The sequence below is a fragment of the Tetrao urogallus genome (assembly GCF_951394365.1).
Source record: "Tetrao urogallus genome assembly, chromosome: 5".
NCBI classification, from domain to species: domain Eukaryota; kingdom Metazoa; phylum Chordata; class Aves; order Galliformes; family Phasianidae; genus Tetrao; species Tetrao urogallus.
The window spans coordinates 59,336,394-59,408,482 of NC_136818.1; the positions used below are offsets into that span (position 1 = coordinate 59,336,394).

A 72,089-nucleotide genomic window follows, 5' to 3' on the forward strand; every position below is an offset into this window, starting at 1 on the left:
ATTAAAAGCTATTTCACAGCCGATGGGAAACTAATAGCAATTTGTGTCACTCTTTTTAAGTACATCTTTAGTAAGAAGCATGGGACCAGGAAGTTTGTTAATACTAAATAAATGCCAAAAATAGAGAGGAAGAATTTGTAGTCAGCACCACAAAAATCAAGAACATTGGACTGGAACGATGTTTGCACCAAAGACAGTCCATGGAAATTACTAATGACTGTTCATTGTAAAGTCTCTAAAGCAGACCAATACATTTCTGAATCACGAAAAACTTAATGGCCTTCTTTACCTGCTATATCTATTTAAGCTGCCACTTCAGGCACAAATTTGGGCACTGCTCTATTCCATAGGAACTGAAGTCATGCTTGGATTTTCAGTGTAGCATTCTACTTATCTTGATCAAACAAAAACACCTGTCCAGTGATTCTCATCTCCATTTGTACAAGGTCATAGCTGCAGGTCCAAGACAAAGCTGTGCATTTATTAGGAACAGCATTTATGGCAATGCGCGTCATGAATCTTTTTCTTGTGATTTCGGCAGTTCAGAGGAAAAGCCAGAGTGCCCCATGAACAAAATGGGAGTACAGATACCACTTCATGCTGGGCAATCCTCCAGCTGCCAATCAACTAATTATTTCTGATCACAGACCAAGATGGCGCATCCTCTAGACTGTTGCTCACCTGCTTTCAATTGAGAACAAGGCTTGCTGAGACTAGGATCTTGCAGCAAGCCATTTTACATCATCCTTTCACCATCAGAAAGCAATGCGAGAATTGGTAAAATGAACTCAAAAGAAATGGTTCATTAAAAGTAAATATTGACCCGAGGAAACGGCCAGAAGTTATACCAGAGGAGGTTTAGGTTGGATATTAGGAGAAACTTTTTCTCTCAAAGGGTGGTCAGGCACTGCAATGGCTGCCCAGGGAGGTGGTGGAGTCGCCGTCCCTGGCAGCGTTCAAGAGGCGCCTGGATGAGGAGCTACGAGAGATGGTTTAGTGCTTGTGGTACTGATAGGAACGGGAGGGTGGTTGGACTAGATGATCTTGCAGGTCATTTCCAACCTTGTGATTCTGTGATTGATTCATTTTGCTAAAGCCATTTCACTTAAAAAAACAACAGAACTTCTGGTCTTGATCTCTTGATATCCAACTAGAAAATTTAGAAAATAACCTTTTTTTGTTGTTGTTGTTGGCCTGTTTCTTTGTTGGTTTAGGTCTTTGAAGCTGCTTACCCCAGGACCAAACATACAAAGCATCAAATATCACTCTGCGTATCAGTCGTGTGCTTACAGAGTCAGTGGTGAATAAGAAGCACCTTTCATGGATGTTAATGCACATAGAGCTCCTTCAGGGTGGCCCAGGAGCATTGTAGGAGAATAAACACATATCACAAGGTGAATTAATATAAAACAAGAACACAGAGCCACAACATTTGGAAGTCCAGCTGCCTGCTATTGGTTTTACCCTACTGGCTACTGAAATCCAATGGAGAATCTTTGCTAAAGGCTCAATCAGCCTTCAGAAAACTCATTTAATACCAAGGCACAACGGCAAATACAGGCCAAGGGTACAATAGAGAGATTTCTATCAGCCATGCTATGCAACTGCTCTTTTGAAGGAAATAGATGATTATCTCAGTACCAAAAATGCCATTTCTAGTGATCAAGTGGCCCCAGACCCATGCTGCAGGATGCAATCCACACCAAAACCCTGCTGTGCATCAGAGAACTTCCAGGACAAGCCAGACAATGGGCATACAGCAAGGCAGAGGACATCAAAGGCAGATGGAAGACTTCAAGCTTGTAAAATACTTAATGAGGCAAGAAGAGATTTATCATCCGTGCAGCATCACTTGAGGGCAATCAGAGCTGGCAGGACTGAGGTTTTACCCTGGTCTGTGAAATATTCAAAATGGAGATGAGGAAAAGCAGTAACAGCCTCTTCATAGATGAGAAATGGAAGGATAGTATGACTGAAAAAAATGTACTTTTAAAGTTAAGTACCTCAATACTCCAAAAAGCATCTAGATTACTAGACAAAAGAGGGCTAACATTACCCAATACCAGGCACATCTCCATCACAAGGATGCTCTTTCCTGAAGTTGAAGCAGATAGCAAAGGGACTGGCTCTGGCTGAGGTGCAGCAAGAAGTACAATACAAATCCCCCAGATCACCACCATCCTCCTTCTCATCATGCTGTCATTTCATAATTTAAATTCAAAAAATTGCATTCAAATTTCCACAGTCAGTGCAGATTCCAAATTATGGGGCATGGGGTACTCTGATACACCCAGGCTCTCTCAATAGAGAAAGAGATGGACAGTGCAGCAGGTACCTATGTAATCATTGCCAAAAAAAACAAACAAACAGGGTATTTAGCTTATTCTAGAAGGATGTGTGGAACGGCTGTGCAAGAGGCTGTCATACCAGCAATCAGAGTGAGGAAAAGCTGTAAGCTTTTTTAAACTTATAACTTCATCATAAATTACTTCTAAAAATTGCTTATAAATTGCATTACTCTAGCATTCACATCAGTTTTGATGCTCATGAACAATTGTGCTTTATGGAGCTTAACAAAATACACAAAGAAAAATTTAATTTCAGCAAAGGAAACAATTTTGTGACTGGAATGTAAAGTCTCTCTTAGTTTCTCCCATCTTACATCTGCTTTCAGAGCCCAAATCACCTCCACCACCCTTACGTGCTGAAGGAAGTGATCTGCCCTGAATCCTCTGAGGGCCACAACTCCAGCAAACTCTATTATCTTGCCTAACTTACTGTCCAACCCAGTTTCAGCATGGCAGAACCCTTCACTCGAGTCACAGTTTCACACAACATCCCTACTCGGTTGGTGTATCATTCAAGGAACAGACAAATGCCATTTCCATCTTTGCACAACAGCGGGTGCAGTCACACACTTGAGCACTTACTGAACAAACACTTTATGTCAAAACTCCCAGCCTTTGGGATTTCATGGGGCAGTTCCACCCTGGGATAGCACAGGCAGCGCTCCCATCATTCTTCATAACAGATTTCTATCTGTTTTGGAACATCAAGCTACCAGCATTTTAATCCTTTCTGCAACATGACAATTTAGGGGAATTAAAATGCCACTCTGCTAAATGACTGCCAGTACATCATCCATGTAGAAGAGAGCAATTAAACCTGCTTTTGCAACTGCAGGGAGATTACTAAGCCCAGGGGAATTCAGGTCATAATCTTTCTCCTCATAAAGGGACAGAGCCCTACAATTGCACTGTTGCCCTTCCCTGAGCACCTACTCCAGCAAACCCAGGAGTGGAGCAGGAGGATCTCATGCAATGGCTTGGGCTGGGAGGGGTCTCAAGACCTGTCCAGTTCCAATCCCCTGCTGCAGGCAAGGTTGCCACCCACAAAATCAGACAGCATAGGGCCCCATCCAACTCAGCCTTAAGCACTTTCTGAAGGTGCTCAGCAGCTGCAACTCAGAAGATGCTGCTGAGCTGAAATACAGTCTTGGCATTTGACATTACATGGAAAACTATGAGCTTCGGACAGAATCCAGGCAATGCTTTGGAGAAGGCAAAAGGATGCTGAAATTAAGCCTATGAAGGCACACACCTTGTGCACTCCCTCCTCTGTGTTCATGGGCTGTCATGTTCCACATGACCTGGCAGCTGTATTTTCATCTCTGAAATTCTGAAAATTCTTAGAGACCAGTATTCATGAGCCTCAATTTGACTGATACATAACTAAAGCTACACTGGCTTAATTAAAAACAGCCAGATCTGACCTCTTTCCTGTGCACAGATAGCTCGTGGATGAAGAAAAATAACTCAATAATCGCTGAAGCATTTGTATTGAACACAAAAGGAATTCATCAGATTGAGCTAAGCTTGAAGTCACTCACTCTGAGGATGCAGCCCAAACCAAAGTTAAATTAGCTCCAGTGAGAATGAGCTTCACATGCATTATCTTCCAGAATGCTTTCCAAAATCAATAAATTGATTTGAAATGGTTTAAATACAACCAGAGATTTACTGCTAAACCAATTTAAGAGCAGAGGTTTGTTCTGCATTGGGAACTGCTGAACTGAAACAAGCACCATTTGGTGGTACAACTAATAATGTCCTCCAGTGCCCAGTACACACCTACCTGCTTAGTTAAGTAAATCCAAGGGCAAAGGACAATCTTCTGTCTCCCTGCTTATAAGGCAGAGGAGCCCCTAACCCCAAAGGTTAGCCAGGGGCTACATGCACACTGCTGTTACACCATTAATTAAAAGCTATGCATCACGGCTGTGGGTCCCACTGCTCACCCTGCCCTCCCACACTGCACTGGAGAGCTCAGAGCAGCTGTGCCCATCTCTCTCTGACATTTCAGAAGCAGAAAGCCATGACTGATTTCTTACAGCAGAGCCTAGAGATGACACACTCCAGGAAGACACAGCAGCCCTGGCAAATAAATTCACCTCAAAGGCAACTCCTGAAACTTGAACACCAACTGTGGTTTAATTTAACATGTGAAGGTGCAAGTGTGGTGACAGACAATTTAAATGACAAGGAATTAAAGCACCCTGTAGATGAAGGAGAACATTCTGCAACAATAACTGCAAAACCAAACTAGCCACAGCAGCTGAGCTGCTGCTGAACTGCCCTGCTTACAGAATGGCTTCGGCTGGAAGGGACCTTAAAGATAATCAAGTTGCTCAGTTTGGATCTTCAGATGCAAACAGGTGCTTAGAAGACGAGTTGCTGGGCTGGCAAGATGACTTGGCAAATTACAAGCTTGCTTGCTATCCTATAATGGATAATCATGAAGTCCAGATGATCAGTTAGTCTGATCTCAGAGAATCTGCAGTAGTTGGTGCAATTTCCAGTGTAGCAACTCTTCGCTAAATAAAATGAAGTATTCTCATGCTAGACGTCTCTCCTATTTACTTCTACTGAAGGAAATCAACTTGGTAACTCCCAATTCACCAGCAGGATCAGTTCACGGTATCACAAATTCCCATTTGAATTAGTAATCTCCAAGCTCAGACGCGAGTCTGTCCAGCAACACCTACATGCTAAAACAGTGAGCACGAATGATGGAGGCTTGATTCTATAGTTTAAAGAATGGCCACGGATTCATGTGGCAATAAACATAGCTGGGTTAACATTAGGGCAAATCATTCAGCAAGCATGCAGCAAGAGCCTTTGATAGCAATAATGGGGAAGCTTGAATTAATAAACTGCCATTTGAAAGCCATGCAGTAGGCACAGGCAGCTCTTGCAAGACAGAAGTGACCAGCAGAAGACCATGTGCCAACTGCTGTGCTCACCAAAAGCTGAAAAAGAGAAACAGCAAAACTAGCACCCAGGGAAGTAATGAAGATTGGCTACAAAGAGCTATAGCACAACATTACACTAAGCAACAGGGTAAGCAATTCAGATCACTCATTTTTATATCAAATGTTAAAATGACACATCAGAAAAACCCAATCCTAGTTTTCTATTCACAAGGAGGAGCTCTGAGTTGCAGTTAGCCAGAAATGAGATCTTGGGACTATGACAGCTCTAAGAAGCATTAGCACCAGTTATTAAGGAAAGACAAATTTTACGGTGGGAATTATTAGGAAAGACTTTCATATAAAACCATGAATCAGATAAAGGATTTATATCAACAAGAGCATGTGCAGTTTTTCAAGTCGCAATACCTGCATGGGGGAATACTCAGAACAGAAGCATGGCTCAAGGATCTCCCCTGCTTATCTGTACTTAAATATGACATCCTCTGAAGCAGAAAACTGGAGCCATAACTAGAAGGCATACAATGACTCGAACATGCTTGCAGACGTTGTAACCCAGGGAACAAATACAATGATTAGTTTATTTATATTATAATCAAATAATCACTAGGTATGATGCATCTCTCTACTTTAAGAAAATGGTTCCATAGCTTGAATGAAATTCTGCCTAACATTCATTGTAACAGATCAAACCATCGTCAGCATGAAAGCAGAGCACAAGCTAAGACAACCACAGCCATTACCAAGACAGAGCAGGAAAAGCCCTTGGTATGATTATATACCACACTATCTTTACATAGTAAAATTTAAAGGGAACTTCAAGGGAACTACAGGTGTGTAGCAGTCAAAGTTGTGTAGTTTGAAAAATACGTGCTACAAAAAGCAACAGGGAGCAGTAGGTGTTTCCTCAAGACTGAACACAGAATCCATTCATGAAAAAGGAACCAACTGGGCCCGTTTCCTTGCATGGTCAGACAGGTCTTGCCTGGCAAGATTTGCTTCACGCTCCTTTAATGAGAGTGGTTCTGGTACCAGCATGCCATGGCTAGCAATGCGCAGATTCAACAGCTGAAATCATGAAGGATATGTATTCAGTGCTATGTGGGAACTGCTGAAATTTTTGTTTGTCCATAGAGGAAATTCATGTCAGGCATCTACAATAGGCAATTTCAATGTTTCACACCTTGACCCATTTCAAGGGTGATGCTCAGCCTTATCTGCCACAGTTACTGCAAAGATAAGATGCGAATTTGTAGTACAACAGCTATTCCGTGGTAATTGCCTCTGCAGACTCTTTCTGGGTGTATGCTCAGAGTAATTTAGTTTCAGTCACGAGGTGCTTCTATGGGACAGTAATTTCAACCTAAGCAGATGCACCACAGCACCTCAGCGAGAGAGAGAGGGAGAGAGAGAGCCAGAAGGGGTTTCGGAATGCTCATTGCCCATGAAATTTTGGAATCCCCTTAAACCAGTCACTCAGGTTAGGTCAAAATACTCAAATTTAATCCTTCCACCCCAACCCCCCCCAGTGAAGTACTTTGTTAGGGAGCTTTCAACTGAGGCCAGATCATCAAGGTGGTCTGCCTTGTACTGCTGGAGCATCATTCTCCTGCACCCCCTGACAGAAGCTGAGGTTCCCCTCTGTAGCAACCGGACAGATCAACACAATGGGAAAGTCATTGCTACAGAGGTGTGATGACAGAAGGACTAGCACACCAGAAAGGTGCTATAAGGGAAGGGAAGAAGATTGTTCACCCATATCAGAAGATTCTAGGTTCACATGAGAAAGCTTCACCAAGGAGGGATCTCCAGGAAGAGAACCTTCCCCAGTGGCGGTCAGCCCTTAAATGGGGTCTAAGAGAGCTGCAGCCAGGCTCCAGCTCTTCTGGTCAGCTGAACTGCCCCCACCTGTGCTCCCAGGTCCTTTCCCCAGGTGCTCAATCAGTGGTTCAGGCTCAGACTCAACAGTTACCACCCACCCTCAGACATGGCTCAGCACCCAAGCCAAAGGCAGAGTATTTATGTACCAATAAAGATTAGAAGATTAGGTTCTCCGAACAACTTCCGTTAACAGGCACTGGAGCATAAAAATATTTTGTTGGGACCATATCACACCAACTGATGACATAAGTAATGTCCTATTGGACAAAACTTCCTCTGCTACAGTTACTGGGAAATTTACTCCAGTACACATCTTCCCTGGTTGTCACTTTATCTGAAGCTTGTAAGCCAAAAATAAATAAAAAATAAAAATCATTTACCTAAACCCAGAATTCAAGTGCTGCAGTGCTACAAGCGCAGTACCCTCAGTGCTACTGTCTTATACCATTACCTTGGAGACCAACAGGCAAATACCCATAGCTTTGCCATGAAAAAAATAACTTTTTCTACCAGAAACACCTCAAGAAAAAGCTTCTGAAGGCTTTAGTAGGATTACCTACTAATTCTCCTCTTAGCTAGAGATAAAATTTTAAATATAACCTTCATTTCCTTTCACAAAAGTCATAATAGCTATAGATTGAGAATCTACCTTCAAATCCCATGTCTGAGAGCAGGATCCAAGTACTATTTCAGCTCTGCGACCATTACCCTGAGAGCCTCCTCCAGTGCCCAGCCGCCTTCTGATGAGGCACATTTTACTATACCCAACTAATATCACAGTAAGTATTCCCACATTACCACCCTGTAATGCCATAACTTGATGGAAAGCACAGCAATGATAGCAGGGTAGCAAAGTCCTAGGCTGCAGCAAGTAAGGACAAGCCCAAACACAGCAGCTGTAGACAAAGAAACAGGGGGAAAAAAAAAAAAATTTGCTTACCCTTAGAAGGCCTCAAGCATGCAAGGATCTCCAGCAAGATCTCCTCACCTCCATTGCCAACCCTTAAATGAGGCTGGGAAGGGGTGGATCCTGGCTCCATCCGTTCTGGTCACTCAGCTGCACTGCATGCCCCTGAGCCCCCCTGGGTTGGCCCTGCCTTTCCACCAGGTGTTCAATCACTGCTTCAAGCCACTACTTAGCATTTTTGCTACACACACCATCCCAGCAGAACAGATAAGGAAGTTTACAACCCAAGCAGAGACCATTCCTCACTAGCAGTACTTCCTGGTTGCAGTCAGAAACTGTACCAGTCCTAAAGATACTCAAACCAACATATTGCGAGCTCTACTGCATGACACCTGGTGCATTTCAAGATGTCAAAACACCTTTGGTTTTCTCTCAGCAGGAGCTGGGGTTATGACAAGAGTAGAGATTTAAGTAGGTGGGTGTTTCTTTTACTATTCCATAGTTCTATAAAACAGTCCTTCCGCCAGGGCTGCCACAGTACACATGAAAGATATTTGTCTGTCACTCAGAGCATGATCTTTGTGTTACTGGCTATTCTGTTTTTAAACCTGAGGTCAAAAGACTATTGCTTGAAACCATTCATTTTACAAATACTTCCTCAATAACTGCTGAAAGACATCAAGGAAATACAACTATAGAAGAGACCAGCGCTTATCTACGTGGATTCCCTTTTATAATTTGTATCAAAGTCCATCTTAAATATATATTGGCAATCCCCTGCCATCACAATCATCATGAACTTCGATATTTCAACTTTCAAAATCAAGAACTGAAATTCATCTAAAAATATTTTAATGTAGCAAGTTTGGCTATAGAACCAGTGCAACATAGAGAGGACACCCATTGCATAACCAACTTTACTGCTTAATCTTAACAGAGTAAGCTACAGATGCAACGGATTTACCACAAGTTATTTGGTTAAATTAAATACTGCAGTTAGGATCATGCTGTTCATAGTTGCTGTGGCTTTACAGTACCAATGCTCAAGGTGGCCGAGTTAGTTTTACTGTAAAATGCAAGTTTACAGAGAAACAATTTAGTATAGTATGCTGTACTCCGTTTCATGCTCAGTCACAATGACAAAGTCTTAGACAAACACGATTTCAGCATTATGTTAATAATGCCAAAACACACAATTTTTAATGCCAAATTTACAACGTAATACAGTGATTAACAAACATATCTCCTGTATGTTGGCCGAGTGAGAATGCTGCACAGGACTGAGAAGCATCCAAGCACTGCTTGTAGTGCATATGAAGTGAACCACGCTGACAGGAATGCTTTCTGTTCTGAAGGAACTGCCGTGCTACAAGTTTGTGCCCCAAGCATAATGTGACATAAAATGTTAAAACTCTTGCCTCAAACGAAGCAAAAGCACTATGTTATTTACAAACCTAAACCAGTAAAAACATTTGAAGAACAGAAAAAGTTGTAATCAGACGACAAAGATGATAGAGCTCGCTTACTGTACGTACTATGTGAATGAGAATGAAGTTGTAAACAGACTTTAACCAGGTCAGGTTAACACATCTACTCTGAATTTGAGTGTTGTCGTTTCAGCAGAGTGATTTTTAAAGCTAAGGACACTACCAGAGGTTTTATTTTTGTTTAAAGCCAAAACTGATACAAATCAGGAAGCTGACGAATCTTTTTTTATTCCCTCCTAGCACTCATTAATTTCTCCACCACGTACCAGCAACAAATATACCTGATTCTGTTTAATGTTGCTTCAACTTAAGTGGCTGGTTTTTTTTTAAGTGGCAACTTAAGAAAGTTGGAACAAATGCTACAAGCATTTGAAAATCCCTCTTCAGCTTGGTTTGCTTTTCCACTGTTAGCTACGAGGTCTGACTGCTGGCATTGCTCTCTCTGGAAAGCAAAACACTAATGCACTCATTTTTAATTTTAAAACTTCCTCATAATTAAATTTTCTTTGCATGCATGCAAAGCCATACATAGGTGTAATCAGACTGTCAATCATGGTGTCAATCACAGTGTCCTTTTCCTCCTCCACTTTCTCCCCCCCTCCAAACTAAAGGTATTGCCAAAATGGTTGATGTGAAACTGATAACATTAAACTCACATTAAGTCTGGCTACAAAGCATAAAGAAAAAGTTTATCCCTGCCGCACATATTATTATTAAATCTTTTTCTTGCTTTTCAGAATGAATACATGCAAGCATACAGGGGTTTCTGTCTTGTTTTTTTTAAAAACAGGAATAAGAGTTGTGCAAGACATAACTAAAAACTGTTTCATTTCAGAAAGATTTTATATTACCAACTCATTTACCTTTATAACTAAAAGTGATAAAAATAAATCCATAGTAATTAAAAAAAAACTTAGTCAAACTGCTCTTTCAAGTATGTTTTTCCCCTCAAAGGAATTACATCAGCCATGTATGGATAAAATCTCACGTCACAATCATTAGGATTCAGACCATAGGTCCTGACCTCCTAGAATTGGGCTCAGCTGGACATCCTACTGAGCCCACACAGGACTGGAAGCAGGTACACATGCATGCGTTACACCACTTCTGAACTCCCTGATTCTGACTACATCCACCATCACACCCCCATCACATCCCTGCACCAGGAGAAATGGCACAGGAAACACACAGTGATCTTGGAAAGGTGGTATTCACTGATCGACCAGGTGCAAATCTGGTTTGTGCTGACGGAGATGTAGTTTACAGACCTACTACAGTGGAGAATTTCTCCATGATCCACTCTAAAAAATTTAGCCGTGGCAACTAATGTTTCCACATGACACAGCCTAAAATACATCATGGTATTTCCTTCAGTCTGGAATTCACATCTCAAACAACTGCAATTACAGAGGCCAATGAAGAGTTAGAGAGGGGTTCTACAAGAGTTGGTCCCAGCACTGAACACTAATACATACAAAAAATGAAAAGGGACAAACTTCTGAGTCATGATTAGTGATGGTAACACGTTCAACTTTTCTTCCTTCCTCTTTAAATTCACCTCCTACTGATGCAAGAGAAAAGTGCAACTTTGCAGCATGTTTGTTCACATCAAGTTTTTCCTCGAGAACACATTTTGCAGTAACAAAATATGGTCTATAAAGTTGCAAAGTGCACAAGCTGAAGGCACAGAGTACAAACATACAGGAAAGCAGAGTTCAAAATAAGAAAAAAACCTGGAATTTAAGACTCCCTGACAGAAGATACATTTATATGGGACCAACTCTTAAAAGGTGACGATTTTTATACTAACAAACAAATACTGCAAAATAATGAAAATTTATTCCTATTATTTAATCAAAAGCTCCAGAAAATACCTTGAAGTTTAAAAACTAATTCACTGACATGTTAACTAGTTTTAAGAACGTCCTTAATATTAAGAAAAGAGTGCAAAAAAGGTTCTTCCATTCTAATGTTTTTGGAAGCTGCTGATTTTGGCTGCCCATTCCCACTTCGAAAGGATTATTTTTCAAGGTGCGTTCCTCACAATAATCGTAGAGCATGAACTTGTTGAGAGACTAGACCAAGGAGATACGTCTTTCAAAGTCATCCCAATTGTAGCAGCAACTGACATTATATGAAGAAGAGAGTCCAAAGTTCTTCTTCAAGGCATAGTTCATGTCAGAGCTCAAGTATCATCAGTTGCCAAAGAAGGCTCCGGATATCACTTGCGCTCCTCCAGTGTCTGTTGTGGCTAGGAATAGAAGCTGATCCAGTATATTCACTATCTGTACCCCCTGGAGCTTGCACAAGCTGATGAGCCATCTGAAATCATAAAAATAAAGTTCAAGATATTCTCACATTAAGGTTCCACATTAGGTTCTTTGCCCTCCTTCCCCAACCACCCTAAAAACAGCACTGCCTGCAAAACATTAACAGTGTAACCTGAAGATGATACACTAGATAAACACTCATGTATTTCAGTTTGTAATAAGCATTCATAATCATAGAATCATAATAGAACTGTATAACATTTTACAGTCAGAAAGGAAGCAAACATGCTCTGCTGAAAGGACATGAAGAATCTTAGTGGAGAGAATGCAATAAAACAGGCTGAAATTAACAGCAGCACCAGAAATAGATACTATTACCAAATTCCAGGGCTATTTAATGATAAGCAATCAGGACCCCATACTTAAATCCTAATCTAGAATATATGGGACTAAATTATCTCCTGGCAAAATATTTACAAGATTGTTGGGCAATACAGTCAACTCTCACTGAAGCCAAATAAAGCCACGACTATCACCTCTTAACCTGCCTATAGAGCCTACTTACTAGTCTACTGTAAAAGGAAACAAGATTTGTTATAAAGTACAAACAGCATAGTTCAGAAGGTACAGAAATACACACAGGTAAATATCCCCTACTCTTATTTGTTGGGAGGAACTATACCCAGCTCAGTAATGTCATCAGAGTTGAAGATTCATACTTACTGTAAGATAACTCTTCTCCAGCTCTTTTCCGTGACTGGTCACCTCTAGAAAAGAGGAGCAAGAGACATATGTTCATTTGCCAAAATGAAAACAATAACAAAATACCTCAGCACAATCAACTTCTTATAGACTTATAGAAACTAACTATAAAAACACAGGAGTTACACAAAATGACTTCAGGATTTTCAGATTACTAAAATAAGTATTAGCTAATTTTATTAACTTAATCAGTAAAAAATAGTTCAATTTCACAGTATTTTTTAACAAAATGTAGATAAATATCATGGTGCATATGAGCACTTTCCTCGAGTCACATATAAAGTCGCTTTCTTTAGTTCTAGAAGGTTTGGTTGAGAAATTTTAAAACTTTGAGAAATCTCCACCTATCAACCTAAGGCACTAAGGCAGGCCTGGAAACCCAACAAACAGACTTTATGTCAGTCCAAGCTGACAGCACTCCCTCTCCAAGGAGAATATTGCAACAACTGCAGAGTTCAACAAATGCAGATTGACATCATTCCTCCTTGAAAACTCAAAGCAATATTAGTACCCATGTAGGGAAAAAAACGAGAAAAAAGAAAACCCCACAATCTCCCTGTAAGCCTCCTTTTGTTCTTATGCACACAAGCTCTTCAAAGCTGAAAAATCTTGCTGCTTTCCCAAGCTTTCCGTGATGATAGCCTTGCTGTTGAATCTGTGGGGGTTGGACTCAACCTCTGGAGGTCCCTTCCAACCCCTACAATTCTGTGATTCTGTGAATAGAGACTGCAACATGTTTTCATCACAGTAGTTATAACTCCACACTTAAGTGCTGGAAACTGGTTGAAATTGGGAGTTCTAATAATACAAAGTGTTCTTCCTCTAAAACCAGTCCTAGGGTGATAGACTTGCTGAGTATACCTTGATTAAAGTCGTTCACAAGAGAAATGCCACTGAGTGATTGGTTTGTGTTCCCACTTTTTGCAGCAACAGCACGTAATGGTGCTGATCAACTGACAATTCCAACTGCAGCCTGGCAGGTCATTAACACTGCTCAAGACTCTTTGCTGTGCTGCATTCCCCAGTTTTTTGATTTAATTAGAGGAGAGCAAAGAACTCAGAATAGAACAGACTTGACATGCTCCTTCATTACAAAAAAAACAACCCTTAAATACATATATACACATACAGCTATATATAGGAATGTAACCAGCATATTACATCTTGAAATGCGTTTCATGGCAAAACGCATATCAAACATCAATGCAAAATGTTATGAAGCAAATATATCAACTGCACTTCAGTTTTATCTCTTAATGATTATAGACTCTATGCCCCATTCATTCTTAGTAGAACACACCAAACACCCTGAAAATACAACACCACAAAGAATACTTTGCAAAACACTTTCAGACTTAATGCTGTCAGTTACACCACTACAAAGTTGTATTTTGCACTTATTTATTAAATTGAAAGCAAGCTATGCCAGAAGAGCAATTGCACCAAAGCACGGGCTAGTGCAATTTTGTAAACTCACAAGACAAATCATTGCCCCTTATGTGGCCAATATCCTTTCTGACCTCCACCAAACCAGTTTGATAGAAAGCATAAAGCAGCTGGCACAGCTCAGACTGAACAAGAAGAAAAAATTTCCACTGTTTCATCTACTGTTTCACCCCTCCACCTCAGCTCAAGGCTCAAAAGGGAAATTCTCATTTAAAATAAATACCTTAGCTGTATAAATAGCTCTGGAAGCGGAATAAGGAGAAGTCATTAAATGACATTTTCAGGAACACCATGGAAAAAAACGCCAGCTAAGAGAAAATAAATGACCAACATAAAAGCCTGAAAAAGAACATGATTGTGCACTGGAAGTACAATCAAAGGACAAGGGGACACGAGCAACAGCTAGTCTATTTCAAGAAAATGCTTTAAGATTTCCAATCTTCTGGCTATGGCTCCCATCTGCAGGGTTGGTAGCCCTCAAAACACGTGCAAGTTTAGGCTGTATTTTAGGTACTGAGTTTTGAAGGTTCTTTATTAACTCTTAAATTAATCCTTCAGTAGTTTTACTTGTATTCATCTTTACTGTCCATCACAATTACTACAGAAGACTAGTAATCATTACCTAGTAAACCCATTCTGCATAAGTTCTCTTTGAAGTTTCTGGTCTTGAGCAGCATACTCCTGAAGCTCAGATTCTACAGCAGGGGGCAGAATGTTCGGGATGAATTTAGAAAATAAAGCAGGTGCCATCTGTACCCATTCTGTAAGAAGGAAAACAACAACAAAATATATGGATGAGATCATTTGTGAAATTCTACTCTTTAGAAGTTACCAGCAGATCTGCTATGGACTTCTGCCATGTCTGAAATAACTTCTAGTACTTTGAATTTAAAAAACCCAAAACCTTAGAATAAACATTCACATGCTTGCAAGTAGATGGTAGGATTTTTTTGTGTGTCAACCGTATGATCAAAACAAGATTCAGTTCTTGTTGCATCTCTCAAAGACTACAGCATCTTTTACCCAGCTCTTCCTACCAGCTGTGCAGAGGAAATTTCACAAGTTGTAGGTACGGCCATACAGATGTAAGACAACTATTCAAAATCTGATGAGGCCCATGATACTGCCCAAACTAGCCTGAGAAGTTAACAGGCAAGACAGAAACCAACTGAAATGGATAGTAAGGAAATCACAAGCTCAACATCTATCATATTAAGTGCAATACAGCAGAACCACATGGGACTGCTTTAAAAATAAGTCACTTTTACACTTACTTATATACTCCTCTGTGGTACTGAGCAGTTTACTGAAATTATGCTCTTCATTTTTAAAATGTTACAATAATCCCGTTGTCATAAAGGTAAATCTTGGTTACTGAAAGTGATTTATCCATGCATTTTGTAAATGGAGGGTCCACTATGTTTCTGGTCTGTATAAATACTGAACACTACACTACAGAATTAGGGGCTTTTCTGTAAGATATTCCTATCCACACTCCTATACAGATATAGTTATTGTTGCATAAGATGACTGTGATGGAGTCGGGAACTAATTTAAGGTCCTGCATAAAGCAATACCATTCAAATAATGGCTTCAGAGAAGAAACTGTCATTCTTTTTACATCAAAGATCTGACCTTTTGAAAAGCTGCTGTCAGTAACTCATAATTTCAATGCATCACCTTCAAAACCTCTGTGATAATCAAATAAAAAAAAAACTTCTTTATTGTTACAGAATGCAAGAAAAAGATCTTCCTACAGCCTTCAGAGCATAGTGTTTGTTGCTGTGTTATTTGGGTTAACAAAAAACAAAACAAAAAAAAAACACCCACAAAACTTTGGTACCCAGGTGGTTACCACTTCACTTTGTGCAGGACACAGAGATGGGCAGCAAGAACCACTGGGTCCTTGGACTCCTTACACAGTGTAACTAAGCATTATGACTGACAGAACACAACACACGTGCATGGTAAAAAACACAGAAGACAGCTAGCAGCAACATATGTATTTAGTGAAATATATCAGATCAACAGTATTGAGAGACTAAAGCATTTCTCTTTTTACCTGGTCTTAGTGTATACAGGCCTTTCACAATATTTGCCATGGTTGATGGAGTTATTTGAAAGGGTGTTGACTGAGCTTCCAAAAGTAAAGCTGAAATAAAATGAAGAGAAGTATAATTACCCATCTTCCTAATTTAAAAAGCAGGGTTTTACTCACATACTTTAGTCTGAAAGAAATACAGCAACTGCGTCCTTTTTGTTATCAGATGTCCTCAAAGGAAACAGCCACCTATTTGAACTTAGTTCTTATTAAAACTTCATTTTTCCTGTAGAAGCATTCAGCTCAAATCATGTAAGATGAAAACGTGAAAACTTACTTTTCACCCCTTTTCAGAGAGGCAGTGGGAGCTGTGAGGTAAAAACAAGCAAGCAACGGCTTGAAGTACTCTGATGCACAAGTAAACAATTATTAGAAGTACTCTCACCAGTGTGGTAAACACCTGCAGAGTCACCAATCCTCCCTTTGTATTATTTAGCATCTTGCTCATCAAACTGAAGCTGGATTGAAAGTGAATGAATGAAACAGTGCAGAGAAAAACTGTACAGATTGAGTCATTTGTTCTTTTAAAAAAAAAAATAAATAAACACATTTCTATTTCATTCTTGATACCTATGCCCTGCAGTAAACATTGCAATAACTGCACCTTTTTCTAAGAGAAATAACTGTCAGTAGCAGATATGCATTGCTTATGCAATGCTAGCCAGACTTCAGCCTGCACTGTGCTTTCTTCGAGGTTTGTACTTACATCTGAATTATAAAAACCACGCAAAAAAAAAGATCACTATGGTTTAAACCAGCTGCTGTCTCTGTTTTTACACCTCTATGAAGTAACTGAATAGTACACAAACCCTTGCAGAGGAGAAACGACTGTTACAGCTCTACCTAAAGGGCATGTCTCCTGCACCTACACACTACAGTCACTGGTTTTCAAACATCTTTGCTTCTTCAGTTCCAACTTCTGTACCTATCACTATAGTACTTATCATAAGAAGAAAAACCTGCAGTATTATATTCTGCTCATTCTGTAAGTGTAAGTGGCTCACTAAAGGGACAGATTACTGAAGCTTTTTTCCTAACCTCTCATTCCAAGTAATCAAACCGTTATAGTTGTGTAAAATAAATTCATCTATCTTAAAAGTGCTTGCTCCTTTCAGCTGAAGGCTTGAGGTGGTGACAGCACGTGATTTGTTTTATAATGCCATATTTACAGCCCATTTCCTACTCTTTAGTCTCCTGACAGCGAAGAAAGGTTGTTATATTAAAAAGGGGCTAATGCTCTATAAGGAATATCTGTAGATAGATAGTCATGGAAAATCCATGCAGTGTGTATGGGCAGCTTGTGCAGTGTAACCTGCAGGAGGCCATTGCCTCTTGTCCTGCCCTGGGCACCACTGACAAGAGTCTGGCTCCTTTATTGCACCCTCTCAGACAGAGGGGTAAAGCCATGACCCAGGCCACGCTATTTCCAAAACCTGGATACCAATATCTTAAGGAGAACAACCCAACTGTAAGAACAGATATTTCCAGAGTGATTTCCATAAGAATGCATAAAACTCCAAATGCTTCCAGATAGGCTGAAAATCTCAATGCAGGTTTACAGACAAGAATTTAAGTACATCAACAATGGGGCTCTTTGCACAGAAACTCACCTTGCAATGGAACCTAATCACTTCTTATTCAAAACTTTCACTCCTGTATTACATCCTGAGAAAACTACTTAAACCTAACAGAAACAGCTGTGCCAGTCACACCAAAAAAGCTATGCTGTTATTTTACAATACTGACCTTAGAAAAAAATCTCCAGATATGAAGACTTTCACTCCTGCTTTTTGGAGCAGTTAAAGAGAATCCGAAACACCTGAGCTGCATGGGCTCCTTCAACCCTTGGCACTGGCACAGCTGCCCAGAGAAGTGGGATTCTCCATCCCTGGAGGTGCTCAAGGCCAGGTTGGATGGGGCCCTGGGCAGCTGATCTGGTGGGACGGAACCAGCTCACAGCACCAGGTTGGAGCTCAATGGTCTTTAAGGTCCCTTCCAACCTAAACCAACCTGTGATTCTATGACCCAGTGCCAGGAGGTGGCATGCACACAGAGCAGGGTGAGGCAAAGCCTTGGGTGAGTGACAGCAGTAATGACTCCATGATACCATCTGACCACCTCCGCAGCACCTTTGAACTAATACTGCATCTTACAGACTAAGTAACCAACATGTAAAGAAGTTAATTAACCTGCAAACAGTCTTGAAAATGACTCGAAGCAGAATCAAAAGAAGTGGAGTGTGGGTTCCCATGATGAAATGCTTTGAGTACAGGGAGAGATATGAGATGCTTTGGAACACCGCTAACCTGAGGGAAGCCAATACCCATAAGGGCCTTGGGATTTTTGTCACTGATCCCACAGCCCTTCATGTACTCTGCAGTGACCAAGTTTCTCCACCACTCATAGCAGTGCTCACACAGCCCGTTCCTTAACAAAGGTTCAAGTTACTTTGTAATTACAAGGGGCACCTGGGGCAAGACCAAGGACCCAAGGATTAAATGAGTAGTAGATGATACATTGCAAGTTCATACTTAACTGTATGCAGTTCAAGATTTACTTACAAAAAGCTAAGTTAACCACTCAGAAAAAAACCTCTATGTCCTTCAACGTTACTTCAAAATACTAATTTTGCTTGGCAGATGTAATTTTTCTAGTAAAACAGTGCGGCTTTGTATGTTAGCTCATAAGATCTTTAGAACTTCCACTAATAAGATATTCTAATGAATCATGCTCAAGTCTGGCTTAGGTAGACGTGTTCGAAGTTGTAATTACTCAACAGTGCTCTAAAAATTATAAATTCTCAACAGGAACAGAACTGAGTGCTTAACTAAGCTACAAAATAAGTATATTAATGAGGTTCTTACTCCATCATGCAAAGTATACTATTTAGTACTTAAATTTAGTAATGTATACAATATTCACAGTACACTGCAGAGTAGAAACAGATATTCCCAGAGTTAGAGCCCTCCCACTGCTCTAAGTGAGAAATCAGTGAGAAATACAGAGACGCAGAGCAACAGAAAGGAGTTACTGCCAATGCAGTTTAAACAAAGCTTACTAGCAGAGGCTTACCTGGCACTTTTGCCCTTTCAAAATCTCATCAGTTCTCACACAGTCAACTCAACAGTATAACAAATTACTTCTCTCAGCTGAATCCAAGTGGATCCATCTGATCCCAAACACCCTTCTTCTCCTTCACAATGTCACATTCACCTTGGTTTCAAATCTCAGTCCTTACTCTCAAACCCAGTCCATGCAAAGCATCCCACCAAACAGAACAGGAACGGAAATGCTATGAACAGAGTCCACAAAATGTGGGTTGTTAGATTGTTTTGTTATTGGTTGATTGGATTTTTGGTTTTGTTTCACAAGCCTGCTGCCTATTTTGCTATTAAATTAACTAATGAAGCTTGAGCATGTATTACTTGTTCATTACTTTAACCCATGTATAATTGAATACAACAGCTCACTTGGAAGGGACCACAAAGATAAGAGTCCAACTCTCAGACCCCCTCAGGGGTAACCAAATACTACAACCTGCTATTAAGGGCATTGTCACGTGCCCTTATAATAATATTAGAGCATTATCATCTCTTCAGTATTAATATATTTGTACACATTAATCGCTGATTTAGGTCTTTAAAAGCCTCCAGCATGAAAGCAACCTTCCTTCTGGCTTAACCCTCATGATACTGCCTTTGTATTTCCTGAAATTAAATCAAAATAGTTTTTGGTCATTTAAATTCTTCAGAAGCCTGAAATAAGCTAAAACTAAGTTAGAGAAAAACATGAAGAAGTTGGATCTATTACTAAGCATTTGCCACTAGGCATTCTAATGAGACCACAGATTACTTTAAAGTACTCACGGTATAGCCCAAAAGCTTTATTGAATATCTAATAAAAATGCTACAATCTAAAGCTTTCAAGTCTTAATCACATGGAAAATATTCAGTGCTGTTAAAAAGTAAGTATGAAAAACAAAGCTGTAAATGGAAAAATATGGACTTTGAGAATTCAGGAACTGGGGAAGAGGTTTTTTTGTTTACAGTTTTATGAAGGTTTATCAAATGGGAACATTTTTGTTATTCCCTTACAGTGAGCCAGGTTAAACAACAGTCATTACTTGGGAATAACATTTCTGATTAGAAAATTTCCTCGCTTTGTGGTGCTGCAACATGAAACAAGAAAAATAAGGAACAGCTGCAACTTTCCAAAGGAACTTTGTTTTTTAATTAAAAGTTTACTTCAGTGACAAAATTTGTGAGTAGTTTAAGTGTTGTTTAGAGAATGAGTGCACAGTACCTGCTAACAGCACTGCTACCAGTATGGTTACTCTACAGTTACTGAGCCCTGCCAAATCACGACAACCATTTCAACACTGCTGTTACCACTCTTAAACTGGTGGGTGTTCCTCTTGATTAGTCCATCAGGTCTGTGGAGCACAAAGAATACTGGTAGCTGACCAAACTATTCTGTATTGCCCTTGAGAGTGCAGAAGTACCCTCTGAGGTATAAGAACAGACTGACATAAATGTGTCAGCTCAATGTCTTAAAGAAGGAATGGCTGATTATCCTGCAATAGCAATGCCCCAGCATTAGAAAAGAACATAACTGTAATTGGTGGCCATTAGCAATCGCCTGTGTCTTCCAATATTTGGGAAGAAGAGCATGAGATTTTTAATGAAGAACTCAAAAATAGGTTGCCTCTGAATAAAAAAAATACTGTTTTATAGTTTAGAATAGAAATTTGAAATTGAGGTGATAGGATGATACTGCTTGCCTACATATCTTAGCCTAGAAATTAAACACTGCAAACCAAATCACAGTTCTGTGACTTCCAGCAAAGAACTTGCCAACACATCTTGAGAAGGACCTTAAGTTTCATACAACAGAAACACTGCAACTCCCATAAAATGTACTATCAACTATTGTTAGGTTCAAACACACTGGAAAGGGTCAGTGTTTTCTCTTCGTACTGTGTTACCTTGCTTTACTTTTAAGACCCTTAGAAAGGAATCTTCTCATCCCATTTAACCTATTGAGACACCCACTCTGAGTCTTCAGACACAGCAACTCTCACCACAAGAGACTTATTCTCCCCTTTTTTTTTTTTTTTGAAGTTTCCTTTTAATAAATCTACCATTTATTTTTCCATATCAAAAAAAAAAAAAAAAAAAACAAGAAAATTGTATGAAGATGGTGAAGTTGTGCAGATTCTCTTTTGCTATAGATTTTTGCACACAAAGGAAAAGGAAAGCAGTGTCACGGGGCAGAGCAGCATGCAGTGTTCCAGAAGGAAAGCGTCTCAGCGACGGAGCTGCACCTTTTTCTTATTGCCCCATACTGCTTCTGCCATTATAGCTGTTGCTGTGTCTCTCTGAAAGAAAAATACAGTGATTTCAAATGCTTAAGGGCTCATTCTACATTAATGGTTTTGTTCAGATTAGAAACATACTTTCGAAGCAAACTCGCTGATCATCCCATTTACTGCACTTTGCTCCATGTGACAGAGGTGCCCTGGAGCATGGCAATTCAATTCTTTTGGTGTAAACTTAAACCAGTTGTGTTCAAACCCTCAAATAACACTGCATCCACGGGAAAAGACATAACCAAGTGTGAAGTAAAACTCCAAAACACACATAAACGTGAACCAACACCAGGTTTTCAACAGCAGAATATTGGCTGTTTACACTCTAGATCATCACCTGATGATGCAGATGTAGCTTAAACAGTGAAAGACTTCTTCAGAGTAAGTCCACACAGCATATAAAAAGGCTGTGGGCAATGCTTTCTGGAAAAGAAAAAAAAAAACAAACCAGAAAAGTAGAGTGCTTCTCTCCTCCCAGGGGATTCTCTCTGCTGTCTGAGAGTCAAGATGATGATTAGCTGCTTCTCTTAAGCAGGTTGAGATCAATGTTAGAATAGAGAAAAAATAAACACCAGCCTAAGGAGGGAAGAAGTCAACCTGCATCTTCTTATCCAACTACCAAAGAGTGAAGCATGGGGAGTAAAGGAAAAACCAACACACCAGCCCATGTTATGTGTCACAGCTGTACTGTCAGGCTACAAACCTGGCTCCAAGTCTTTCTCTCAACCTTTTGCACTACCGTTCTTCTGGAGTATTCACAAAGGAAAGCCTGATTTGGAATGCTGTTGCTAAAGTTATGCCATAGCAGTAAGCAGCCAGAGATGAGGGTCCCTTGCTTCATTGCCATTATGGTGTTTCTGGAAGTCAATAAGAATCAGTTGCTAGCAACGTAGGTACATGCCAGCACACCTTTCCTGCTAAACCACAGCCTACACAACACACACATCTCTGCAAGGCAAACACAGACACAGATAAATGCAGCAGAGAACAACAGCCATAACTTCATTCATTTTCTGTCATTTTCTATTACATCTGTACCTGCTGCAACCAAAAAGCAGACTTCATAAGCACATCACCAGAAGCTGGTAGCAGCCCTCTTCAGATTTCAGGTCAGCTTTCCCAGTATCTTGCAGAAACCACCCACACAGGAAATACCTTTCCTGCCACTTTAAAGGAAGAATCTTTTGTAACATAAATTACCTCTCTCTTGAAGTACATCTCCACAACAAAAAAAGAGATGAAACAGCAAAATCCCTTCACCTTCACTGAATCCAAGTGACAGATCTTTCTAAAGCTACTTTCTTCTCTCTGACTTGTTTAAGCTACTATTTCTTTTCCTCTCAACACTGAGAAGCTGGGACCTTGTCAACTTCCACAGCAGGATTCCAGCCCAAATCTCCCTTTGTTTAGCTTCTGTAAGGAGAACAGGGGTAATTAAAAGCAACTGATCTATCCACCAAGCAGAAACAACAGTACACGGCAAATGGAACAAACAAAAAGCTATTATAGAGCAACCTTGCTTTTGGTACCAAGCTCACAAAACTCTTACAAGGAAATAACACAGCAATTAGTTAAAACCACCCTCCCCCCACTGATTTTTACCTATTCGTAGTAGTAAAATTGGGGAGCATGAGGAGCTGTTAGCCACTTCCACAGCTGAAGACGTTTAAAGACCTCAGTAATGACCTTTGGTTTTTTTTTTTTTTTTTTGTTTTTTTTTTTTTTAAAGACACAATTCAGAGTGTTTCCAGGACACTGCAATTACAGCCCAAGAAAGCCACCAGAGGTGACAATGACTGCAGGAACCCAGAATGAATAAAGGCAACATTCTTCGACTGACAAGTAGGGATCCTCTGCATTATTTACTTCTGAGGCTTCTTGTAAATAAGATGCTGTATCTCTGTTACGTTCACTTAAGTAGTTCTGCACATGACAACTTCTCCTAAGCCATTTTATAAAGCACCCTTATCAGCAAGAGCCAGCTTTAGGCCTCATAAGGAAAAATCACCAGGTTATTTTCACATAGTTTGTATGCATCACTTTAATTTGAAAAGCACTGACTTGATAAACTGCCAGTGTAAATATACTTCACAAAAACACAACCATGTTTTTATGTAATTTACATAAATTGTAAATTAGCTCAGAACTGCTATGAAGCCCAAGCTTTGCAGGCAAGATCTTGTCCACTTACGCTGCATTTTTTTCTGCAAATAAAGAATTCTCACCTAATAAGAGGTATTTTATTTTCTGCAACTAAGCTCTCAGGCACACTCTCCATTCTATCAGAAGCCCCTTCTGCATCCTCCTGCTTCCAACCACAACACGACGACGAGGAGCCCCTCGCAGCCTGAGCAGTATCAAACACTGAGAAACAGATGTATGTTACACTCACTTCCTGACACTTCTTTTTCTCTTTTTTAATTTGAAATAGAGAAGGAACTTGTAGATGGAACTGCAGTTTCCCTACAGTTGCCTCCCAAACATAGCCTTGGATAGAAGAGCCAGCTGCCAGGCTCTGATGGAATAAGAAGGCACTACAAACAGAAATGCCTGCCCATGAAAAACATAGCAACAAATTCAAGAGCAGGTGTTACTATATTCCTTGAGTCTAAATCACAAGCTGATTCAACAAATGTTTTGGTTCTTCTTTCTTGGAGGACGCACTTCTTCATGCTGAGCACAACCAGAACTCAATTTTTTCAGTACAGACCACAAATCATAGAATTTGATTTATGTATGCCTGCTCAAAATGTTGTTTTCTTCCTTCATAACACACCAACACTTCCCTATTGAACCAAATCTGTATAAAACTTTAGAATAAACAGTATCATACATTGAAAGTGATGTTTTAAAGTCACAAAGCCCAAATATACATCCTATTTTCAGACCTGTCATATTTCTGATCATTCAGGAAATATCAATCTTTCTGGTATGAAAATCAGCAATCTACAACAGTTGAGAAAATATAACACTAGAATTTCCTCTGTACCTCAACAGTATTACACATACTGTGCATATTCAGTTATTTCTTCAAAATTTGTTCATAAGTTTGGAATTTTATTTTGCATACTTTATCTGAATTTAAAGATCCCACTTCTCAAGGTTTAACCAGTCAGATCAGTTAAGAGTTTATGCAAGTCTTAGGAGTAAAACAGTAATGAAATGACTTGCTTTGCTAAGCTGAAAGTAGACTGAAATGAAATCCAAGAAAGGTGCTCATAAACAACACTCTCCATATAGAGCAGCAAGACAGGTGGCAGATGATTTCTCAATGTTTTCCTTCCATTTCAATTCTGTAACTACCACAGAGCAAGGGAAGAGTACTTTTTTTTCCCCCCTTTCATTGCAATGCATTATCTGTGGCTTCTATTTAATTCTCCTACATCAATTCACAGAAAACTACACAGCAAGAAATTTGACATTACTTACATTCTGAAGATTTCATTCAAAGCATGACCTTTACTTTCTCATTGGAAAAAAAAAAAAAAATCACATTCATATTTTCATTGCCTGAAACACGCACACACTTAAATCTAACAGCAGTTGAATTTTCCATGATCTTCTTGGAGGAATCATCATACCACACTTCAGTAAATGCCTTTGGCCCAAAATACAACGTTAGGTGATGGATGGACCTTCCTCACTGACCTCACATTTCCTAACTGATCTGATGCCTAAAAGCTTTACATCACAGACTTTTCCAGACGGCAAGAAAATGATGAAATTAAACTGATGATCTCCCACTATTCTGGTGTACCTCAAACCCTTCAGTCAAAGGAGACAGGCATTACTAACCAGGAGAAGTCAGAAAGAAAACCCAACCCTTGCCACTCATCATCTGGATGCAGCATACACACACCAATTGCTTCAAGGTAAATACCAGACCAATCATTACTTCATACACAAAAACATTTTAAAATAACTGTTGACTTGTATCCCTTGATGTGGTATATAAGAAATCACAAATTTTGTAACAAAAACTTAATTTTAATACACTTGTTTTTCATTTATGGTTGAAAATTAACACAGAAGAAACAACAGTCCTTCCTATGCCTTCAAATGAAATTTGTATTTGAGCCTTCTTAACCATTTGCCATTTTCTGTTTGCTGTGGATTTCTGCAATATCTGAAAGCAATGCAGTTTTCCAGACTCCCATTATGAGAAAAAGCCACTAAGGGTACTTACGCATTAGGTTGTAAATGTGCTTTTCTGCAACATGTTCCGTAAACAGCTTTATAAGGTCATCTTTTAAGTCTCTGTTAAGCTTGGTTTCTATGTAAAATTTATTCTGGAAAATAAGACAGAAATATTAGCGGTTGGATTTCATAGGAATATAGCAATAGGAAATAAAAACCTTTTTAATCCTGAATAAAATAGTTTATATTTTTAAAACTGTAGAATATTTAACCCACAAAATGCTTCCTTGGTGCCCACTTTTATATTAAATAGAACAGTCCTGTACAACAAAAAGACGTGTATTTAAAATTGAGTCTGCATGTGGTACTACAGCATTAATAAAGTCAAATATCTACAGATGCTTGGTTTTAAAATGCATCTACAGATACATCTACGTATTGATCCAGATGAGAATCTGTAGAAAAAAAAAAAAAAAAAAAAAGTGTTTTAGAACATCATAAACACCATAAATAGTAAAATAAGGCTGGATATCACATTTAAAATACCTAATTGTGATTAAGCCATTAAAATAGGTATATTATAGCAATAAATTACCAGTAGAGCTATTCACTCCTGAGGTTCATTGATAATCTCAGAAGACAGATATTCAAAATTAATGTACTGTGAAATTAAGTGATATATACAAACCTGTATTAAACTAAATTACATTAAAAATTTTAGGATTCAATTATCTTGACCCACTCAGCATTAATAAATTTGTCTCCTCAGCCCTCAGAAAAAATTCTACTCATGATTTCCCTGAGGGACTTTAAACCCAATGTACCGCTTGGCGTTACTCCCCAGTTCCAAAACTGCAATTAATAGCAAGATACCCTGACTGTATTTTATGCGTGGGCATTAAACACCCAAAAGTATAGCTGTTCCATGAAAAAATCTCCTATCACTTCAATACTAACTTGGAAATAGGCCAACTGAACTCATCTGGACAACCTGCATAGTATTATGCAGCCACGCTACTAGAAAATCAACTTAATCTTAAGGTACACAGTAGAACACTTACACGATAGTGCTTTTTTCCACCGATGGTTAACTGTCGTTAACAGCAACAGAAATTCACAGTAACAGAAGCAGCTCTACTACTAGGAAGTACCAACCTACACACTGTACTTCAGCCTTCTATCAGCTTGATTTCTTAAGGCTCCTCTACAACACACAGTGACCTCAACCAACACAGGACAATGTCAAGCTAACCACATTCTCCTAAGAGCCGACAGAGGAGATACTACCTTCTTTATTTTCACAGCCTCAAAGCTGTCTTACATTAAATGCAGCTGACAAAGACATGCAAAAAAAGTGATGCTATTTTCTTATGCAACACTTGAAAAACCTAGAGCAAGTACTTCATTTCCAGCCCAGAGAGCTGAAAGGAGATAGCAGAATAAGTGTCTCATTCTTGTTAGTGGAAAACCAGGAACACCTTTCACATAAGATGACACTACTTCGGCTCTATCGGTATTTATTGAAAAGTGATTTAACTTCAAGATTTAGCAGACAGATAAATAAATAGTAAAAGATACCAGCACCTGAGAAACTCAGATACAATGCAAGCATTTCTTCTAGAAACCATCCTGACTAACATTAGAAGACACAATTCTGTTAAAATCATTAAAAGGAGAGCAAAACACTCTTCAGAAAGAAAAAACCAACAGTACATAGGTGTTTATTACCTCATTCATGTATGTATACAAACATCTCTTCATGTATACACACACAAGACGCCCCCAGCTAATAAGCAAGTGCAAAGCCACCCAGTAAGAACAATGTTTTAGAGACAATGATAAATAAGGTTCTAATCTCAACTAATTCAAATCCACAGGGTTCACAAGAATTAGGCCCACCTCATACCACAAAATAATATATTTTTATCTACATAACTATAATTAGCCAGCAAGAACTTATCTTCTAAGCACTGATTTTAATTTTTCTTTGAATACATATCTTTATTCATTCATGTGTGCAGTGTACTGTCACATGGAAGGGCTGCAAGCATCTAGAATAATTTCATTTAGACTTATTGATCATACAGACTACAATTATTTGCTTGGTATTATCCTTGGACATAAAGACCTTTGTGCTAAGCTGACTTCTAGCTTCATTTGCTTCATCTGCATTTCTGTACCAGAATTTCTGAAGGAGATTAAACCCACTGAATTTATAGTCAGAACAGTGATTTAGTTAGTTCTCCGTGCTTTCCTGAAAAGTTCAACGTAGCAACGGATGTAGCAACATCATTAGAAGAAGAAAACCACTAATGTTCCTAGCAAAGAAAGAATGAACAATTCCCCAGTTGCAAAGTCAGCCCTCTTAATTGTCACCCAAGGGCTTGGTCACCACATAAAAGCACGCTAAGAAAACTGCCGTCCTGTGTTTCCACCATTCACACAAGAATATGGTTTGGTACAGACCAGCAAAGAGAAGTACTGCTGTACATTTCAAATACCCAGCACTGAGCCCTAAGGCTAATTACATCTCTTGTGGCCAACAAAAGACAAAAACACATTCCAGTTGTATTAAAAACCTTTATATTTTCCTTAGCTTCCTAGATTTTTAAACACGTAAATGCATGTCTGAAATTTTCCTAAGCATTAATATAACCATCCCTTCAGAACAAAGCTTATTAGTGCAAATCAGCAACTTCAGAAACTCCTGATTAAAACAATTACATCGCTATCAAAAAAGTAAAGCAGTGGCATTGTGAACAAAAAGGCAGAATCCAACAACTTAGTCCACTTCCATTAAATGCTCCTTGGAAGTACCTATTAAACCAACTGCAAAGCTGTAATTTATACTGGAGAATAACTAGGCTTTCAGCTCCTGCAATTGTTTTGTAATCTTATTTTCTTGTCTAAATAAAGGAAACTGCTGCTGCATAACAGAAAACGCAATGAGATGCAATAATGTAAGACTGCAGAAGAGGCTGTACATATAAATACTTCCCAATATACACAAATAAACTAAGAAGAGAATGTTTTCCATCCTGACTTTTCTAGCAGCGTCTTCCAAATCATGTGCAACTGATTAAGATATCAGGGAACAAGTTTGAGTCTTAACTTGATATTATCCTTCAAAACAACTATATAACTGATACAACAGCACTGCATTTGGCAGATGGAGGAACAAGCACAGAAGTTGCTCTCAGGTCTATTCTCATTTGCAGGAACAGAGTTTTACTGCCCGAACAAATCTCTACTCTTGCTTCAAAGATATTGCTCCTTTAAAATATCAACTGTGGACTTACATTTTTTTTTTAAAACATTCTATATTACAATTACTATGCAAGTACTCATTTTAGAGATTTATTATTCTTTAATGATTTTGTCTATGTTCACGTATCAGTTAGACTCAAACTGTACAAATTCAGGTGTACAAAGAAGGATGTGGAAATCTATCCAATTATAACTAGCCTATCTATATAGGCATGATAAAGACAGTCTGTGTCTACCATGAACATAATTGGATGCTACAGGTACTGCAGTTTTAATTTTGAAGATTTTGACCTCTGATTGAAGAGCCTCTGAGACAGATCTAAGCATTCAATAAAGTACAAACCTGAGCAGCTTATCTCCATTTGTAAGCAGATTGTGATATTAAATCATGACAAGAACTGAGAGAAAAACAAAAGTTATCACCATGAACACATTCCTTGGCTTACACGTGGTGCTGTAGAAACAGGATTTCATTTTGTATGAACTAGGTGAAGAGTAGATCAGAAGAAACCCAGTTATCTACATGGTGAAACTATGCCGAAGGACTATAGCAAACTACTCTGTTTCAGGTACACCCACTACAATGTAGGTCTTTGTTTCCCAAACGTTGGGATGCTACCAACGAAAATAACTTCTGAGGAGTTTGAAGCAATGTTACGAAATCTAAAGCAATTTGTTTTTTAATGCATTTCTTTGCTAAAAATTTTATTTCTAAGCAAATCAATGTAAGGATAATTTCTGGGAGGAAGGCAAGCTTTAATTATTCTTTACCATTAAAAAAAGCAATAAGAAACTTGGCATTTTGACTAAAGTTATGCATATTACAGACTTTTTCAGAGATACAGAAGACATCATAAAGTACACGATCTGCACAACAGTTACAGTCAATGCCTCCTGAACCTCTGCAAGCATGCCTGACAGAACTATGAAAGTTTGCCCATGCCCAGTCAGCAGTCAGAATTGCTTTACCAACCAATACAAACATTTGAAAGAGACATTTCTTTCAGGCACAAGATGTCCATCTTGTCTTAATTTGTGCAATTTAAAAGCAATAAAATCATCCTTATAACCTGCCCAAACTACCAAGCCAATACATGACAAGTCAATAGACCATATCAAAAAAAATATAAATAATGGCCTATTTGGTAAGGCTGCTTTCAAGTCAAAATAAAAGTAATTCCTCCTATTTCCAATAATACAATACTAGGGCAGAAAATCAATTCCAGAAGTCTGCATTAAGCAGCATAGCTTCCCTTCTTCTTCCCACACATCTTTATCAGAACTGCTATACAGGTAGAAAAACAAGGCCTGAATGGTAAAAGCTACAAGAAAAATTGTTAGAGTGCATTTTACTCCTTTCAACTTTTAGTCACAATCTTGTGCATGGACATAAATTATTTGAACACAGTTTTCTAAAACTTACCATATATATGAAAAGAGGCACAATGCTCTGCAATGCTCCCATATATTGTCCAAGAGCTACGTTAAATCTTTCAATATAGAGATCTGGAGGGCTGGCCTGCAAGAAACCATAAAAGTCAGGTTGTAATTTGAACAAGAGAAAGATCTGGAACAGCATGGGCTATGCTTTCACAGCAAACTCAAAAACTACACGGCATGTGATCCACTAAAAGCAAGCCACACATCTTTCCAGAGTTTCTACTATCACTCCCTGCGGCAAGAAGGATTTTCACCACTAAGTGATTTTGCTTAGGACTGTGTGTGAGAACAGATGCATTCAGTAAGAAATACCTCATGCCTGTGGCAAAATAATATTTAGCATATGCAAATAAAAACACTTATTAAAGAGTAGATATTCTTTTTGAAAATGCTCTCTATCAAGTCTACAATCCACAACCAGATTTCACAGCATTGCAGTGTGTGCACTGATCCTGCTGCCCTGAGACAACAAAGTGATGCTGAGCAGCTGCCTGGCTCCTCAGTGGGCACGGAGCATATCCTCCAGCTTCTGAGAGCACTGTCCTTCCCAGAAAGCATTTTTCGTTTCAGCTGAGTCACACAGAGCAAAGCTAATATTTAGGGTGTTGAGTCAGAAGGACTGAAGTAATATCTTCAGAGAGCTTTGCATCTGAAACCTACACAAAAATCTACTGCATGACCTTGTAGCCCCAAGCAAAGCTGCCATACAAAAACTTGAAGTGCCATCTCCCTGACAGGCCTTGCAGCACCACTGTGACAGCTGGTGTTTTCTGTGTGAAATACCATCTTTCCCAAAGGAAAAACATGGAAGCTCACTGCAGAACAGGCTTTTTTAGCTAAGTTAAATTGTGAGAGAAAGCAAGAAAATAGGAAGTACTAAGCACTGCTTGCTTTACAGATACTTGAGATTCAAGGAGCCACATCAGAGCACTTAGGAGTGCACTAAGCCAAGGATGGATATATCTGCAGAGCTGGGACAAAGCATTCCTCCACTCATCTGCACTACATCCTGACCATGCAAACCCAGTGCCCCCACCACTGGCCACCTCTTGCTCTCCTCCTGTGCTCCCTTCACTAGAGCAGGGCTGGCTGCCTGAGCTTCTGCTGCCACACGCCAATGGATAAAGTGATGCTCGCTTACAAGCAGCACAGCTTCTTTTCTCTTGCATCATCTTCCTCTCCTACTGCTCTATTCAAAAGAGTGTAAAAAGGCAGCAGCAACAAAAAGCCTGCAAGAAAACACGCTCTAATATCTTACACAAAGCATCTGCGATGTGAGAAATGCTCAAAACTGACTACACCACAACTACCTTATCACAACTTACAGCTCTTATCTTTAAGCAGCAGATTTTTCAACATTTGCACAAACATTCAGCAGAGGCCTACAAAGAACAGTTAGAATTCACATTGGTGTTTTGCTCTATTAAGTGGTCTCCATTTACAAAACCTTTTTTCTTTATGCTGGCTTCCTTAGCTCCCCTTCTTAATATGTTTAATGAACACATTAGTAATTTTCACAGATAACTCTAATACAGAACACACATTTCAGGAAGGAAAGTAAACCTACCAGAGAAATAAAGAGTGTTATTCTACACATTCATTGCCAAAGGTTATGATCAAAATGAGGAATAACGATATAGAAGTTATTAACCTTATTGCACATTCCGTTCTCAGGGATAGCCAAACAAATTTTAGTGCAAAATGCCAACAATGTATAGAAGTGTCGACAAACCCCAGGGACTCCTTTTCATGTATGTGCATACGTGTGTGTGTATATATATATATACACACACACACACGTGTGTGTGTATGTATATGAAGATATCTAATTTATGGCAAATAACATGCAATGAAATCTGTATTTCTAAGCGAAACGTATTCCTGCTTCAGTCCTTTTTAACCTCAACTTTAAATATGGTTAAGACTCCCTGGTTCATAAAGACTTGGTAGGCAACTTCTAAGATTAAAGAAAAAGGAAAATTGTACTTCAAAGAGCATGTCAAACAGCAGGCAACAACAGCCTCACGCAGGCTAATGCTTTTCTCACACTGACAGTCCACACTTTCCACTTGAAACAAAATACAGAAAGCATCTGGACAGTTTGCCAGTCCTGTTTACAGGGGCCATCAAGTTTGATACCTTTTTGCTGCACTGAAGAACACCGTTTGCTCACCACGCAAAGCCTGTGTCATACAGAGAGCAATGTTAAGAAGGAATCACAAATGCACACCCAGCTGCCTTCCAAGAACAACCTCAAGTCTTCAATCAGAAAATACCAGGAAGTTGTTGGCTACCACTGCCCTACAACCAAGCAGAAAATGAGAGCTCTAGGTCCAAACAAAAGAGGGTGAGAGAAGCCCTAAGAGCTACAAGGGAAGCAATCACTAGGCAAGCATTCAGCTTTGTTCTTAACCTCTAGAAAGCAAAATCATGACATTAACATCTCATTACCACTGAGTCTTATTCTCCTGGTAGCATTTCAGAGCTGGAGATGCAAACAGAAGAGCATCAACAACCTCATCCCGCTTGTTTCAAAAGAAAAAACAAGAGCTCAACAACCAAACTCTCCTGAATTATTGCTTGATTTGTAAACTTAAAGAAAACAACTCACAAGCACAGACCAAAGAACTCAAAAACAGTATTTTCACAGGTCATCTATTTTCACAGTCACTGCAACCTGTGTGGGGAAAATAAAACCAGCTCTATGTCTTCTGCTTACTGTGTTGTTGCACAGCTGCTCAAAACAGCCATACTGATAGCAATAATTTGTCTGAGCACAGGAACTTTCTCCATGTTCTCTTAGTATGACAATAACTGGATTGGGATTAGCTTCATATAAACACGAATTTTATTTATATTTAAAAAAAAGCACTGCACTATGTCAACCAAACAACCTTTTGTGAACAAACAGAGGTTCTAAGATTGTTCTATTAAATGGCCAGCATTTAAAAAAAAAAAAAATCTATGCAGTCTGCTGTGATTTTATAAGAAAATAAAGAAACTGCTTGAACTGGGATTTTTTATTCTTGGTCTTAGTCCAGAAACAGTAACACATCCATTCAGCTTTTAATTACACAGGGAGAAAAATGATAAGAATATTTATTCCTCACAACCCTCTAGAAAATACTAAGTCTTTAAAAACCATTCCTATCATACCTGAGGGATGTATTAAAGCATCTACCGATATAAAGAAAGAAAAATGTACTGCCAGCCTAAGGATTTCCCAAAAGAGGAACCTGATTCCTCCACTCCTCATTCTGAAACCCATCAATCTGACAACTCATTTCCCCTTTCAGTTGGCTCCATATGGAAAAACAGCTCAAATCCTCTCCTACAAAAGGTCTCATCTACCATTCACAGTTAAGTACAATTTCCAGCAGCAACCACTTAACGTGACTGCCCACAGGAGAAAGCGAGGTCAGATTTATCAAACTGTGATCAAGTTGTACTCAAAAACAAGTTGAAGATGTTAAATGAGGTCAGATTTCTCAAACGACGGAGATGCATTCATTTAACATCTTCAACTTGTTTTTGAAGACTTTCCTAGCATAAAATACTGTGGCTGTTTTTAAAGACTGATGCTAAGGACATCGTTAAATCTCCTTCCACATAACAGACATCTCAGCACCAAGAGATATGAGAATTAAAAGCACATTTGAGAAAGATGATGTCTACATCTTACACGTCATCCCTAACAAGCAATGACATGCAGTATACTAAAGTGGCCTTCCCTAAAACTCCAGCATCTAATATAATATCTAGTCATTTGAACTTACATATATGTGAATATGGGTTACTTTTTTTTTCTGCAATCTGAATATCATACTTGGACTAAACACACAAAAGAACAAGCAGCAGAAGGCAGGCTGCTGGCTCAAGACAAAACTGCTCATTAAGAGAGAAACAATGACAACAGGCCTTTGTTTCAGAACACAAAACTCATCTGTTTATGAATACTCATCTGGCACAATCAGCAACATGCTCAGTAAAGCCTGCATTCTTACACTGCTGCACAGTTCCATTTTCCTGGGAACACTCACTGCCAGGATGCCAGCACACATGCTGCAGCATCCCTCCCATGCCTGCCAAGTGAGAAGAGAGTGAAGCTATAACTACAAGAACTAACTCGTTATTTGTGTAAGCACTCTGACTCTTTTAAAGCAGCTTTTGTTCTTCCTCAGTAAAGCATCATTTGCTTACTTTGCCCTGCAGATATAGGAGATTCCCAGGTCTGTCTCACCAGCCAAACATGCTATCAAAACTTCTTATGAAAAACACTTAAGCCAAAGTTCAATTTATTCAAAGACTGTCATCCATTAAAAGCCTGCCCTCAAGCTGTACACCATAAATACTCATAACTGTCTTCATCTTTTTGACATCCACACACCAAGATGAACATATTTCTACATCTGGTTTCTGAGAAACTTCTAGTACTACTCATTTGATCTGATTCAATTCCATGTGATCAGAGCATTAACAGCCTGTTTTACAGGCAATTAAGTAATGTTCCCTTGTAAAACTGCTGGATGAACACCTACAGCAGCAGAATGATATTCTTCTGCCCCTTAAATATCACTGACCAGATAAATGGCCAGTTTGAGTTTCCTCTTAAAAATACGTACGTATTACCTGACCCAGAAGAATGCTGAGGAATACCAGCATACATAAGATGACTTGAGAAATGAAGGTTCTCTCTTTGTTTTCCAGCACAACTTATGCTCTTTTCTACACACAGAACACAGCGATGGCAGTTTCTTTCTTAAATCAGTGCTTGAGAAACTCTAGTAACTATGGTAAGCATTCCAGGGAATGAATCAAATATTTCTAAATAGTAAGAGCTCCTTTGAGGGTTACTTTCCTGATGTTTCATCTCTTGTAGCAACCCCCAAGGCTTGCTACCTCCTCTCATTCAGCCAACAAACCAAGCAGTACCCATACAAACAGTGGAACAAGAATGGGATTCTTCACACAGGTGGCATGCCCAGCCTGACCTTCCATACAAAAAATAGGCAGAGATGGTGTTGTCCGGCTATATGATGGAACTTCTGACACATGTAACCTTCAACATACCTTGGAAAGAAAGCAAAGCATCTACAAAACAGTTTGGGCTAAAACTTAAAGTATACTAAGAAGAACTGCAGTGTTGTACCTAATGATGCAGTGTTGATGAACTGCCCAGTTCAGTTTTACCATGCACTGAAAGTTCTACCTGGTTGCACTTTATAACACCATGGTGACTACAGTAAAGTTCATAAGCAAAACACAACCACCTAAAGCTTCACATCTACTCTTGCAATCAGCAGAAATACTGAAAGTTACACAACAGTTTCTAAAACAAAAACAAAATTCAGAAGGTAATCTGAAGTTCCAGGTCAGGCATCTGACAGCCTTGCCATGTTTATCAGATTAGTATTTCAGAAAAAACTGGGGAAGGAAATGACAGCCCACTCATCAGTGGAAGACAAAATTCCCTGAAATCACAGGGAACAAGCAGGAGACAAACATGATAAAGAAAGGAAGAGGCAAGGAAGGAACAGGCTGTCCACAAAGGATAACTGCTGACACACTTCTAAGGACAGGAGATGACAGACAACAGCACAATACAAGGCACTCAGTTCCTAGAGAACAGTTCTTAAGACAGCAGAATGACTTTGATGGTAACCAGATGCTAATGCATATTCTTCCAAGTAATCAATAGATTGGAAGATGAGAAAAGATTTTCTCATATGCAGCCCCAGTCGGTTTGAAAGCTGGCAACAAAGAAGGCTCAGAAGCTGCAAGGATTCATATTAGGCAGGAAAGCTCTCTGCCATTGCACAGCAAAGACTCAACCTGCAAGTGATGGAGACTATACAACAACTGTGCATATAGCATCCACCAACACCAGAGCCTGTTCAGCACCCTTGTGTTGATAATAAAATAGTGTTCATAATAAACACACTCCTCTCATCAAATAACAAAGGAGAAAAACCTCAAGCTCTCTAGAGCATCCAAGAGGGTAAACAAGCTATCAGCAACTGGCTCCAAACTCGATACAGTTGAGTTGAGACAGGTGGAATCTAAGCAAGAAATTCTGCCACTTCAGCTCTGTTTGGTTTAAAATAAACAGCACGCAAGCAAGCTAGTGTTAATTCACTTAAAGAAACACAGGACTTCTCTTAGTAACTTCACTGAACACAAGAATTACAGTCAGTGAACAGAACTGTTTCTGATAAAGACTTAGAATCAAGAGAACCCTTTTACTCTTTTGCTCTAAAATAAAAGCCTTGTGAACACAACAAACTATTGCTTTTCACCTCACTGTCATTTCCTAAGCGAATTACTGAGATTTTTCTAACCAAACCAATAATAGGTTAACTGCACTTGCACTTTGTCATGGGCCTGCTCAATGCCCGGGTACATTTTGATTGCCAATCCTCAAAGTTCTTTCCAGTGTCACTTCCTAAAGAGATACATAATGGACAGATAAATTAATTTCACATGACTTTACCAAGGCACAAGCAACATGTTTAGGCCAAACACTCATCATTAATGCAAATACAGTCTTATAGTTACACTATTTTTTAAAAAGGAAATGTATTTAAATTGAAATTATGTCTACATATTCACCCCATCTCATACATCTGAATGACTCAGCACTCACCCACAAAAACAGCTGTCACTGTTTTAAACCACAGCATAATGGGCTATGTCCATTACCAATAAAAAGTTTCCAAATAAAGCACCTTGAAAAAAAAAATCATCAGTAGGCATACAGGTATAATAGGCCTCAGGACAACAGCAAGTACATCCATTTTTGTGTTCTGCCATCACTCTCTTTAAAACACAAACCAGAATTCTGACCAACTAAGAGTTAGGGAACCTTCATCTTCCTAACAAAACTCAATCGTACTAATGCAGAAAAGCTGGTCCAACATCAGCTGGGAGAAAGGAAGGCAACCCTTGCTCATAGCCTCTCCCTAAGTGAAACAGGCGGAGGAGAGGATCATTGACCTGCACAGCCAGGAGGGAGTAAGACATGTCTCAAGATATATAAGTCTCCATCTCAAAGGAGTGATGATGCAATAAGAAATTCACCTCATTTCAATGTACTTCTCAGCAGGCAATGTTCACGGCTTTTCACCCAATGCCAAACACGCTGAGTGTGCATTCAGCCCACTCATATTTTCCTAACTCCTCCCTCACCACCACAAATTAATTTCTCAAGCCGAAAATGTGTGGGGCAGCCCTTCAGGTGTACTAGGGTAACAAACACCAGCGCCACCCAACACAACACCCAGTCAGCGAGAACAGAAGCAAGCAGATGACGACTTGGGAAGGTGCACATATCCCACTGCATCCTCAGCTGTACCTGGGGCACCCAGACCAACCTTGCCCACCTCCATCCTTTCACCAACTTCAGCCAAAGGCAGGCTTACCAGACAAGCAGAGGAAGAAAAAAAAATACATAGGGAGTTCCTGCAATAAATGCAGCAAGGAAAGAGGATAAACTTCAGTATGATGAGGAACTAGCAAAAGCAGGTCGGACTGGTCTCCTTAGATGCTCCACTTCCACCATTTGGTATCTGACAGTTTTACTGCTGCTGCTGAGCACTCCTAGTATTGGAATGGCTTGCTCTGGCATGTTGGTTACACGTAGATATTCTGCAATTCACCTGCCATGAAACCATTGCACTTCTACGCAAAGAAGCTGTTCAGCTTGTCCAGAACAAGACACTGCAACTGCCCGCCGTATCAGTTGCTGTGATGATCTGCGTTCTCACACAAAAACCCTGGCTTGTCCTGAGCAACCTTGGCCTCTCTGTACATAAAAATGTTACCTCTCATTAAGTCGCACCTCGCCAACTCAAGAGAATTCCACAATTCAATTAAATATTGTTGGCAGGTGGAATGAGCTTACATCAGAGAAAGTGAAACATCACATACTGTGCACTGAAAGGATTTGCATACATCCTATTTATATTGTGTGAACTGGAAACTTCCAAGTGACCAACGTTTATAAAGTGATTTTTTGTTGGTGATTGTAGGGTAAAGATCTAGCACCATGCTTCAGCCCTAAACCCAAGTGACTATATGTCACCAAAAGGAACAAAGAGCAAAGACACAGGATAATAAAATGCACTGTAATAATGTCACAATCCATAACTAATACAGTTTCTTTACAGAACAATTTATTTATTTTTTTTAAGGCATACAGGTTTTTCTTCAAGCAGCTCAAAAAGATGTATTTACCATTTACCCAAAAACAGAGTCACCTGAAGATGGTACAGTGTTGTATTACCACTCTCCTGCCACCTGCCATAAGGTGTGTCTACCCTACCTATGAAAACTTTTGCAAGACAAAGGCTGCATTACACAGTTGTCAATTACTCCTTCCACTACTCAGGCTCAGAAGACTACCTTGTTTTTAGGCAGAAGAACTGAATGCATGTATTTGCCAAGGGAAACATCAAAACCTCCAGTTTCAGGACTGAGGAAGCCATCAAGGACTGCTACAAAGAAAAGAATTTGGGGTATTTCCAAATTCAAAGCAGTATAGTACTCTCCTAGGGAATGTATCAGAAGAACTGGCCAAACCTGTACAGCTGCAATGATTCTTACTTCTCACAATCAGAGGAAAAATGTACAGGCTGCACCAGTTCAGCAGGACCCAGGGAAGACTTCATTCTAAATATTATGCTTATCTGCACTGACAAGCAGTTACAGAACAGATGAGGCTGTCTCTTTGTGAGGAATAAAGAAATCTTAAAACAGAAAAGCAGAAAGAAATCTAGTTCAAGTTAACCTAGATATTTCATAGTTAAAGACTGTCCCAGACATCACATCCACTACATTTGGGGTCTTGGCTCCTTTTGGTTTTTGTGTTTTTAAAGAATGCAATAAGAGGAAAAGCATGACATGAGAGCAGAACATCAGAACGATTACAGTGAGGTATATTTTGATGGATATGCAAGCTTAGCCAGAAGTACCTGATGCACTTAGCAGTAAGACTGCACACGACGGACTGAAATTACCTATCAGTTATTAGAAGCACTGAAAGAACTGCTATAATTTAGGCTTCCTATGCATTTGGCATCTCTGCTTGACTCAACACAAGTCAGTACAGAACTCAAAAATCAGTCAGAAAATGACACCAACTAAGAAAATTAGTGTTGCTGCCAGTGATGACAAAGTCAAGCATGTGCCTGGAGATTCTAACCCAAAAGGAATTTTCAGTGAGGAACGCACACGAAAACAAACATGGATGCACAAATAAGATGTAAAGATAGGTATATACAAGTTGTATTAGGACTGCTGTAAACCACTGACATCTAGAGATAGGCAAGAAAAATGCAGAATAAACTGCAGCAATCTTCACACGGATTATGAAATACCAGTTATGCATTACTGCATACTTAATTCACTTTAATTTCTTCCTTTAAATTTATTTTTGCGCTGCTTATGAAGCACAAAGACTATAAAGCAGTTGATAAAGATTAACAAAGCAATGGCAGATATCCACGTCATGCTCAGATTATATTTGACTGAAGTGTTTACATACCAGGTTACACTTTAGATTTCCCCTTCTCAAGTCTTTGATTCTGTATTATATTAAGTTTTAGGCACTGCTGTCCTAAGGCTAATTGGTGCCATCCAAACAGACCTAGTAGTTGGTATTCTATCAGTGCGTGAGGCAGTTCTCAATTTAGTAAACTGGCATAAATTAGAATTAACAGCAACACCCTCCATAGGCCATCTCCATGCTGCTCCAATATAAGCACAGATCCCAGGAAAGATAGAATTAGATTGTGCAGCTTCTTACCTGCAGCTCCTTTGAGACTCTCTCTAAGTGGTTAGTTATCTTTTTTATTAGGTCACTATACATCTGTTCCGAATGCTGCTGGCATACACACTTATACACACAACTGCAGAAACAAATATAGGAACAAACAATGAACTTACAACAGTTTGCAATGAAGGGTAACAGACTTCAAAATATTTCGTTCAAGTCTCAATTCAGATGCTAACAAACTTAAGTGAATGATTGCTGAACTTCTAAATGCAGCCCTACTGCAGTAGACTCTTAAGTCAGCCATGCCTTCATCACCCTTCAGCCCCACCTAACTACAGCTTAACTTACAATGAACTCTAACAGGGCACTTCTGAACAGACCAGCAGAAGTTCTGAAAATAAAGCCCTATGCATGTCGTTCTATCTTCTGTGACTTAAAACCTAAAAACAAAAAATCAACCAACAACTATATTTCACAATAAACAAAGATGTGCAAAGAGAAACACAACTTTTGTTCTCCACTTCATGGATTGGCTGTATTAATTCTGCTCTTCAGTGTCACTTTTGCTTTTTAAGAACATTTTACTGCTCTCATTTTGCAATAACAGCATATCTGCAGTAGGTCTACGTACGTAAAACATTTACAATGGTTATAAGACGCACACACACACACACAATTTTAAGCAGCAAGTAGCATTAAGGCAGTCATCTTCAGGGCATTATCAGCACCAAATAACTTCTGCTTCACTACAGTGCTTACATTCTCTGAAGTCAGTCCCTGAAAGATAGCTGCCAAAAACTAAGAAGCACAGGAAGCCTTCATCCGGACCTTGGTCAGACCAAACCTCCTCCCCATGCCTCTTTCCTGCCCCTCTCTCCCTGACTACATGGAGTACTGCAAGAACAAGTACTTCAGGCCAAAAACTGTTCCTTAGAACATGCACAGAAATTAATGAGATGTCCAGAACCCAGACTACAATTCTGGTACGTTTTTAATGATACCTACAGGCTAAAGAAAATCAACACATCCCTCCAAGGGAATAATCACATGTGATTCCTAACTGAGCAAGTGATTCCAGGAAAAAAAAAAAAACTGAAAAGGTGGCACTGACACAGCTCAGGGCTACTCTAATTTTGTAATGCAAAGAAAAGGTAAAGCACCAACACTTGTGACTTCAGGGGCCAAGACAGTACGTACTTCAGTAACTGCCATTCTTAAATCCTTCTGGAAGAAGGTTTGACAAGCAGACTACCAGTAACAAATTTAATATTCCTTTACCTTCTACAACTTCAAAAGCACCAAAAATACTTTGTTCACCCTTACATAAAGCCACTGTTGTTGTTTTTTTAAAGAAAAAAAGATATCCTACACCACTCCCTCTCTTATATTTTGAAAATAATGTGTGGTGTGGTATTGTTTAAAAAAAGTAGTCAAAAAACCTAATTCTTTCACATGAAGTCTACCAATAGCAGGTCCTTCTGTGGAACCATCAGGAGCAGAAGATATTTCATTACGGTGCTGCAACAGCAAGCATATGAATTTAATTTAGATCAAAGAAAGAAACACTGGTAAGAAAAGACAAAATGACTACTGTGACCTCTTACAAACCAGCCAGCACACCAACAGCAACAACGGCCTGATGTTTGTTTGCTGCATCACCAATGGGTATACAGCTGCTTCCTCAAGCTGACAGCTTCATTTATAACTTCATAACTAAACTGAATTTTAAAGCAGGTCTGCTTACTGCTACATGCACTATCACTGTACTTCTGCAACATATCCTGTAGTCAAACACCAGTTTTTAATAAGTACATGTAGGACATGTTTATACTTTATCTGAACATTTATATTTAGATGTTACTTCCCCATTTGCAGATCCTGTTTTCACTTCCCGATTGTAGGCTGACTCTGTGAATCATCCTTGCCCTTCTATTACCCCCAAAGAAGCCACTGACTTGTTAGTCTGTTAGCACAGCTCAGCACCACTCAAGTAGGACAGTTAGTGGGAGGAATGAAGTTTTGAGATTGTAAGGTGTCTTGAGGAACAGTGATCTACTTGCATTAGCCTTAAGAAACACTTGTAAGGATTGTCAAAAACACAGCTTGGTTGCCCACATTTTCCTCATCTCACTTTGTTACAACTCTGTTAACTTCATTCCTTTAAGAGGAAGCAACTATAAACAGGCAAGCTTTGGACTCAAAGATGAGAACAGTCACTGATCACGCTTTGGTAGCTTATATCTAAACTGATCCACAGCAAATATAAGCATACACACCTCTGAAGTTATCACCTAGCTTTCACTGCTGTGGAGTATTCACCTACAGTTACTGACCACAGAAAATAATCTAGCTTGTGTATCTAATAAGACATTTCAAGTCTGCAATAAAGAAACCTCAATTCCTTTATTCAGCACAAAGATGATCAAAGCAGACAAGCCGATTTTCAGCTCAATCTCACTGGAAAAAAAAAAAGATATCTAGCTGCTTGAGACTTAAAAAAAGAAAACCAACCTTAATTTTCAAAGCAAAGAACTAGCATAGAGAAGCAGAGAGGATCTACACCCTAAGTCTGCTACTTACTGTCTGTGATATTCCATGGAAGCATCATCAATAAATTCAACAAAAAGGAACTTTCTTCCATCCTCAATCTATCTTGTCTAAATTGTAACTCAGGCAAAGGGACACCACAATAAATAAATCTCCAGGCTGGAAAAGGCTGTGTCAGTGTAAATACATCCATAGGCAGCTTTAAAAGAAAACTCAAAAAAAGGGATGCCAGCTTTCCCAGCAATGCTACGTTACAGACTTGTTTCAATAACACTAAAAATACATGCTTCAGACATCCGTGTATCACTAAAATACTGCATTAAGTTTCACTCTGATGTCCAAGGGTTCAATTGAATTAACTTAAAATGTATTACCCCTCTAATATATAATTTTAAAAAGAATCTTAACCAGGTATAGATCATGTCAATTACAGAGGACTGCCAGCAGATGATGACTTCACTATTCCTGATGGCTGTTTGCACATATGTAATTTCAAGCTGGGGAGGGGAGTTTCATTACCCACACTACAGTTGCAAAACCCATCCCAAGTTAAATTGACTACATTATTATTTATACATGTGCTGATGTCTGAATCCTGACAAAAGCAGCTCCAGAAGCTTAAAGAGGAAAGAGGAATTTTACTGAAATTCTTAACTGGAGTTAAGATGGAAGACCGAAGGTCTGCCAATCTGATATCTGACTCTTCAATCCAGAGTTTCAAACTAGATGGACCAACAGCTAAGAACAAGTGAATAGGAGACACAGCTGAAACTTTCTGAAAAGAGCAGGCATTGACTGAAATGCCTGTGTTATTCCTCAGCGTGCAACACTGTGCTACTAGCAGTGCTGCAGGCAAGGACCAGCAAACAGCAGCAGCCCCCCAGTTTCTGCCCTATTTACCTATACCTGGATACTTGTCACCTACAGAACAAAAACGTCCACTTTAGTCAATCTCCTAAGAAACTGACAGGTCTCAAAAGCATTTAGTATTTTTGTCTGGAGCACTAGCATGGCTTTGAAGCAAACCTTCCTGCTGTAACCAACCAGGCATTAGCTGTGTCTGCAGCACAGTGCTGCTGAGTGACAAGATTCCTTTCTGAGCAAAGCAAGGCAAATCTCCAGGCCAGGCACAAGTGCTCTCCAGACAGGAAAGCAGACATAAGAGACTGAACCATGTCAGCCTCTACCACACATGCAGCAGCAGGATGGCTGGTCAAAAAGGAATCAGACCCAATCTCATGTGAAGCACACAAGTGACACCTTATATGAAAGGACCTCAGCACCACAATTTACTCCTGCACTTCTACTGCACCAGGTCCTGCTAGCTATGACAAAAAATCCTTTTGAAATACTAAGTCAGACACCTACCATGCCTTTCTCCTCTTCCCCTTTGAGGAAAGGGATGTTGAGACTTCAATACATTTCGTAATGCATTACACTAAGCAACTGTGGTGGAGATTACTCTTGCATCAACACTTCATGTATTTTCTCCCCTTCAGTATTTACTTCTGACAATATGGGATATAAAGTTGTTTATCTGATATTTACCCATTCAAATGATTTAAACAATGTTCTACTTTATTGAACCTTCTCTTCCTTCCACATAAATACAAAATATGACACATGCATAGGCTGCAAGACAGAACAAACATTAACATACAAAAAGGAAGTCATGAAACACTTGAATGATTTCCTTACCTGTATATTTGTTCATAGGAGATAGGGATGTAGTCACCAGGACTCTGAGTTAAAAGCTGATCTATGGCACTGTCCAACTTTGGCCAATATGTGCTCTTATAGTCTTCAATTGTTATAACATTCATTACTACAAGGAAAAGAGGAAAATTACATTTAGTGACTTTTAGTTAAACAATCAGGAGTAAATGAGTGAGGTGCAATTTCAAAACACACCTCTGAGCTTGCAGGGAAAAAAAAAAAAAGGAACAAGTCAGCTCTGCTAGATAACCTCATCTACAAATAAAGCCCATACTTCAATTTGCATCTTTTTATTTACATTAAAAGAAAAAAAATCTGCCAAATGGTGCCTGGATAGATTGCCTCTTCCAATGTCCTTCCCAGCAGCTGTTATGCACCCCAGACGAGGCCAGCAGCTCACCTGGCCTAAACCTTCATACCATACAGTTTCCTTTGTCTTCATAGTTAGGATGCTTTCCTAATATATATGCCTAATCTATATATTTCCTATGCACACAGAAGGAGAAAGCAGCAGCAGCGAGGCCTAGAAACACTACTCAGCTCAAGCACAAAATGCTTTCTACAAAAGCCCCATCAGATTTGCATAAGAAACATTCATGGGTTCCACCTAACTTCCTAAAAGCTTTGATTCCCACACTTCAGTTCTGAAGACAAGCCAGGCACAACATTTACATCTCTAAGAGCCCAAGGCCAACCCATCAAACAATCACTATTTTTTGTTCTTCTAATCCAGAAACCAGATTACTGTCAGGTTTCAGCAACTGTCCCAAATCAGCAACAGCCTTTTGAAGGCAGTATCCTGCTACTGCAAGCTCTGCGAGAACCTCAGGACCAGGAAGCAAAGGAACCACACTCACAAAAACTACAACAACCCTTCTAAAACCATCTGTAACCTTTTTTCCCCCATCTTTTCAGGATGCTGTTCTTAACAGTTTATCCCTACAACAGGCATCCAACATTTCAAAGAATATGCATCCAACTGGCTCCATTTCCAACCTGCAGGGTAAGGGTGATTCTAGAAGACGAGCTTGATTTTCTTGAGGTTGGTCAAGTTTGTGGGAAGCGGTGTTTTCTGTAACAACACACACATTTCATTTCTCTCCCTGCTCCACCCAAATCTGATTCAATGGACACTGATACTCTCCAGCAAATTACATTTCACAAGCAAAGCTAGAAAAGCAACTGCTGCTTTTCCATGTGCTGAGAAGTTCAAAAGAAAAACTGTGCAAGTCAAATGCAGCAGTGAAATCATGTAAGTGAAAAAGAATATGTATGAGCTTCATAGCATAACCTAAATATTTTGGTACCATAGCCAGAACCTAAATACAGCCTTCTCCAAACCATCCATCAGAAGGATGGAAAAAAAAAAAAAAAAAAAAACAAAAAAAACCACAACAGTTAGAATTATAAAAAGAAGAAGAAAATCCAAAAGTAGGCATGGATCACTCACCTGACTGATAGGAAAAATGTAAGAATTTTCTGCATAGCCCAAGAAGGGGCTATGAAAGGTCATAAGTACAGAACAGTGAGAACAATATTAGTAACAATCAATGATCCTGTTGATTGTTATTTATACAAGGCAACTTTACCTGAAAAGCACTCCAAAAGTTTACTACAGTAACACAGAAAAGCCACCCTTCTTTTAAAGCCATGGCTGAAAACGGAAGGGAAGAAGGCATAAAGGAACCCAACCTGCTGCCAGCTAGGCACACCATGGTCTGTCCATCGTCTGTCATTTACTGAGTCAATAAAAATTTAAGTGTGAAAGAAGCAAGACGTCTTTAAGAAGCTTTGATTATTTCATCTCAGAAATGAAATACGTTAAGCCTTACCACCTAATTAGCAATGTGCAGTACAACTCTAAAAACATTTTGTGCAAGCATAAGAACATCAGACAGACACCTGAGAGTGCTCAGCAGACCTGCAGCCATCGCTGTAGACCCATGTCTTTCTTTTTCTCCCTTCTCTCTTGTACTCACACAGCCTGACAAGAGACTTGCTGAGCACAGCACAACAGTTTGGAGAGGGAATACAGCAAGTGCATGGATCTGCATCATAGCAGCTTTCAATCCGTTTGTTTTTTTTTAATGACAGGTTTCTCTATCTGCACTAAGACTGGTGAGTAAATATAATTTCAACTACTTTTTCCCTCTCATCATACTATTTGTGTACGCAGCCACGTGCAAAGCACTGTACATTATGCAACAGGGCAGGCAGAGGTTTACTGGATAATGCTGACACAGCCCCACGTGCCCATCCAAAATGGGACTGGGATTACATATATTCATATTCACCCTCGTTTGAAAAGGATGAAAAAAGAAGACTGTACATTTTCCCCACAACCAGGGTATGCCCCCAGTTACCAGTGTGGAAGAAGTTTCTCTTAAAGCAATAAAATTTCTTACTTCCTCCTTTATGACAATGAGGAAACATTTTTCATAGCAGTATCGCTTTACAAATCATTAGCTAGGATTGAATCTAATCAACTGGAAATAGGTTTACTTGTAAGTCCACCACTGCATGGAAGATTTCCTTATGTTGCTCTAACTTGGATAAAAGCTATTAAAGAAGATAACACATTACCACATCTCAGTTCTCAGCCTTATCCAAATCTAAAGGAAGGAGAATTTACTTGCACCCTCCAGATGGAAACTTCTAAATCTTTCTAACCTTCTTCCTCCATTTATCTGCAAGATGAATAAGACCAAAAAGGGACCATTAGACCACATTAGTCTGCAACTAAAAACATGAACAAAAGCAATAAGCTGCAATTAATTACATACTAAAACACAGGTGATAGATTTGTTTGTTTGTTTGCTTTAGAGGAAAAATACAAAGGAATAAACCAATATGAATGTCACCAGAGCTCTGATTTACCAGAGCACTGCAGGAAATAAGCTATTTATGTCACTGCAGGACAACCTGTCCAAAAGGAAGTCTCAGCTTCATGACAGAAGCAGAGAACAGCCCTTCTCTGAAGAACCCCTTCATGCTGCACAGAGCAGACAACTTTCTTGTCAAGCTCAGGACTGACAGGCTGTTTTGCACGTGTGCTCAGCCACTGCAAAAGCACAGCCGACAGAAGGGGAACGAGCACAGCTGCCTCCCTATTCACTGCCCGTTTTCCCCTGAGGAAACCTCTCTCCCTTTATTCATATGTGATAATTAAGTAGAGATGGAAGAGTCCTCCGTCAGCATGAGGATTGGAACGTGCAGGACCCAAGCTCAGCTCCTGTACTTTCTCAGTCCTCACTGTCTCATTGGAGTTGTGCTGATCGTAAACACAATTACCAACAGTAGGTAAAGGTGCAGAAAAGTTGTACCAGATATAACACCTCACAGGTTTTTGTATTTTAAAGGACTCTTCATTTTCTTTTTAAAAATATCTGAATACCAGTAAGACACTTGGGATGTTGGATATTAATGCTGGAGAAACAAAATCTAGAACTCAAAAAAGCACACACTAAGCAAAATCACACAGAGCTGCCTTTCCTGCCCCTTACATACATGCTACAGACTAGCTAGGAAACAACCTTCCCATTTGTGTAAGATCCAAAGTTTGCAAGCATTTTCATTCTGAAATAGAAGGAAAAAACTCCAGCTCTCAACTTCTGAATTGGGAATTGAAGGGCTCCATTTAGCGAGGCCGAGCACCGTTTCTCTGCAACCTTCCCAAGCATTTACAAGCCACCCCAAGGTACCTGGGGCCCTGACAGCTGGGCAGGCAACGAGCCAGCAAGCTTAGGGAGTCTGGGAGCCTCGGCTTCAAAGCAACCGGCCCTGGCAGTGAGCCAAGAGCCACGGAGCTGGGGCTGCAGGGAGCCTGAACTTCTGGCTTCTGAGGAGCTATGCAGGTGAGCTGGCACAGGGAAGAAGGAAAAAAAAGAAGTACACTTCCCATCAAAATTTCATCATGGCAATTACATGGCTATAGTTCGAGGAATTTATTCACCAAACCCAAGTTTTCTGGAAGCCAATAGGGAAAAGGGTGTACTTTGCCCAGAGATATGACTGCTAGAAATGAAAGTAGAATCAAAAAGAACAGCAGAAAGGCCTTTCCTTCCTTCAGCCTTAGCTCAGCAAAACGGCAGAAAAAGGTCTACATTTACCATTGCTGCTAAAACCATATTGCAAACGATGGTTTGAATCTAGCTCTCTGCTTCACTTCCCAGGCCTCTACAGACACATGCAACCCTTTGGGGATGGGTCTGCACGCATTTCCTCTCCAGCAAGCCAACGGGTTTCGCACCATCCTGCACCACTCCCTGCTGCTGGGCTCAGTTCCCCAAGTCACGAGCCCCAGGCCAGGCCACGCAGCCCCGTAGTGCCGACCCCCGGCCCGTGACACAGCTCAGCAGCCGCGGCAGCGCTCGGAAAGGCGCTTCTCCCTCCCAGCCGAGCGCCGACCACGCTCCATGAAGCGCCTCGCGAAGGCTCCGAGCCCCCACCCCCGGCCAGCCCAGCTCCGAGCGAAGGAAGGAGGAAGGCAGCGGGCAGCCCCGCCAGCCGGGGCTCACTCACGGAACTTGGAGGTGGAGGCGTTGATGTTGATGGCGGCGGCGATGGCTCCCGGCCCCCCCTTGCCCGCAGCGCCCGCCGGGTCGCAGCTCCTCAGCACGCCGTTGGCCTCGGGCTCCACGGGCAGCAACGGTCCGGCCGGGGGCCCCGCGGGGCCGCGCAAGAGACGGTCGCCGAGAGGAGCGGCGGTGGCGGGGCCCAGCAGGTGCCGCCCGTAGCCGCCGGCGCCCCAGTTGTTGTGGTTCTGGTCGTCCATCATGGCCTCGCCGCCACCCTCCTCCTCCATGCTCTCCTCCTCCATGCCGCCGCCGCTGGCAGCGCGGGGTCAGCGCCCTCCACCCATGGCGGCCGCGCTCCGCCACCGCGGCTCGCTCCGGGCACGGCCCGCAGCCACCGGCACAGCCCGCGAGCCGTGGCGCGACACTTTGCGGCAGGCGGAAGGCGGAAGGAGGCAAGGGAGCCGTGCCCCGGGGCACGCTGGGAAGCGTAGTTCCGGAGATGCCGTGCGGTGATTGGAGCACGGAGCGGAAGTGGGCGGGGCTGCGCTCGCGTGGCGCGCGGCACGTGGCCGGGCTGTGAGGGGCGCCTGGGTGGAATCAGGGCTCCGCTTCTCGGGCGGCAAAACGAGTAATGTCTCCTTTCCTTTAAGAGTGACTGCCCGGTGCCTCGCTGTGCTGGCGTCCGCTGTTTGGTTTCCATAAATATTCAGTAAGTGTCAATGGATATCAACGAGTGACATTTTTTGCCATTTTTTTCCGCATGGAGGAATTCAGCGATACTCTTGCTTCAAATGCATTTCCATGTCTGACGCCGTTCTGTCAGACTGCCCCTCTGCTGCCATCTGTCACACGGAATGGTGGTCGAGGGAGGGGGTTGTCCTGCTCTGCACTGCCCTGCTGTGGCCTCACCTCGAGTACTCTGTGCACTTTGGGTGCCACAATACAAAAAGGACATAAAACTGCTCGAGAGCGTCCAAAGGAGCAAAGATGGTGAAGGGTCTGGAGGGCAAGAGGTGTGTGAGGAGCGCTGAGGTCCGTGGGTCTGTTGGCCCCGGAGCAGAGCAGGCTGAGGGCAGCCCACGGCTCCTCACAGGGAGCAGATGGACAGCGCTGAGATCTGCTCTGTGACAGCGACAGAGCCCGAGGGAACAGAGCTGTGTGAGGGGAGGGGTGGGTGGGGACTGGGGGAAAGGGTCTGCACTAGAGGGCGGTGGGCACAGAACAGCTGCCCAGGGCGGTGAGCACGGCCCATTCATACACAGAATTTGGGTTTGGCTGAGTGTTGCAATTAACTATGTCGCAAATAATCACAAAGAAACATAAATAAGGTTTGCATCTCTTGGCTTCCCGAAAGACACGTTTGTGCTTTCCATCTGCAGAGCAGCTCCCCTGTGCCTCCCACTCAGTGCTTCCAGTGACCCCAGAGCAGCTCTCAGATTGTTTGCCAGCATTTGGGAACACCATGACCTGAGAAGAAATCAGGAACTTATCAGTAGGGATTTATCTATGCTTGATTCATGTCAGAAACTCTTACGTTAACATCTAAGAGAAGCAAAAAAGAAGTAAGAGAAACCCATCACTTTTTTTTTTTTTTTTTCGTTTTAATCCTAGGATTTCATTTCTGTTTCATAGCCCTGTGTTGCACACATGTGTAGTTACCACCTCTGTTGTTTACTGACCAGGTGGGGTCATTCATTTTCTTTGCTTCAGAGGTACGTTTCCTTTCTAATCCCTTTCACGTTCCCTGCACGGTGGCTGCACCCACTGCACTTCCTTGTGGCAGGAGTCCAAAGCAGCTCAGGGAATGCTTGGCTGCAGCATTCTCTGTGCAGTCTCCTCCATTGCCTTGTGCAACAAGCTGTCTCATCTTACAAATCAAACAACGAGCCCTTTCTTGCCTCCCATAAGGCAGATGAGAAGCTGAAACAGTCATCTGTGGCTCATTCTATTTAAACACATGACTGCATGCCGATAAAGGCGCTATTAAATATTTTATCATTAATGAAGCACTTGTTTCTGCATGCACTTCACAGACCCGTCCGCGTTGTTTCCTCTTTTCCTCGTCAGCATGTGGAAATCTGAATTATGTTTAAACACAGTCTTTGCAAAATAATATTTTGCAGTAGCACAGCTGTAATTATTTTCAGTATTAATTGGCACTGCCATGCAGGGTTCTGACAAGAGCTTCTTGAGTGTCCTCACATCTCCATAAAATCCCTGGAGTCTGAAGGCTTGCAATGAGCTCATCGGTACACTCTAGTGCTTTAGCCCACAGAGTAACATGCAGATGGCAGACCAGCAGCAGCACATTAGTTTCAGTCTCCTGAATCATATTTAATTATCTAGACAAGTGTAATTGTTAAATCTTCATAACCTTTTTTTTTTATTTTTTGGCTGAGTGCTTTTATAATCAGGTCACAGCCGCAGGCTGTATTGCAGTTTAAAAACGAAGATCAAGGTTTCCTAACATTATCCACAGAAAGTGTGATTCATTAAAAAAATTAGTATTTTCTACACAGAACTGTGTAGAAATAAGGCTACAAGGGAGCTTCTTCATCAAGGCTTTCAGAAGCAGGCTGTGATGCTTACTTCTGTTGGCTGTTTAACTTTTGTGTAATTTCTGTTTTATATGAATAGCCACATCACTCAGGTATGGGTATTTTCTTCTTCCTCTTACACCTGTATTTCTAAACACCACTGGGATGAGTAGGAATCTCTGAGCAGCTGTTGCTGCACTCCATGTGAGAGCTGGGTGCATGGAGGCAGCAGATAAGTGGTATTGTTGGTGAACAATATGCAGGTTGTTTTATTTCTTGCTAACCATGATGACATAGATAAAATTCTTATTTTAAAACAGACTGGCTTTTCCTTATTCACAAGCACTCAGCCCACTAGGGTCAATAAGAAAGCTTTCAGTGAGTTAAATGGAATTTCAGTCAAGTCCTAACGCAGCATATAAAGTGTCCCCCAGATTTATGGCTCTGGTTACAATCACCATATGAAAAGAGAAAATACTTCTGAGAAGTAAATGTGTCCGTTACTGCAATACTGACTGTAGTGAGAGCACATTTCTTTGGCTGTATACACTCTGCAGATGTGATCTGTCTCATTATATTGCTATCTTAGTTGGCCACTGGCAAGAAAATGAAATAGCTTATGTGATAAGTCCTTGGGAACTAAAGGCTACAGACACGTTTTATCAGCAGCATTGATTTCTGAGAGTTCAGAAGGAAGTACAGCACAAACTGAAGTTAGCTGCATGAAGAGAAATCATCCTTGCCATCTTCCACAGGCAGAAGAATGCAAAGGAACCTTATGTGTATTTGGCACACGAGGAAACTGCTGTTGTGTGTTCCTATGCACTGTGCCATCCGCGGGTGCAGCCAGAGAGCAGCATAGTATGAGCTGCTGGGCAAAGCCAGGCACAGTCGTGATGTGCCAGACAGACATACAAGTTCCTTCTGCACAGAGCCAAGTGGAAATACAGAGAGGAACACATTCACACCTCACATTATTAATGGAAGGTGCCCACTGAACAGAAATTAAAATGAAATTTCAGATTGTCGGGGACAAACAGGGAAAGATGCACGACTTCATGTGGCTTCATCTCTGTGTTGTGACAGGTCGAGAAAATATCACCAGGAAACTCTGTCAAAGCCATAGGAGTCACAGTGTTCTGCTCACTGTTACTCTGGGTGTATATACAAAACCTCAGGATGATGTGCACAAGGGTGAATGGGAATTTTGCATTAGACTTATGTGCATACCTGCCTCTCTCCTCTAGCAAGTAAGGCTGTGCTCCTCTTTTCCAACCATGCAATGAGAACAGGGCCCAGAATTGCACAAAGCTCTTTGTAAAGTAGACGTGCTTTCCAGCCAGCTCCCTTTTCTCTGCCCACCCACCAGCGTCAGCAACTCTTCAGGAGTTCAGTGACCACAGCACTGTAACCACAGAGATTTTTTCCAGCTTCTCCACTAGTGGTCACCTTCCATGCATGATCTGTGCTTGACAGCATGACTAAGGGTCTCCCCGCTCTTCTTCCAGAAGGCAGAATAGAGACTGAAGGAAGATAGAAAGATGGATGGCAAAGGTATCCTGTATTTTATGGCACATATTACAGCACTGATACAAGGCACGAATCTTTTGGCATAATCACACTGAAAGCATTTTTGTGGCACGTGATATGAGCTAATCCTTCTAACTATGAGCATGGCCAGACTATTCCATAAAGCAATACCAAAATAACATTTATTCATTTGGTTATTTTGTGAGGCTCTGGTCAGTCAGTGCCATGTGTCTGGACCACGCTACAAGCAATAGAAAGGACACTCTTCAGCTCTATGCAAAACCAAGTGACCACATCTTGTGCACAGTGACAAACCCAGATATGAGCTACATAATGGACATAGTGTACAGATAGTGTGGAAGCAATTCCTACCACCAGGGAAGGCTTCAAGCACGTCAAAGGTCCTGACACAGCCCAGGACACAAGGAGGGAACTGGGCATGGCTATTGGCTGACAGCTTAAGGGCAGGGAGTTGTACCTTTGCTAATGCCCTGCTCGGAGCCGCAGCTTGCCCTGGGTGTGTAATTAGACAGAAAATAAGGCTTTGGCAGTATGTGAAGTATCCATTGCAGCTAATAAATAGCATGCTGGCAGTTCAGGCTTGTTCAGATGTTTCATGATGGCACCGAATTAAAACCCCTCAGCAAGGGGCTCTGGGCCATTCCACTGGGAGCTCCTAGGACAGCACCACGCATCGTCCTCCCAGGAATGGGCTTAGGCTGCAACACAGCATGGTGCAACACAGCAAAAGGCTGCAGGTCAGTTCACTGAGGTATTAATGTCAGCACACTCCCCAGGAGCTGGTGGGTCTGTGCAGGTCATTACCCACACACACTTACAGGCTATCATTTGGTAATAAACACAACAGTCCTGGTTTTATTAATGCAAGAAGGAAGAAACAAAGCAGCATGTGCATTTTCTGCTGTTTCATTTTCCCATTTGACTTGCTCCATTATCTCCCTGTAATCTTCTGCCATCCTACGTCCCCCCCGTGTGTGTGCAGCCCATTGTGAGCTCTCTGAAAGCACAGCATTTAGCACACAAGTGCTGCTGGACTGCAAGCAAAGGGAAACTCAAGCCTCCTCACAGCAGATTTGTTTGTTGTGTCATTAAGCAGTTCATTTCTTTCTCACAACATATTCACGGAATAGGCAGGAGTCTCTGAAAATTGCTGTTCCAGCAGAATAGACATCAATAACAGAATGCAGCAGGTAATATTTTCTGAGAATCTAACAATGGTTGTTTGTTTTGATTTGGTTGTGTTCCTTTAAATCTTTGACCCAGCTTATTTTGCACTCTATAGAGTGAAAACTCCTTCCTCGTGGGCTGTCCCAGGTGTGTGCTGCTACCAAGGACCACCAGTGTCACAACATGCTCTGGTTTGACTTTTTTTCCCCAAAATAATAATTACAAACCAAACAAACAGCAGTATAAGGTGTGATGGGCAGCTCGTCTGGTGAAGCGGACTGTCACTCGCCTAGAGGTGGAGCCAGATATCTACAGGGCTCATACACAGAGGAGTGACATTTTCTGAGCAATAAAGCAGGAAAAGTGAAAGCATCTCAGTCAGATATTTGCTTGAATAATTGCTGTATGATACCTGTGCAAGAGATACAGGAAAATTTTTTGGGAAGAAGACTGGGGCTGGAGCTGGGGAGGAAGAATCCTTGCACAAACAAAACCAAGTATGAAGAGGAAGAGGAATACCAGCTCCTTTACAGACTAATGCCCTCCATACAGTACTCTCTTAATTAGTCCTGCAAAATGTTTTTGAGCTTTAGGCAGCACTTCTTCTGCTGTTTCAAAAACAGGTGTTCAGGACTTTTTGATCAGGTAGTAGGAAAGCTGTCTGCATCACATCTTTCACTTACTTTCACATCTAAGACTTTCTGAAAAACAATCTGGGCACCTCATATCCAGCTGGCAGAGCACCAGGATGCTGCAGCAGCAGGACTGGTGCCTATCTCTATTTCGTGTTAGATAGTGGCTATTAACTACTCTGTTCCTGGTATTTTCTCTGGAAACAGTAAAACAATATCCACGGTTCCCCCTGCTGGATAAGAATGCACGCATTCACTGTTTTAAACTGGGTCACTTTCTGTAACTGTAAGACAGGAAATGCAGGTCCATTTAAAAATTTTCTTTCAATAAGATGGTGGGCTGAGGAAGGTTCTTGTGGCAGTCTATGGTTATCATAGTGATTGCCTGGTTTCTTGTCTGCTTTTGATTCACTACTAAAAGGAGGCTCTCCCCACATTCTGTGGGATCTGCTGCCACTTCCCACTTTCCATTCTGAATTGGTTAATAAATGTAAAAAGTTAGCAGTTGCTCTGATTGCTTCCAAAATCTCAAACTGAGAATTAGTATAGGGTGAAAGGGATAATACGAAGGCAGGAGGTTTTACAGACAAACTTAGAAATAAGAAACGTGAGAGATTGCAGTGCTATTAGCCAAGGAACAAAGGCATCAGCCCCTCACCCTCATGATTACTATAATTATCAGAGCAGCAAGTGGTCCTATCTTAATCAGACTTCACAGTCAGTGCTCGAGCTTCATCCTCCCAAATCAGTCCAGGGCTTTGGCATCATTCACCACTGAAAATCTTGTCCTGCCTGTTTTTTTTTTTTCTTCCTACTTCTTCACTTATTTCTCCTCCTCAGCTCTGTTCTGTTTGTGTCTTGGGTTTCACTTTCTCTTTTTCAGAAGGGAAATTACCAATGCAGAACCCAGGTTCTGTCTTAATCCCAGGCTTAACTTTCTCTCCACCTGCCTTCCTTCTGGCAGTACAATCTCAATGCAGCATTCTATACACTCAACTTCAAAGAGACCTTTCAATTTCTCTCCCAGCTCACCAACTTGCCTCCATAACTTGCCTGTTTTTCAGGTACAGACCAGCAGCTCCTCCTAGGTACTGTCCTGCTTAGACTCCACATCCCACATCCTGGCATTCTTGGGGATGGAGGAACACCTTGGCACAGCCCCTCTCAGCCACCTGAAGATGCAGCTCTCTTTGGCAGATTCTTTCCCCTTTCTTCATTGCAATGACATCTTTTCTTCACATTCTCTCTACAAATGCACTCATGTTCCCACCTTATCCATCAAGCTGACCATGTTATTAAACCATGTCAACTCTGCTTGACTTTCTTTCTGGATCCCCTTCTCCAGCACATCAAACAGATGTTTCACTGTCAAGGTCAGAGGATCTAATTCTCCTCTTTCATTTAGTATCAAGGAAGCAACTCTGTCCTTCATTCCGCTCATGATAAAAGCCCTTTTCTTCCTCTTAAAACATTCAAGCAGGCACCTCTATGCTTTCTCCCAAGCAGCTATATCTGCAAATCTACCCTAGTTATCCTCAAAATTCTCCTTTGACGTTATGTCAATAAAATCCTTAAGTGCTGGGCCGTGAGTGTGCTGGCACCATGTGACATACAGTGCTTAATGATTCTTTGCCTTCCTGTCTGCCTAGCTCCTATTTGATAGCGAGAGCTCAGGATGTGGAGGACAGACATTGTCTTTCACAACCCCTACCGCCATGGGGTCTTGATCCATGGCTGTGTTACAGCACTGAGGGAATAAATTGATCCACGGTCTTACTTAATCAAAACTGTGCTTCACAATACATCTTAATGGAAAACATACTTGGCCAAATAAACCAGCAAAAACTTTACTGGAGACTAATTCTGATTTCACGTCAGAATGAACATGAAGTTCTGATGGCACATAAAGAGAACAGTGACAAAAACATGGAAAAGCCTTCCTGGGATATACGATATGTAAAATATTTTTAACTCTGACCTTTACCTCTGTCAAGTATTTGTCTCTAACCTCTGATGCACCTTTTCAGGCCTTTATACTATTCCTAAAACACCAGCACCTTGAACTCAAACCAATATTAAAAGGCTATACTCTCTCCTATTAATGCATTAAAATAAAAAGTGGTTTTCTCTTAGACAATAACTTCTAAGTCATATTTCTTTTCCAGGGCAACGTTTGCTGGTAGAACAATAGTGACAGCAGAGCTACCATAGCACTCCTGATGCTTTACATGGCAACTCTTCAGGTTTTACATATGCCCAGGCCTAGAACAAGGGGCCTCACTTTTAAACAGCTTAATTCATTGCTGCTATTTCTTTGATATATACCAGATAAAGACTCAGGATCAAAGTCAAAAGGAAGATACTACTGGACAACAAAGTGAATGGAAAGCAATGCGGGAGCAAACATAAACAAAATAAACTTTATTTACAGTGAATAATAGGGCATAGGAAAATAACAAACAAATATTTTCCTATGTGTATTCATTCCTGTGGCTCCAGGCATGTGAAAATGTTACTACAGAACTTGCTGCTACAGCACATAATTAAGAAAAGTGCAAGGATTGCTTTCTATTGCAGCAAGGAATGTCAGCTGAAACTCACTGTCTTTCATACAGCTTTCTTTCATCCACACTTCTCTGCTGAGGTGTTATGAGAATGAGCATACTGTAAGTGAGCTTTTATGTGCTGCTTTACTAAAGAAGTTAACTTCTATGCAAAAACAAATAAATAAATCTCTATGGAGGAACTGGCTGGATTATACAAATACAATTCTGTAGTCAGTAGGCTGTAACTTAAAAGGAAAAAAGGCAGCAAGAAGCCTCTCAAGTTGGACGGCATCACAGGCAGGAAATGACTCTGAGCTCCCCTTAAAGATTTCTTTTTTAAGTGAAAGTGGTGAAGAAAAGCCCATGAGGCAAAAATAAGGGGAATTAGGTCAGCTTCTGGGCTCATCCTTCAGTATAAATGCAGCACATCTCCAGCTCATACAGTTCCAAAATCATTTGAAGTGATTGTTTTTAAGTCCATCTCCCATCCCCACATTATTTTTTTCCCTACCAGGGCAGAAATAGCCCCTCGTTGTTTACCCTCTGTGTCACAGCTTTGCAGCAGCTACCCCCTCTGAGCCATTGAGCTCAGATTGCTGCATCTGCTTTCAATGCACACACTGGGACCATGTTTTCTCTGCTGCATTCACCTGTCAAATGTTGTTTAAGAGAACAGGCTTCAGACAATGCTAAGAAATGCTGCACCTAATCCACAGGGCTGTTCTGTGCTTATAATTCAGTGTGTTCATGAGCAGTCATAAAAAGAATATGGAACACATTGCAACAAACCAATGCTGCTGATCTGTATTTATGAGTTGGATATCGGAAAGTACTGGCTGATAAGATTTTAATTTCAAATAAACTGTTCCCGTGGACCCAAACATACCAGATTTCTGCCAAAAAAAAAAAAAAAAAAAAAAAAGTTGAAACCTCTGTGCTCTTTTTCCAAACGCCGAGTACTGTAACCTCCCTGGGAAACTTACCTTGAAGGTGTGCCCAGAGCCGTCCCAGTCCCTGTGCAGTGTGAATCCCCTCCACATTGGCAGTGAGGCTCAGGAACAACCTCTGTCCCTTCCCACCTCAATGTTGGTGCTCTGCTCTCACCGGGAACAAAACCTGGTGTGTGAGTCAAAAGAGAAGCATTTGGGACAAGTGCCTGCTCTGGGCAAGCAGGAGCAGGGTTGTGCCACGGCTCATGCAGCATGGAGGTAGCACCCTTCCTTTTATAACAGCTCTTGACAAGATCCCAGGGCACCTGGGCTGCTATGCACAATCTGTCTGGCTTTTTCCACTGCCCAGATGAAAATTAGCCTGCTGGAAGCAGAATGGCAGTGCTGGAAGGGACCACCCCATCTTATCTTGTTATCTTCTCTGTCTGGAAACCCAGGACCAGGGCCCCGCTGAGTCAAGCTCTCAAGAAAGCAGTGATCTAGCAACAAACTCTGCTCTGGCCCATGTCCTGAGCAGCTGCTGGGCAGGACAAAAAGAACAATCCAGGTGACTGGAGGGCTCTCATGTTATTTATCTATTTCCACACCCTCACCGTACTGAAGCAGCAGATTCTTTGTTCCTTTATGAACGCGTGTACTGAGATTCAAGTCAATGGCAACTGCATATGGTGATTTGTGTCCCTTTATGTCATATCTGCATCTTCATCTTTAAAAAGTAGAAAGAGCAGCCAGTCTGAACTGGAATTCAACCAGCTTCATGTTGAAAAGGGGAGAATTCCCTTGAAGAGGTGCGTATTCAGCCTCAGCTTTGTTCAGCAAAACCTCCTGAATAGCAGGAATCACATTTGAAAGGTGTGTTCCTTTGAGCAGCTCCTGAATAGGAAAAAACTATAGGAGACTGCTGAACGCTTTTACAAAGGAAGAATATGCTCTTCTCCACTTACTGATCACATACTCAAAGAGCACAGAATTCACCTCCTGCAGGTGCCAGGCTCCGAGAACAAAACGGCATGTAAAAAGAAAAAATGGATATTCTGGTAACTATGGAGAGTCTAAAAAATTGTGTTTTTTCTAGGTCACTGAAAGCAGGCAACACACAGGAAATGTTTTCTGTTTCATTCCTCTCCCTCCCCTCCCCACTCCCCCCAGAGCATGAATCGTTTTATGCTGTGATTCATTGAAAGCTTCTCCTTCCTTGTTGAATACAGAAAGAGAACGTAATTGCTTTTTCCATATACCGATGATGACGAGAGAAACCAAGATACATTTTTTACATAAATGTAAAAGCATTTTTACAAAAAAGGCAATATGCCATTCATTGAAATTACTCCTGCGTGAAGCCGGGGAGTTTGTAGTGTAAGTGACATCTTCTCAGAGCACATACTGAAAGGAAGGCAGATAAACAGAAATTGTCTCCTCGTACTTCTGCACATCATGGTAAGCACAGCTCTGCGGTTTAACAAAATCTGCCTTCTGTTTTCTCATATGAGCTGCAGTTCTGTTGAAATACAGCTTATATGTACATATATGTATATATCATAATATTAATATATATAGTATATATATAGGATTTATCATAATGTTAGTATAATGTATGGACTACATCTGTATTAATAAAAATGTATTGTCTGTTAGCCCAGCTGTGACAATATCAGTTCCTTCTGAAATACGTGGTTGTTTATAACCCTTCACACCTTGAGGGCATAGATTTTAAAAATATTTGACTGTATTTGCTGCCTCACTGCAAGCAGCAGTAGAATAGAAGGTTTGGTTGAAAGGATACTGCTCAACAGCGAAGGTTTGTAATCAGGGGCTGTGGCCAGTGCAGGGAGCAGTGGACTCTGTTACAAGGATCCTCTCAGTAGATCAGTGAGTGATGCATTCTGGCTCCCAATACAGTGGTCCTTTCCAGCTCTGAGGACTTCTAGTACTACTCCCTGCTGACAGCATCATCTCCCCACCACTGTCTGGCATCCATCAGCAGCAGACCTGCTAGACCCCCAGGGCATTAATTCCAGCCAACTCTGCATCCCGTGAAATCCCAGAGCTCTCATGCAGCTGAAGTAATGGTACGCCCTCGGTCAGCAGCAATTTGTTCGCTGTCGGTTCACTCCCTGTGAGAAAGGCATCACCCAGCAGCACAGCACAGCCCACATCGTGCAGGGGAGCACAGCTGGGAGATAAAAGTGATAAAAGTGAACTTGCACTTGTTTTTAAAGCACCAAACACTTACAGAGCCAGAGACATCCCTTTGGCTGGGATACACCTAGCTGTACAGCAAATGCAGCACATCAATTGCTGATGTTATCAAAGGAAATAACATTTCCAGCCGCATGGGAAATATGTCAGCAAAACAAATGGATTCAAATAAACAGCAGCAGAAGGCACATAGAAATATTGATTCATGGCTTTCTATCCTCTGTCCTTTTCAAATGGTCCCTCTTCAGCACTCAAACTGCTGTGATAAACGCCTCCTCCCCTTCCTGTATTCTTGGCTATTGAAAATACACTTTGTGTGATTTTCTGAGCAGGGAGAAATGAGGAGAGAAACTGAAAGACCTATACTTTTCAGTGATTTAGGTTTTGAGCATTAGCCACTTTGACCACCTGCATCAGCTCCTGCTTTGCACAATCCCCTAATACAGTAGTGGTTGATACATACCAAGGTGCTTCTTGGTAAAGGCAAGGTATTTAAGAAAAATGATGAACAATTATCATTAACAAAAGAATGGCTGTAGAAATTCATCCAAGGAAAGAAGATCAAAACCACAATAAAGAGAACAATGGGAGAAACTGGAAAAGTCCTTCCCAGTCAGACAGATCACTGATTGAAGTCCATCCTAAACTAAACATGAAAATTAGTTACCTGCAGCTTTGAAGAGAAGATGAAAGGTCACCCAACCAGGTGTGTGTGATAGACAGCCCCATCACAGAACTAATTACTACCAGTACTAGCAAAGGACAGTACAAGGTTGTAGGTGTGGTTAATTCATTCAAAGCATTTGTTGAACAAAAACTGTTCTGCTCATTTTTGGAATCAACTCCACTTCCATGAGTTCATTTGTGCCACCTAACAATGTAAGCACAGAAAAGATGTGCAAATGTTTTTTCTGTTAGTGAATGGTCATTTTAGGGCTTTGTTGGCGTGAAAGTTGGTGTAATTGGTGAATAAAATGTTTATTATATTGGGAAAAAACAGATACTCAATAGAGTATTCCACACCATAGAGAAGTGAAAGAAAAAAGCCAAGCTTGTGTATTCCCACTTCTTAGCCATCCACAGGCTGATTTAGTAGCGAGTTTTCAGTCATAGATTTCAGTTGTGGGCATATAGATTGCTTCTCATGGAAACTCTTCCTACAAATTACAAGTGCGGGAGGGCTCTAAGCTGGAGCTCAGGGCTCATCTCAGAGGCAGCAAAGCAAACTTCAGCTTCTCCAGGGGACTGCTCACAGCATTTCAGCTCCTTACATTGCCAACAGAGAAATAAGTTGGATACCTAAGAAAACTAGCTTGTAAGCACTCTCCTGTGTGCAAAAATATATCAGCTGAAAATTCTTATGTAACTTGAATACTAGTTCTCTCTGCAAAAAAAAAGCAACGGAACTTCCCACAGAAGCATTTAAACTGCATCTCTTTTCATGACACTTCATTTAGTGTCCTGGTTTGCTGTTTGTACAGAAATGAGACAATACTACCCAGCTCATCAGCCAGTGATGGCAGTGGGAACCCCTAACCCAGCTCGCTCTGCAGAAAGAGTGTTGGCTCCAGAGTACAGGCACAGTCAGTGCTGGAGGACATGGAAACTGGGCATCCCTGCAAGCAAGCGGTCAGACCCATCCCATATTCTGTGGAAAGGCTCGTAACTACCTTCCTCTTCCTCAGCTCTTTCTCTTATTAGCAAACCTCATCTCACTATCTCAGCCACAGGTGCCCTCAGGTACTTTTCAAACTAACCACCCCAGCTGATTTGCAGGGCTGTACCTGGGAAGAGCATTACTAAGCTCAAAGGAACCCACATGAGCAAGGTGCTGAAGGCATATTCAGGCAGGGCTTCCTGCAGGCTTATGAGTATTTTGCCTGAGGACAGCCTGATAGCTTTATCTCATCACCAGCTTCATGCAGACACATCTGAGAACTGTGCAGCCTTCATGCAGGATGAAGGGGACGCCTGAAGGAGATGCCTGGCAAGTGCCTAAGTTTGCTCTCAGCTTATGGACTGTCCTCTCCACTGTCACCTTGTCTTGGGGGAAGGTGATACAGTCTCCTTGAGAAAGGCTTCAAAACTTGGAGACAGCTCAGAACCCACTCCATCCTTTCTGTTCTAATATTTGATGATGAACACTGTAGCTTTCATTTACTCAGTTCTCCAGCTGAAAGTCTAGAGGGCTTTCAGCAGAAGAGGAGAAAGAATGGATCTAAGTCACACTCCCTTTTCCCAAGCCAGACTGGAAGCCTTGCCAGAGTTTGTGTGCTTCTGAGGCAAAGCTGAGCCAGCTCTCAGGAAATGCCCAGCCTGCCTGGGCTACAGGGTGGAGAGGCACCTGGGCATTCTCCCACAGGCATGATAAATGCATTCATGTAAAAATACAAGCAAAGTCCAGATCTCTTGTTTTGTTTACAGATGAGCCCACACTCATAAGCTGTTCAAGAAGAAACCAGCAATACCCATGGCCTTCTATTTTTGGTGCTTACTTTTTGGTGGTGACACAGGCTGCCCAGGGAATCTGTGGATGCCCCATCCCTGGAGGTGCTCAAGGCCAGGTTGGGTGGGCCCTGGGCAGCTGATCTCGTGATCAGCATCCAGTCCATGGTGAGGGTTGGAAATGGATGATCTTTAAGGTTCCTTCCAGTCTAAGCCATTCTGATTCTATGATTTAGTCCTGAAAACATCACAACTGACTCCTTAACTGCCATCCACCAAAGCATACACCTTTTCCTCCTCCAAGCTCTACTCCATCCTTTCTCACAGGGATGAAGCTGGAAGATAGAAGAGTTTGCTGCTGCTCTCGATTCCAGAGCCTTGTACAGTCTGCACTGGGGTTGGGGCAGCTGGGGATGCTCTCACTTGCTCCCCTGCAGCAAGACCTCATACCAGGTATCCAAGAGAATTAAACTCTAATCTACAGCTCCACGTGGCTTTTACACAGTGCCAGTGCACAACAACAAGGCAAAAATAACAGCTATGTCTGTCACCTCTGCAACAGCAGGCAGCTTTTCAGTCCAAGTTCCCAGTGTAGTCATTTATAGCAGCACAGAGCAGGTGGAAATCATTGCCATTCAGATCTGGCAATGCTTTACACCCACTCTGAGTCAGTGTAAATCACTATAAAGAGGTGCATTGTAGGAGAGCCAAATATACAGCACAGTCTCCTTAAGACAAATGTTTGGGACCAGCTAATTTTCATGCTCACTGTTGCATACGTACAAATAAATTCAATCTGACTGGGTAATGTAATTGGGATGCTCTGGAGCACTGACAGAGCAGAGGGACCGGTTTCCACTAACAGGTACCCATCTGCAGCAGGGAGATGTAGCAGGTGCATCTCCTGTCTCCAGCCTGCACATCGCTTCCCAGGCCAGCTCACCTCTTGCAGGTTTTCTCCATCTCTGGCGAGCAAGAGAGGCAAATTCACTCTCCTTGCTCCCAATAAATTTGCATCTGCCATTCAGAATCTATGTTTTCTTATCACGGTGCTCACAAAGTGACAGCATTAATTAATCTTACTGCACACAGAGCCGATTGATATCAAATAGAATTAAACTACTGTAATCAAGTTAGGCAGTTGCAGATGTGTGAAGTGCTATAGTTTATCAAACTCTGCAGGCACACAATTTGATTCTGCATAATGAGAAAGAACAATACAATCAAGATAGCCAATAATATGATGCAGTATTTCACGAAGGCCTTTTTTTAGCTCTTAAAAAGCACTATGCCATGTTAAAACCTGGCACATCAGAACTGTCAAAGCAGGCTGCACACTGGATGTATGCTGTACAGATCAACATGTGCACACAGCCCGACTGCCAGATACCCAAACCCAGAGCTGAAGGCTCCTTAACTGGGGTAATGGGAGTGCAGATCTACAAAGGTGTGAAAAGATGCTGCTGAGGGGGATATTGAAATAGAAGCAAGGGCAATATCTCTGTCAAAGGCTTTCAGTGATCAATGTCGGCTGCCATCACAGAAGGAGGAGGGAAAACCGCAGCATGAATATTTGATTAAATGAGGCCAACCTGAAGTCTCTGCCAGAGCATGTGATGTGACATGTTTTCTCTGGGTTTTTATTTCACATTGGATTATATCTTTGTCTCCCCGGTTTATGGTTCTTCTTGAGCTGAAGTGCTTTTAGCTCTAGGAACAGCAGGTATGAAGCGACAGGACTGGCTGAGCTGACACATGGGATAGCTGCTGCAGAAACATCTGCAACTCACCTCCCAGGTCAGAAACAGGCATCCTCCACCATCTCTCCACCCTCCAGCTCTCTGTGCTCCTATCCATTCTCCAGTGGTGGCCCTCACATTGTTCCCCATTGTTTTTGAGCTGCTTTAATGCATTAAGAAGACAGATACCTAATATGATGAACACAAATAAGTGACAAATTTCCTGTACAAGAGCCAGTGTGCATGGCAGCATCTACTGCATGTGCCTCTGCCTCTGAGAGCAACACACCAGCGCTGGAAGAGACCTTCTATGTTGCTAGGACTCACTCCAGCTATCAGAAATAACTCTTTCATGTAAAATTGCTCATAAATTGATCAAACTCTATCCTTAAATGAATTAAGTCTGTGACATCTGTTGCAAGGCCATTCTTCTCTAATGCCTAAAAGCTCTGCAGTTTCCAGCTTCTGTTCATTTTGCAGCTGGCTCATACTCATTTGTTCTGTTTACCTCTTATCAATCCCATTGACTGAATCCTTGACCTCATTTTATTTAGTGTTTCATTGTATTCCTTCATGTTCCAACACTAACAAAAGGAAGTGCAAACACTGTAGAACACATTCAGAGCAGCAGGAAGAGTCACAGAACTCTAAACAATTGCGAGGGGATGGGGAAATGTAGGTGATAGTTTACAGCTGAATCTTGCAGTTTTCTACATAATGAACGAAGCAGTGAAAAAAAGAGTCCTATCAGGTTGAAATGAGACACGATTCTCCATGCTGCACACAAACAGAATACTATTACTAACCTCATAGAATGGCCACTTCTGTGGTAGATCAGTATTGAAGTGCTGGGGTTTGGAAAATAAAACCAGCGAGTTGTGTTTGGAGAAGGAAGACTTGAGGAAAAGATATATAATTGCTGGAAAGGGCCAAGAGGGCACATTTGTAGTTCTTGGAATCTTGGAACCACCAGACTGTCCTTGTAAATAATGGGCAAAATTATGTTTCCTCTGCTGCTCAGGGGGAAGGTGAACATGCAGAGTTTATGTCTTGTCAATAAGAAAGCAGAGCTGCTTTAGGGTTTGTCACCATGGATCTTTGAGAAGGCAGACCAAGATTCAGGTGCTGGGTGATCCATGGTCAGAAACATCCTGGGGCACAGAAGACAGCAAGGTCCTGCAACAAAGAATGCTGCTTCATTTCATTGATTCGCTCGTATTGGAAGGTCAATTTTCACTCCTGCTTCTCCCTCTCCTGTTAATACCATCCTCCTTCCAAAGATTATCAGACTGGACAGTATACAAAGCAAGTAGAAGAGAGATAAAGCTCTTAAAATAGAGAAGTTTAATTCTCATGAAGAATCAGGGCAGGCTTCCTTAGCTTTTAGCACACTCATTTGTAACATCTCCTCCTTCAATAACCAGGAATTAAAGTTTCTGAAGTCTTTTATGGAAATGTATTATGTAATGGCCTTTAAGAGAGAACAAATTGAACTGAGGCAATGGAAAACATCTTCTCAGTCAACAAACATAGAAGTAACTTAACAGACAATCATTTCAGGACTGCCTAAGCTTTCTGCTGCTAACATTAGAGTTTAATTAATTGGTACAGGACAAGAAAACAGACCATTAGGCACAGTTATAAAATATTCCAGCTCATCTGAGAGCAAGCACAAAAGCCTCATAAACAGTTGCACCACACTTTCTAAGCTAAAAGCAAATAAAAATGCAGTGATAAGTTCCATGAGTCTGTACCAGGTGGTAGGAACTCTGACTTTGGGGCATTTAAATATCTACAGATCTCTAATACAATTTCCAATAAATTATTGTGAACAAGTGCAATCATTTGCCTTTCTATGTTTAAAAATGTCTGAGAATTTTTGAAGTGGCACTGAAAAGAAATCATAAAAAATTGAGTTTTTTACTTCAAAATTGCAAGATCTTACATTTTAGATGACAGAAAGTATTCTTTTCCACATCCTTTCTGCAATACAAACTTAGAAACAACGTGTAAAAATGTCATTTGGGCCTGCAGTTTCCATTTTTGTCACACCAAAAGTTCTGGCAAAGATTTTTTGTTGTGACACTACTCCTCATTTGTAAAGATCAGGTGAATCGCTGGAGAAAAGCACAAGCAATTAGGGGTCACTTCATTGCAATAGACACTAACTGCTTGTGTTTGAAGTTACTGCTGGTTTGCACCAACGCAGGATGCTCAGGAACAAAGTGAACAGGGACGTGGCCACAGTGACAGCTTCCTTCACTTGAGGACAGGCGGTGCCCACACTCTGTGAGCCCAGCAGAGCTTGGCGCTGGTTCTGCACAACTGTTCCACTTCCATGATGCTACTGGGTGACCTACTGAGTGAGGAAATCAGAGACTGGAGGTTCAAGAGACATGGCAGAATTGACTGTGTTTCTTGGGGGTGAGCAAAAGAAGCAGAGAATATTTGTACCAAAGCACAGTGCAGACTTGGTCAATAGAACTAGTTCATAGATTCCAGTGTTTACACTGGAAAACATAGTGTTTTTGTTGGGTTTGTTGGTTTTTGCTTTTTTTTTTCCTGGTAAAAACATGCCAGGCCATTCACTTTCATGTTTTCAGAACGACATATTTTGTTCCATGTCAAAGAAATGTTTTGAAGAGCATAATCTTTTTTTGCCTTTTTTATCTCACACTTCCATGGGAAGATGAAAAAAAGTTGGAGGGGCTGGAATCAATCCACGAGCATTTCCCTCACAAATTCTAGTTCAGTCAGCAGACCAAAAAAATCAATTTTTCACCCCTTTCTAATATACAGGGTCACTAAATGTGAAACACATTCTTTTACAGTAAGTCATTCCTAATATAAGGCATGAAACTCAGTGGGCAAATGTCTTTAGTGTAGATCTGGAGACACTAAAATTGAAATTAAACTAGCATCCAGCAGGCTTTTTTCCCCCACAAAAGATGGTTATTGAGAGGGGATGATTTCCAAGAAGCCAGTCCATGTGTGGATTTAATAGGTTTTGTGATGATTATGCTGCCCATTCAGAACAAATAGCATTTTACTGTAATGTTTTCTGTACAGAGAAAGGTATTGGACACATGTTGATTAAACAGTTTGTTAATCACCCCTATTTTCAGGTTACTTTAATCCATAGAAAGATAGCAAATGAACGTCTCTGCTCTCAAAGTACAGTTTCCTTTCACTTGTCACAGAGGGGACATTTACCTTCACATAGAAAGACAGCAGTATAAGCAGGTCCTCCATGTGCCAACCACACTGGGAAGTGAGCAAATGCTCAGAGGATGGAGATGCTCAGAGGATGGAGATGCAACAGCAACAGTCCCAGTCCCTTTGCCTCCTCAGCAGTGCTCAGACCCAGCTCTCCCTCCTGTTTTATCTCTGGACTTGCCTGTAGGGCCTCACTGCAGCGGTAGGACAACAGAGCTTTCCTTATCCACAGAATGGAGCTGCAGCTGTAACTCCATCACACAGCTTTGTCACAGCTGTTCCTGGTTTAGGAAAAAGAGTCGTGAAACTCCTCTTCCATTTTGAACTAACCATGGAGCAGCGTGTTAATTTTCTGGGTCAGCATCCTAGGATTTTCCTTTTCCTAGCATACTGTTCAGCACTCTGCACTCTTTGACATCACATACAACTTCTATAGCAGGAGAGTGCTTAATCCCCGCTGAAGTAATTTCTTTCTTCTTTTATGACTAGAGCCCTGGACAGGGTGTTACGCTCCAGCCCCAGTGCTATATTTAACTCAGCCATCTTGTTCATTCTTCATCTCAGCTACAGCTTGGCTAAAAGGAAGGAATTGCAGTCATGAATAAAATACAAAGAAGAAAGTCAAGATGTTGAACATGCTTTTAGGCAAGTTGCAGCATCTTGAAAAAGAACTGCAATGTTGTTTATTCTGCTTAAGAAGGATATCCATACAGCTTATTGCTCAGGGGTGAAATGCAAAAGACTTACAAAGATGCAGTCATAAGTGGGACAAAATTTGAAACAACAGTCAGATAGATATAAAACTGCTGTAGTCATAGGGCCTCCCTCAGCCTCCCACACTATCCTGAGGGCTTGCAAAGCAAGTGACAGCACTTGCAAGAGGCCGATGTGGCTCCCAGGGGATGTGTGGCTCAGAATGTTGCCCAGCAAACATTGACCAACACTGTACTCAAGCAAAACCAGTTCAACATAGCATTTGTCACCACTTGCAAAGTAAGGAAAGTCAAACTGTGTATATTTAGATTTCTCTACTCAATATAACTCAATGCTCTTCTTGTTAATTCTGACAGCCTTTTCAAGAGACTGATTTTTTATATCCATAGGATGCAGCCACAACGCAGTGAAGAAGAAGAAAGTGAATTGGGGCTGCCTTGTTTTAATGCTGATTGTACAGTTGTCCTGACCCATCTTCAGTGTTTCTTCAGTTTATTTATTACTGCTTTTTCATCTCCATCAGAGATGTATTTTCCTAAGGCATGTAGTGCTTGCAGTGGGGGGAAAAGAGGACAGCTTTTGTTAGATACCTGTGCCTAAAATGAGGCACACGCAAAGGCACGTGAATGCAAATAGCATAATCTTCAGGAGGATGGTGGATCAAAATAATTTTTAATGACCTTAGGACAAAAATTGCCAATTCTGGCTCTCTTCAGTTTCTCTAAAGATGACACTTTGTTTTTCTGTGTAGCCTGAGCACTCACAATTGAGAAGCTCCAGGTTTTAGCCTTCAAAGTGTTAGCGTGAGTGACAACCCACAGAGCAGACACCTGCACACACACATGCTACAACACAAATGTTCCCATGTCTACATTTGCAAAAGTGCAATGTGCTGAAAAAGTTCATCAGCAGTGACAATTTTTAAACAACTTCCATCTGCTCTTGGTGACAGCAAAAACTCATGCAAATCTGCTTCATGTTCCCAGCAATAGAAGAGGTTAGTGTACACATTGGCAGCAAAGGATGAATTTCACATTTGGCTTTGACACCTCGAACCAAGCAAACTTAAAACTCACCCACACAGGCATGGCAGGCACATTAGCAAAGTTTCTCTTCTCAGCGTACCAAACAAGAACTGCTTTTTCCTGACTCCAGATCCCTTTGGACTGTTCCCCAATTCTGGAACTGATGCCAAAGCCACAGATTAGACAAAAGCACCAATTTATTTGCTTACTGGCCAGTTAAAGGAAGAGCAAATTCCTTTCGCATTTTACACTTTAGGTTGGTCTGCCAAATGAACCAGGAAAAAGATGAGCAAGGAGAAATTGAAGCCTTTAGGCTGTGACATCGTGCTCCCAGCAGGAATTTCTGTCACGGACAGATGCTCCGTATCCCCAAGCCCTGTTAATGGCCGTGCTTCCAGCCCCAGCAGAAACATTGCTTCTCTGCACCCTGGGCTGCAGATTGGCCCAGCGGGAAATGCCAGCAGCCACCATCCCATTTCCAGCACCCCATGATAAATAAGGGAGGTGTGGGAAGGCCAGTTGCTTTGCACAGCCAGCCAGGAGGCTGGAGGAAGGCCAACCTCCTCATTGTTCTGCGGGGCTGCTCACAAAGACTCTTTTTTTCATTGTTTTGTGTCTTTTTTGTTCCACCAGACCCACTCTAAATAGGCATTTCCTTTGCTATTAATGAAATCTGCTTCAATTTCAAAAGTTCTGTTTGCAGGCTGTAATCTCAGTCCCAGTCCAATTTAAATATCTGTTGTTTTGGTGGTGGACTTCTGGACTCCGTCCCTCTAGCTCACTGCCAAAAACATAACAGAGAAAATTTCACCCACCGTTAGAAGCCATCTGGTTATGCTGCTCTGAAAAGTGAGACAGATAAGGAGCTGTATGATACCCATGTAAGGCAATTTGCTGGCCTGTTTATCATACCTGACTCTGGGGTGCACAGCTTTATTTTGATTTGATAAAAAGCAAAGCAGTACAGCTGCAGCACACTGCTGCTTCACTAAGCCGACAGATGGGCATCACTGTAAGGAAGCCACGTGGCATTTTTTTGTTAAACTCAGCTCATTAGGTTTTATCTGCAATATGTTGCTGTATTGGCAGAAAACCTTTTAGCAAGCAGAAACATTGGCCAAAGTTTGTCAACAGATATCAGAAAGATCCTATTGTGCAAGGATGTGTGCCGGGGCAGGGTGTGGGCTGATTGCTTCTAATGCTCAGAAGTCTGCTCTCAAACTTGCTTTGGCTCGGTCTGTAATTTGTGCCGTAACAGTAACCCTGACCAGCATGTTAATGGAGCTGCTATTCACAGTTTGCGATTGTCGGCGCGTTTCAAAACAATTCACAGATTATCTGAAAGGTGCACAAAGATTGCCAGCAAAACCCAGAAAGTGGCAATTTTTCCTTGCCTTCAACAGATAGCATAAACCTAGGTACCCAGATTTCTTTAAAAATGCATTTCAAAGCTGAGCCACATGTGCTTTCACAGTCTGTTTTATTTTGAGATGTTCTGAGCTGTGAGCAATCCTTTTCCCCTCTCAGGTCACTGGTTGCCATGCCACAGAGCAGTCTAGGAGCACACACTGGGTTCCTCTCGGGTGAAACTAAACCACCAGATCATTGCAATAACACCCCAACAACCTGTACAGTACAGTCACTGGGGCTTTGATGCAATTTCAGCCTCCACACTTATGGCTCTGAATTACCTGCTAATAGGAATGCATCAAAAAATCTTATTTTAATTTACCTGAGGTAAACTTAATTTTACACTGAGGGTTTCATTTCCTTCAAACTCAGATCAAATAAAACCAACCTCAGCTAAAATCCAACTCCAGCTTAAACCAAAGTGTTTCTCTGAATGTACTCTTCTAATAGGGTATACACTGAATTAACCCAACCAACCCTGCACGTAACTCTAACCTCAGTATCTCTAGAAGAAAACATTTTTCAGGAAGGCAGAGGGTTGAGCTGTGTTTTCCATTAGTGGAAAATGTGATCACATTCAGAGATACTTCGTATTTTTATACCGGCTCTTATTTTTAGCTGTTTCTATATTACAGCAGTGCCCATTATCTTGCTATAATTAAAGGTCACTGTTCCTGTTACTATCTATAGCCATAAAACTTCGTGGTAGGCTGTCACATCTTGACCCAGAATTAATAGATGTATCTTAGATGACATATTTCCCCTCGCTTCAGTTGCCTAGCCAGCCTGCATGTAACACTCTCCAGCTCTCAGCCATTTTAGGAGCATCTAAAAGATACTGCAAAAGGATGAGATCATGAGCTCACCCTATCTATGGGAGGTGCAGCCATAGCCACCACTGAGGTTTCACCAGCCAGCTCTCCCTGCAGGAAATTTGCCAGTACCATCAATTTGCTGGAGACTCGAGCCCTCAGTCTCTTGCTCTGCATGCCCACAGCCTGGCAGTAGGAATACAGCAGTGCTGGCTGCCTGTATTCCCACTGAGAGCAGGGAGCATCTCTCCCAAGGGGC

The 72,089-nt window shown here is 41.2% G+C and overlaps 1 protein-coding gene across 1 annotated transcript; it reads right to left on the reverse strand.

The window, feature by feature from the left end:
• Positions 1-11,825: 11,825 nt before the first annotated feature.
• CACUL1 (CDK2 associated cullin domain 1) lies at positions 11,826-49,189 on the reverse strand (the record flags this gene model as incomplete). Its single annotated transcript, XM_079535652.1, has 9 exons — positions 11,826-11,866; positions 12,538-12,581; positions 14,645-14,783; positions 16,085-16,174; positions 25,678-25,780; positions 30,319-30,414; positions 40,138-40,240; positions 44,353-44,479; positions 48,892-49,189. 9 exons carry the CDS (start codon positions 49,187-49,189, stop codon positions 11,826-11,828), a joined length of 1,041 nt encoding a protein of 346 aa, XP_079391778.1.
• Between the last annotated feature and the right edge of the window lie 22,900 nt (positions 49,190-72,089).